Below are 53455 nucleotides of genomic sequence, written 5' to 3'. Positions count from 1 at the left end.
GTTAGATATTTCCATGGTACACTAAGAGCTGTAATCTGTATGTGTAATCCTCTTTATGTTGTGACGTAGCACAAGTCTGCTGTCAGCTATGGTACTTGTATGCTCTTTGGACACAAAAAAAAAGGCAGCTAAATCACCATAGTGTTATGAAATTGCAGAATATTTAGCTACTTGTCCCATAATACTTTGGATACTTTCCATATTCTGAAAAATATGGATTAAATTATGCTTCCCAAATCCCACCCCTGAAGAAACTGAAATGGTAGGTAAGTGTTATCAAACAAAATCACCAAAAGAATTCATGTAAGGGCTGCACAGGTGCTGCCCCACACCTTGCATAGCTCTTCCACTTGTGCGTGGGAAGCGTCCCTGGGTGTGATGTCCTTCCACGGCAGAGCTCAGGAACACAACTTGCTCCATTAAACAGCTCATTTTTCGTGTCATTGGGTCTGAATCAGCATTTCCAAAAACACAACAGGGACTTGACTGAGGGCAAGAAAAACTTCACTGGGGCAAGAAGGAAGGGTTGAGGTTTACAAAAGAGAGTTCGATCCTTGTTTATCTATTTATTTATGTATTCGTCTGGCTAGCTGCCATCCCTCCACTTACTTGTTTCGTTAATTATTTAATTAAGGCTGCCCGCGCTCCCCGCCCGGCCCAGGGTCGGCCTTACGGCAGCTGCGCGGCGCCACCTGGCGGCCGTGCTGGGGAACTGCCGGGGCGGGGCCGGGAGCCCGCCCGGGCCCCGCATCCCGGGGAGTCATGGAATACCGACAGCTGCTGCCCGCACCCCCGGGCACCCTTTTCCTTTCCCCGCTTGGCAGAGGGAAACACGTCCCTGCTGCAGGCGGGGCCCGAGCCCGAGAGCGGCAGGCTCTCAGGAGTACTCGGTCGGAAAAAACATCTTCGGCAGCAGCTGCCGCGCAAGGTTGAAGCACCAAAACAGATGCTGGTGGCTGGGAGCTCAGCGAGAGCTGGCCCTCTTTTTCTCCTGTGACCTGCAACTGGATCTAAGCCATGTTCTCCAGATTGCGGTGGTTTCTTCCTGCAGCTGATGATGTCAACCATTTCACAGTGGCTACCAACACAGCCTCTGAGAATTGTTCTAGGGGCGGCCCACACCCCTGCACCTCTGCAGCTCCAGGACTAAGACCTATATATGCAGCTAAGCATCTTAATCTGTGACCAAAACCACACAGTTTTGTCTTATTTAATATCTGGGTGCTTTGGAGCATTGTGATAGTCCATAGGCTGTGTCAGGTCCTTAGACTTGTCCCTTAGTATTAGCATTCCTTCTTGTTAATGGCAGGGATAAAGTGTGTATGGAGACTGCTAGAAACCTTGACATAGCTTGCTAACAGGCCCATTAGGCAGCAGTAAAATTCAGCCCCCGATCCTCTAGAGATCTCTGCTCTAAGTGAGGGGATAAACTTTCAGCACATTCATTGGCTGCAATTTGGACTGAAGTGCCAGGAGGCTAGCTGACCATTAGTGTTAAGTTGTAGGAATGCATTGCATACCAAATCCTTTGAAAAAAAAAATAAACTCTTCAGTTTCTAAAATTTTATGTAGTGCATATGTGGACTATTGCCAGCTGACATTCTTCTCTTGTACTGTAAGAATTCTCCTTTCTTGGCTCCTCAACTTTACACTGCAAGCTCTTCAGGGCTGGGACAAACATTTATGTTTCCTTTTGTCTGAAACAACAGAGAACATAAACTAGGTAATAATAGATAGTAAGTATTCACATTGTGCTATGATATTTGCATATTCATACAGGTGAAGGGAATGCAGGGTGGAGATGCTTGAAATTTATCTCTCTACCACTCTTCTTAAAATATCAGTTTTTCAGAATTAATGCCTCCACAGAAATGTCTCTAATTCAGAAAAATGTGTTTAGAAATGTGTATAATATAAGGTGTTTGTGTCATAAGGCAAAATTGAGAAATTCCATTTTGGAATTTCAGCATTTAGCTTTTTTTCTGTTTCAACAGCATATTGCATCATTTTAAATTTTTATATAAGAAAGCTCCTAAAAGCTTACACTGGTCTACAAACCATTCAAAGTTTTACTCACTTTTTTAAGCTGTATAAGCTATTGCTGAAAGGTATTCCAATGAGTCTTTGCAAGCAGAATAGATCACCAGGGTTTCTTCCATGAAATATTGCTCAAATGAGTATACACTCAGATTTCATTGTTGATGTCTGCAAGAGTTGTCAGAGACTTCATTGTATTTTATTCTAACTCTCCTTGTAATAGCGGGCCTCACTGTTTTCTATGTTCACTTTGAACAATAAGGTCCTAAAATCTGTAGATTATCCACATATAATAATGTCATTATAATGTCTATTATTTATTTTAACGTAAGAGATAAGATTTGGGAAATTCTGCAAAACAGCCTTCTGTGTGATTTGTTGATGAGTTTCTCTGTAAAGCCTGTTTCTTAAGGCAGAGAGCCAGACCACTTCCACAGTATTTATTCTCTGTTTACATATGGACAGTATCATTGGATCTCATTCCTTAATGTCATCTCTGGGTCACAAAGGTCTGAATCCTACCTGTTTAAACATGTCCTCTGGTACAGCTTCTTAATGAGACCTGACTGGTACCTTTTCCATGCCTACATACACAGTACATGGAAAATACCTAAACTTACATACTCATAGAAGAGTAGAATGGTTGTTGGTAGACTTTTCTCCTTTAAAATTAGATGAGATGTTGCTGCAGTGAAAACATTCTTTTACTGTTTATTTCCTGGATGATACATTAAAATACTGGTACTGGGAAAAATCAACACAGTATATTTGAAAGTGTATAGAAGCAATAAAAAAAGGAAGAAAGTTGGGCATAATTTTGCACATTACAGCAACTGTTTTAAGTCAGATAACTGTGTTTTGTATAGTTATTAACTGGCTGAGTTTGAATAAGTAATCTGACTGGCCAGGAAAGATTATGAGCTCAATAAATAAAGAAAATTCAGACGGTTTATAAATGCCTATTTCTTTGCCAGGAAATAAATTAGCTTGAAGTGTGTAACAGAATAAACAAAACAGACTTGGCTTTCCCAGTATGATCTGTGAGGGTTGCAGAAGTCATGCATAACTTTTAGATTCTGCCAATGATCTCCTGATGTTTTACACATAAAAGATATGAACACAGCCAGCAGATTCTAAAGGATAGGGAAGTATGTAGCAATCAATAGCATAGTAGATTATCAACAAATATAACAAGGCGGCTTGATTTAATATAGGTCAATATGTACATTCAATTTAATATTCTCCAGTTGTCCTACACAATGACTATATAAAAAAATCAATCACTTCACCCCACCCCCTAAAAAAAAAATTAGCAAAGTTGCCATCTGGTTTCCTAGATACATCAATAAGATCTCGCAGGTGCTGCTACTGAAACAGAATGAAGATAGGTAGCAAGATAATTCCTATAATAACTCCTAGGTTCTGGTTGCTGAAAAATCAAACTCTAGCAAATGCCTTATGCCATCTTATTTAATCTGGAACATTTCCATTCTGAATTTTCAGTTCCTCTGTTAATTATGTTGTTTGTACCATGGTTAAATCAGTTGTGCTATGAAGAGAAGAACTGATGGGTCAGGCCTCCTGTGGATGAAAGAACTGGTGCTGAACAAACATAGGAGTTATTCCACATGGACTGTGGACTGTGTGTTTTCACAGTAAAGCCTGTTCTACTCGCTGCCTTTGAAAAAAACTCTGAGGCAGGCAGACAGACAAATAATCAGATTAATTAAGAAACCAAACTACAGATATGACATATTTAACCATGGAATTTGAATATTTTAACTTTCTAATAAGTAGGCCATGTCAATTTTTTGATCAGTTAGCTTTTTGTTGAAGCTATACCCTTTTTTGATGAAGCTTTTACCCTTTTCATAAATTAGTTTTCATTGCAACAATATTTACCCTTCTTAGGCTTATCTTAATTAAAGGGATAAAAATTTCTCCTTCCAAAACAAGTACAGACTTTGTCTGTGACTTCAGCTGAAGTATCTCACACATTTCTGCTGTGCAGTGTTAGGGAGGAAGGACTCTGTGGTGTTTTGTGTGCAGCAATAAGTGTTAGGCAGCAGTCCTAGTTTCTCTGGAGTGGTACAAGCTGAGGCTCCATAATTTCAGGATGTGTAATTATAGTGAGACACCTAAATTCCTTCTTAGCCATTCACATGAAAACTCACTGTAGCACTACCTGCAGAGAACAACTTGTAAAGGTTCAGAAGTCTTGAGTTTGAGGAAAAACATACTAAAAGGTATGGGAGAACAAAATCTACTAAATGTAAGATACTCTTTTGGGGAGAAGGATGCATATAGCTCTCTTGAGCCTTTTGGAAAACCTTAACCACAATACCCAAGCTAAGATCATCATATGTGTTTTTATCATCTAAAATAACTTTATTCCCCTTTTTTAAGCCAAGACCTTTTTTTCTATGTATGATTGCAGACATGCTTAGAAAGTTCTTAATATCACCTAGATTCAGTAAGGAAAAGTATACTGAAGAAGTGAAAAATAGATTCACAGCACTACAAAGTGGTGTCAGTGTGCTGGATGGGGATTCTTCAACTTCAATAGCTGAAGATGGAAAAAAATCCCAGTTCACTCGTAAGAAAAAAAAATTTAAAATCAATTCTCTGTGGACAACATTTCATTCTCATATTCCATCATTTCAAGACGGAGAAGGGAGTGGCTTGAGTATTTGTGTATTCAAGTGTGTAAAAAAAAAAAGGCTGAAAGGGAAATTTGGAACTTGGAAAAAAGTACAGTAATTCAGACTTTACTGACAATTACATGAATACAACTCCCTGGATCATACTGCCTTTGCCAGAAATGGAGTCAGAAGTAAAAATGCATTAATGTCTATTCTTGAACCTGTACCTCTGCACCTAAAAGCAAAACTTTGTTCAATACTTGTGAATACATTTGTTAGATCAATAAGCTAAGACAAACTCCTCTTTCATTATGTTTTTTGCTAAAAGGCCAGGCTGAGGACTGGAGACTGTGAGACACAGGAATGGTTTTCCTTATGACTGCTTGAGAAAGGTAATCTTTATCTTCCCCGGGCTTGGAATAGTAATCTTTTTCTTCTCTGAGCTGCAGAAATCCTCATGCAAGCAAATTCAGAAGGCACTTCTGTTGCACTTTTGAGAAGCTTTCCAATATTTTGTCTCCTTGTCCTTGACTAGGCCAGGATTTATTTTTTAAATTTAATTATTACCATGATACTAATAATGATAGCATGGCAAACCTCTGTGTTACAGTATCACACTGACATCCAAGACATTTGGAAGAGGGGAGGAGTCTTGCCTGGCTACAAGCTCTTATTTCACCCAATTTTTTGGACCTTTCATGACTAGTTTTAAAGGCTGTTGCATGCCTACAAGTTTGAAGCAAGTTTGAAGCAACACCTGTAGCTGCTACAGTAGATGAAGAAGAGGCATAAAAGCATTTAGTTGTCTTTTAAAATTCTTTAGTTCAGGACAGAAAAAGTTGGCTGCTTCTGTTTAAAAATACTGTCATTTAGGAAGGAGGTACAGGGTGAGATTTCCACAACCATAAGGGAACCTTTGACTTGTCTGTGCAAAGGCCTTCTGTATCTCTTTGAATGCTTTCCTGATGAAGAATGTTTTCTTGACTAAAGCCCTTTAAATTGTAATCCTAATACGTGCTGTCTGGACGGATTAACAGGATATATATTTGTATACTTATTAAGAAAGCCTCGGATATATAACTTGTAGATTACCTGTTTGTGTAGCAGCTTTTTTTGTGGAATTTTGGACGGTTTTGTGGGTGGTATTGTTGGGTTTTTAATTCATGGTTTTTAGACCCTATATGCTAGGGTCTATTCTTTGATTCAACGTATCAAATGAATTGAATTAATCAGAGACCTTGGTGGGAATTCAAATTACAAAGAGCTTTTATTTAGAAATTACTTTTAGAGATATAGAGATTGTATGCAATATTTTTTTCATACTTAACAGCCTGTGTATATGCTGACATATTAATGTGTGATACAAATACATGTAGACTATCCTGTCTCTTTAATGAAACTTTAATTGTTATGGTTGCTTGGGAATTTTTCTTAGTTAGTATTTAATTTACTAGTCTGAGTTATCCTGCAGAGCTCAGGTTTTGCTAAACCATATCAACAGGTATTTGAGGAGGTCTGGATGATAGGAACATGGCTGAGTCTGTAATCCACGGTTTAACAGGTATTTGTGCAATGCCCTTCATAACACACTTTACTGCTTGGTCAAGCCTGAAGGGGTCAGGCAATGGGACAGGACAATCATTTTATGTTCCTTACAACTGAAAATTTTAATTCTATTCTATTTTAGTCTATTCCAATATAAAACATACATTTATTAACCAGTCAATAATTCTTATGAATAACAACCATATGTTACCAATAAAACAATCATTTAAATATTGTTATTCTTTCATGCCTGGTTTAAATGTCCAGCACAAATACGGACTGTCTGAGCAATATTTTATATCTTATATTTGTGTTTTAGCATCCAAGTGGATTATCTAGATAATGTGACCTGGAATAAAACCATATTTCATTTGTTACTTTTTTTTCCTTTGTTTTTGGAGATGTAAAAGAATCTGAAACAGTAGCTAGTTTGTTTAGCAGCTCAGTAGGCTGAGTCCTAGTGCAATGCAAAGGAAGTGATTTTAGCTGTAAGAAAGAAAAATAATTTTTGTTAAGCTAGTTTTGTGTATTTGTGGGACTATTTAATTGATTTTAATACAGAAATTAATGTTTTGTTACATAGAAATTGCCATAGTGAGTGAAGCAAAAACTTAAATCTTGTTAAGTCTTTGCTAGAGCAGCAGGAATAAAAGGACCTTGGGGAAGTACTCTGAAGTACAAGAGCAGGAAATAATCCAATCATGAAGAAATAGTTTTCTTAATCAATTAAAAATCGTTTGAAATCTAAAATTCTGGAAATAAATGTATAATAATTCCTTCCATAATTGTTGGTGTGCATTTGTTATTTATAATAATGCAAACTTAGATATTGACCTTATATCTATAATTTGCAATGTATACTTTGTATTCTGATAGACACTTGTTCTTAATGATAGTTTTAAATAACACAATTTGTAAGTAAAACTTCCTTGCAGAAATACCCCTTGGCTAGTTTTACAGTGTGTCAGCAAAATTATTTTAACCAGTTTAAAATTTTCTACCTTTATTAAACTGAACATTTCCTTGTTCGTGTGTCACATGGGATATATTTACATTATCTGTGTTTTAAACTGGAACACAATATGCTTTCCTAAACTTACAACTATCTGAATTTTCTGGAGACAAGATTTCATTTGCAGTTTTGTATTTGTTACTGGTATTTTTACAGCTTCCTGTGCTGTAATTTCAGAGTTTGGGGGATGTCTCTGAGTAACTGTACTTAAATCACTTGTAGTATGTACATACAATAATTCTCATCCTTCTAAGAAATATTTGCTCTGCTGTGAAGTACACATAGTATCTTGTTTGCTCAGAAACATCCTGAAATAACCAATTGTACAACATTCCTAACATAGAATAACAACTCCAATTGAAGCTGCTGTTCATGCACACTGTAGGAGGCATACCAAGCACCTGAAAAAGAAAAATAAAAGAAAATACTTGAAAACTACCAAACAAAATTTCTGCAGAGAAAATGGGACACACTAAGAAAGCACATAGGCATGACAGTTTATAGTTTACAACAGAATTTTTTTACAGGAATCATATTTTCATGTCTTCCATTCAGTACTCTGTCACAGTTTTCTTTGAAATCCTCTGTGAGGAAGGATGCTCATAAAATTTTTTTCAATCATTATAAAGCATAATAATCTAGGGTTGGAAAAAGAGGTGGCACTCCTTGATACAGTGATCTTGATACAGTGTTATATATGCTCTTTCTGGGTGCAGCATCAGTATGACAAGCTACAGTTTGGCTTCCTGAGGAAAAAAACTGTATGATCTGAATACTGGAAGATTTTAAAAGTTATGAAATACTAAATGCTTACCTGCACAGATCTTTCTATTTATGTGTTTATTTAGTCCTTTGAATACAACACAAATGATAGCATGGATGCGTCAGTTGCATCAGAAGGGTCTTACACAACCATTAAAAATTCATTGGAAAAAACTTAATGGACTTTTGTATTTTGTTTTTACTGGTGTGTAACCATCAATCAGCAAAGTAAGTCTTCAGAAAGAATTCCCACTTGTTCCTCAGCTGAAGATACAAAAGCAAGGTATTTGCACAGTAATAGCATTCCTCTATTTAGACAGACATTTTCAGTCAAAACTTCTTGTATTGCCATGGAATGATGAGTTGATGCACCATGATGAGAATTCACAGAGGGTCATTTTAACCTTTAGTGCCTCATTTCTCCTGTTTCCTTTTATGGCAGTCTGTGAGTATGGAGGGTTGATTCCTCAGGAGGATGTTTTTCAATATAAGCCTAAGTTGAAAAGTTGTATCTTTCGCTGCTGAGTGATTTAGGCTCTACTAATAGTAGAGATAATCTACAAACACTAGCCTGTCTTGACCTTTTTGAATAATTTGCATCATTGCCTCAACGTATCTGAATTGAGCTTCCTTTCCATAAGTCTGTCTGCATACATTCCTGTAAGCACCCCCTCTAATAGTTTTGAACCATCAGCTGTTTCTAGCAAAAGTAATTTTTAAAAAAAGGAAAGAATAGAATAGAATAGAATAGAATAGAATAGAATAGAATAGAATAGAATAGAATAGAATAGAATAGAATAGAATAGAATAGAATAGAATAGGCCTCACCTACAGAGAGTACAGTAGGACAATCCCCTCTGTTGGCTGTTGGGCTGTGTTGTGTCTGACGCACGCCAAGATGGGGTTTCCCCTCCTGCTGACTGAGGTGGACCCTGCTGTCCACCAGCACCCTCAGACCCCTTTCTGCAGAGAGGATTGGCAGGACAGTGCTGCTGTCCTGCCAGTCCTCTCCCAGTTCCCAACACATTGTGCCTGGTATTACTTGATCCGAGGGTCTCAGTTTAGTATCATCAGCAAATCTGTCAATTCCTGCACCCAGATAATTGATAAATACATGGAATAAAACTGGCTCTAGAACTGAGCCCTGAGGAACAGCACCAGCAGCCAATCAGACACATTCCCAACAACCCTCTGATCCCTGTTCTTTACCCAGCGCAGCTTGTATGTTCTCTTTGGACAATTTGTCCAAAAGGATGTTGTGAGGGACAGTGTATAAAGCCTTATTAAAATTCAAAAAAACCAACATGCAGTTTGGATGAAGCCTTCCCTTCATCCTCTGGGCAGGTGACCTTAGCATAGAAGGATAAAAATTAGTTAAGCAGGACTTCCCCTTTCTGAATCTATGTTGACTGTGCCTGAAGATTGTATTGCTCTTTGACTGTCTTTCAGTGGTACCCAGTATGTTCTTCTCCATAATTTTCCCAAGTCCTTAGACCCACAGGTCTGTCATTCCATGAGTCCTCTCCCACACACTTTTGGGTAAATTGGAAAAACACAGCCAACTTCCGGTCAGTGGGGACCTGGGGACCTCTCTGGTCTCCCAAGACCTTTCAGATGATCAAGAGGGGCCATGCCATAACATCCACCAGTTCTACCAGTACCTTGTGATGAATCCCACCAAACTCCATGCACTTGTGAACATTCACCTTATACAGACCATCGCTTACAATTTTAGTGTCCAGGAATAGAATGTGACTGTTCCCACACCGGTGGTACTGACTCAGGGGACCAGGCAACACAGTTTACTTCTTAAAGGGCTGTCAGCTCTCTAAAAACTGAAGCAAAAAAAACAAAAAAAAAAAAACAAAAAAAAAAAACAAAAAAAAAAAAAAAAAAAACCCAAACAAACAAAAAAAACCAAAAAAACCCAAAAAAAACCCCCAAGAAGTCATTGAATGCATCTGCATTTTATTCATCCCTAATAGTCAGGTGACCATCTTCAACACACATAGACTTTTGTAAGTTCTGCAAAAAATTAGCAGCTATATACAGGAGAATAAAAACAAAGTCAGGATTTCTGTGGAGTATGAATTCTCCAGTTAGTTATTCAGGAGGCTAGCAGCTAGCATTGAACCTACTGGCCAAGGTATTAGAATACTACACATTAACTGCAGTGTATCCTGACGCTTCTCTTGCTTGAACTGGAGGAACATAAAAAAAACAATGCAGCAGGCTGCTTTATGGAAGACAAAGATAGGATGCCTTGGGAATACACCGTTGTTGAAGTCATGGCCAGAAAGTGGCACTACTTCCAGGTTCCCTTGTCAATTAATGTAAATGCTCAGTTGTCAATCAGCAGTTACCCACTCCCCGGTCTAGAAACTTCTGCCCATTCCATGTTCCCATTGGTTCTTCTGCAAACTCCACCCCTGTTCCTTTTCCCTATTGGAAGAGCTCACGTCAATCCCCATTGGTTTCTCCTCCTGCCTGGTCCCTATTGGATGTATTGTCCCCTGGCCCTTCCCCTTTTTCCTCAGTTATATATCCTGGCCCCTCACTGGTTTGAGGCTCTTCAGCCGTCAGAGTGCTTCAGGTGTGGTAGTCTCCTGCATGTTCCTGTATCCTGTTACCTCTGGACCCTCGGATTTCCCTGTCAATAAAACCCGACTGGATTATCCAACCTGAGAGTCCTCCTTCTTTTCCTGGTGTCTCATCATTACACGGTCCGGGCCTGAGGAAGAGGTGGGCTGAGGGACTTGTCCTGGCTGGATCGGGAGTCACTCTCGAGAAGGTGGGATCCCCGACAGCACCGACCCAGGGGAAGCAACCCGTGTAATGACAGAAAAGACAGAAGACCAAAATGAGTAAAAATGAGATCTGAACTGATAATGTAAGGGAAGAAGGGAGGAGTTGGATTTTTTTACTCTTTTTGCTGAATGGCAGCATGAATATGGGCTACATTAATAGAAATCACGTTTCTTTAGGCCCAGTGATCACTTGTTTTCATCTTTGGGGATAAAGTTTGTTCTCTTTCATGGTTGCCATGTTTCAGTAGGTAGATATTGGTGTTCCTAAATTATTCACTCCTAAGCGTTTAGAGTGTACTCAACATGGTAATACTGAACAGCCAAAAGAACTTTCGCTGTAGATGGAAGCAGGTTAGGGTGCCATCATCTAATACTTTTTTCTTTTTCTATTTTCCAAGAACTGATTTTGTTTATCATTGGAACAGAGGTAGGAATACTTGTGCAGATAAGAGTGTCAAACAATGTCAGCTTATCTTAGCTGAAATATTCCATACAAAGTTGTCATTGAGAGATTTCCGTGATGAATGACTAATATTAATAAAAATCAATAGTCAAGTCTGTGGTGGTTTTGACGGGTTCACTGTGAAGTTTTCTTCACAGTGTCTCGTAAAAGTCTGTGGTTTGGTTTTGTGCTGAACACAGAGCTGATCATTCAGAGATGTTTTTGTTATTGCTGAGCAGGGACTGCACAGAGCCAAGGCCTTTCCTGCTTTTCACACCACTTCCCTGGGGAAAGGGCTGGGGGTGCCTGGGAGGTTGGGAGGGGACACAGCCAGGACAGGTGACCCCAAACTGACCAAAGGGATATTCCAGACCATATGGCATCACAGGCAGTATAAAGTGTAGAGAAGAAGGAAGGGCGGGATGTTTGGACTGATGGCGTTTGTCCTCCCAAGTCACCCTTATTGCGATGGCGCTGTGCTCTGTTGGAAGTGGTTCAACAACGGGAAACGGGGAATTCACTCTTTGTGTTGTTTTGCTTGGGTGCGGGCCTTTTACTTTCTCTGTTATAAACTCTCTGTATCTTCAACGCTTCAGTTTTGTAGTTTTCAGCCTTCCAATTCTCTCCCCAGTCCTGCTGGTGGAGAGTGAGGGAGCAGCGGCCTGGCGCTGGGCTGCTGCGGGGGTTAAAGCCCGACAGACCCTATAAGGCAGCGGTGAAAGGCGGCTGCCGGCCCGCCCGGGGCGCTCCAGGTGCGGCGTCCCCCGCTGCCGGCCCGGCCCGGCCCGGCTCCTCGTCGCGCCCCGCCCCGAGCCCCGCTCCCCATTCGCCATTGGTCGCTGCCCTCCACCCTGCCTCGTGATTGGCCGGCGCGGGCGCTGCTGGCGGCGGGATTGGCCGCGGCGGAGGCGGCGGGCGGGAGGCGGCGGCAGGAGCGGGCGGGGTGAGTGCGGCCCCGGCCCGGCCCGGCTCCGCGGGGCGCCCATAAAAGGGGGCGGGCGGAGGTCGGGGGCACCGGGCAGAGCTGGTGGCAATCCCGGGGACGGCCGTTTGTGCTGTGGAGCAGCCGCCTTGCTGCTTCCCTCCCGGACAGGCCTGCGGCCGAGGGCGGGGGCCTCAGCCGGTGGGTCAGGAGGCAGCGCGGGCGGGCCGTGGTGGCCCCGCGAGTGCCCGTCCGTGGGGGGCCGGGGCCGTTTGTGGGCGCGGGGCAGCCAGCGGGGCGCGCAGCGGTAGAGCAGACACGGGCAGGCCTTCGGGGGCAAAGGGCTTGCAATTAACTTCCTTTCTTTGTTGTTGGTTTGGTTTGTTCTTGTTTGGTTGGGGGTTTTTGTTGTGTTTTGTAGTTTTTCTCCCGCAACACCGTGACAGTGACTCAGTACCCCGGGGAAAGGGGAGGTCCCGGCGGGGTCTGCCATCCAAGCACCCGCGGGTGTGCGGAGAGTCAGTGGCGAAGTGACATCGCTGACATCGCTTCAGCGAGGTTGTGAAACGCTCACTCTTCTCTCTTTGCTTGAGGAGAGGAGGTCCGAGCCAGGAGAGCAACCCTCAAACGCAGGGTCAGAAGGAACGTGCTTTGGGCCCAGAATCCAGGGGAGATTTGTCAGTGCCTCTTCTTCCGCAGGAGTGAAGTTAATTTACCTGTAGCTACACTGCCCAGGATGTTTTTTGCACCTGTAGGAAAGTAGCACCTCCTGCTGCACCTCTAGAAGTTCTCTTGAATGCTTCTGGGGAGCAGTGTTGGCTATGGCGGAGCTGAGTGCTCTCAGGATGACCCGCCCTGCGCTTGGGACTTGCTGGGTACTGCTGGTCAGTTAACACTGAAACATTTGAGTTACAGAGCATGTGAATCTCCGTGGTGCGCAAAAACTTAGAAAATTTATTCTTAGTTTAGAGGCTGTGTACTTTATAGGATGTGTTTGAAAGCTTAGAGACTGTGTTTACGTCCTTGTTCTATACTGTAACGTATTCAGCACTTTTTTTCAGTGTAGTTTTTGATTTGCATTTGTCTGTGCGCACAGTTAAGCAGTTTAGAAGAATGACTTTTGATTGGATTTTTGCCACACTATGTAGAAAAAAAATGTGTACTGTAGCAATGAAGAGTGGTGTCAGACTGTTAGTGTTCTAGTGTTCTCTTTAATGCAGAAATGAAGAATGCATACTGTATGGATTGAGATTTCATTTGGGAGAAGTATGCTTATTTAAAATTGAGTAAGCAAATGTATATAATGAAATAAGTTTTATTGTAGCTGAGTCAGACTGACCGAATTTATTTTTCTCTCACCCACTAAGAAAGGAAGAAAAAAGTTGTTCACAAAAATGTTTATTTTGCAGTTACATTAAAATGCAGGATGGGGAAACTTCTGTGAAACAGGCCTGTTTTTAAAATTTACTTTGCTGATAGAGTGAATGGCAGTCTAGTAAGGTGCAAGTGTTCTTGACAGATCAAAACCTCATCTAAATAAGAAATACTCAGGAAATGTTGTCTTGTTAAGATAACTGATGCTAGGAAGATGTGTGCCTTCACAAAAGTCGTTTAGCATAGCAAGTGAAAAACACTGATAGCATGTACTGAATGATTTCCACAAACACTGTAATGAGTATTTGTTGCAAAAAGTTGGGCTGGCATTGCTACCATTTTTACACAGTAAACCCTGGTGGCCCATAGTACTTGTTGGGCTGTGTTTGTTTTGATTCTTGGACTCTTAGGAAGGCTAGAATGAAACCAAAAGTATTACTGCGCTGTACAGCAGCAGAGCTGTTTTTGGGGCAGACAGCTGGTTTGCGAGGTGAGTCACATTAATTTGGTATCTGAGGTAATTGGAGGTGTGGATGTTGTTTGAAGCTGTGACCATATAATTTACTGTTCTCTCAAGGCTTGTTCTGATAGTATTTTGACCAAAATATGGGGAACAAATAGGTTTTAATTCATTTAATTCACTGATACAGTAATAAGCCCCCTACATTTTAGTGCATATGTCTATAAATCCAGTAGAGCCCACTTCAGTTGCAATGGTGCCTCAGCAATCCTGTATCTATGTGTTTAGTAGTGTATTTTGAGAGGTTCTAAAGGGCTACTTTGCATTTACTTCAGTTGGAAAATGTGTTTAAAGAACTCAGTTACTACCGTGAAATTAACACTCAAGTTACAGAAACAACTTCAAATGTGGAATAAGCAGATAAACCCTGACTACTAGAGAAGGACAATGAGCTCATCTCAGCCTTTTGTTCAGAACATCCGTGGACAGGGGGTACTGCGATTGTCCCTAAAGGACACACTGACCTGAACTAGTGTCTGGAACTTCAGCTTCTGTGGTTTTGATAGCCTGGACTCAAACAAAACTCACCATGCAGTTTATTAGGGGAATGTTCTAAAGCACTTGTAGTGGTGCTGTGCACGTTTAATAGGGGGGGCAGTTATATGAGTTGTCAAGGTGCAAAATGCAGTAGTTCTTACAAGAGCCTAGATTGCCATTCAGGCCACACCTGGCTGTCTGTTTATGTGAGGCAGGGCAATGACTTATTTATATGGGAAATTGAGGTAATTATTGATGAGCTCGTAGTAATGAGTGCAATACTGTGCTAGGATGACAGAGTGGATGGTCATGTAAATTGCTGAATGCTCATGTGTTGTGATGGGAAAAATACTTATAAATTCTGCTGCCAATGGCATTAATCATTCTGAGTAGTTTTAAAACAGCTTTTCAAATTTGATTAATTTACAGTGTGATGTTTTTATACTAAATCCTTATGCAACATTTCAGGTAACTAAGTATGTGACTGTGGAAGCAGTGGGAATTCCACATGGCACATGTGTGGATGTCCTTAAAATAGTTAAAACAGAACCTGAAAAGTTTGTGGTTATTCAGATCCTATGATTTTTCTGTATTGCTGTAACATTGTCAGTATCTCTCTGATAGAAGCAAAGCAGGGAAAAGAAAACCCAAGGTCATAACAAATTTGAGATTTAAATTATGCCACTGGTTGATACTGTAGAAAAGTGTAATACAGAGAAATAGTTCTGATCCTGAGGGTAGATTGTGGATTATTTTCAGGAGATTAGTGGTAATTGGTTATACCCAAGTGTCTTATCATGTCAGCTTAGTGTCAGAATGTTCCAAAACATTCAAGAGAAGTTTCCCTAAGCCAGGTGCTTTTAAACAATAGCAAAATCTGCCTTTTTGGTGGTGCTGTAGTCAACTTCATATGTTAACTAGATCTTTATTCATTATGTGTCTGGTGAATCAGATATTTATTGTTTGGAGCTTCAAAAAATAGTGGTGTAAGGTTCTGAGAGTACTGTCAGGAACCTGCAGCAGTATTTTTGAGGCCTAAAATTTTGGCTCCTAGGTGATGGATCTGTAATATGTTTCCATGATTGTAATAAGGTGCTTTAAGTGCAAAGTAGTGCCTTTTAAAAGGAGATGTCAGAAAAAAAAGGTACTTGTACACATTGAGTAAACCCAGTGCAATTTCATACAGCATATTAATTGTGTAACCTTTCAAACATTTTTGAAAAGAAAAGAAGTGTAAAAGTAATAAAAATTAATTTTGATTTATCTTCTATGTGGAAAACAAGCAAATAGTTATAGGTAGTCACGTTGTAGCCCCAGCAGTTTGGGGGAAAATCCCACAGCTTTTCCACTCCATCCAAAAGTAGGTATGTAGAACTGTGATTCCAGCCTGGGGGCAGAATAAATATCTGAAATTCTGGAGCTTTGGTTAGGGAAATGGCTGTGGAGCTGGTAAGGGCCTCAAACTTGTCAGGCTTATCCTCTATCCCTGCCCTTCCAGTGATTCTTCATACCATGTTTGTTTGAATACTTTTCTTTGGGCTGTGTTTCTGATGGTTATTTTTCAGCCTCCCCAGGCAATCTGTTTAAGGGATACAATGTCCTTACTGGTAGAAACATTTCCCTTGTGTCAATTCCATGTGTTGTTTCTATGAGTCAGGGAAAACAGCAATCTTTTTTTGAAGCAAGGTGTTTAAAAACTATATGCAGAGCATAAGATCTGATTTACATTGTTGGTCAGGATACAAGTATTGCTTTTCCTGTCCTGTAGTTTTCACTCTAATGCATCTCCGTGTGTTGCCATTTGCCGAAACAGGGGGAAGCAATGACTTTACTTTTGTCTATTGTGGCCCTCTATAATCCTCCACTGGCCTTCTGCTTAGCTGAACGTTGCCAATTGTTCCCCCTTTAGTAATTCCCTCAGTTGTTTATTCCTAGTTGACAATAATCTCTCATGCTTCTCTTTTTGAGAATGATTTTACTTCTTCATAGGTGTATTGGTGTATCTTCAGATTCTGTTTCATGAGACTTCAGGTGAACTCTCCTGCCTGTTGATTGGATCAGAGGCTTTTGTTACCCTTGCATCCAATATAAAGAATTAAATTTATGAAAGAAGAAGAGTTTGAAGTGCTGAGACCTCACTGTTCTTCAGGGAAAAAAAATACCAAAATCAACAACAAAGCAAAAATCCTCCAAACTTGAAAAAAAAGTTTAAAAGTTGCTTTTACTGCTTCTGATAATGGATAAGGTTTGATTACATATTTTAGGTTAATTTTGCTTTAATAAAGACAGTTATACAAGATTATAGCAATGCAAAAACACATATTCTGGTCTTCTAGTCTGATGAATTATATTTCTCCATCATGTAAGAGTTTCCAGGGCCTGCACTTCCACCTTGGGATTCTTTTCTTTTCAAGTTGCTGTGTTTATCAGGAGGAAAGGAAGCAATTGTTCTGTTTTCTTAAAGTGTTTTGGGGTCATCTGCACTGACAAAAGTAAAAGTGTAGCTTTTCTGCTTAATGTGTATACAAGTCTTGGCATTTGGTTGGTTATTGGCTTCTGTTTGAAGTGTTTCACCTCCAGAGACATGGTTCCTCCTCTTGCAAGTTAATAATCAGAACTTAAATAAGAATACAAGATGTGAAAGTCGTAAGAAGAGAGGAGAGATATGGGGGTGAGGGGTTGTTTTCTGAATTTCTGTATGTCTTCTGACAAGCAGTAGGTAAAAATTGCTACTTTAGTAGCTTTAGTACACCTACTTAATATACGAAAACTTGTGATAGGGAGGAAGGAGGGAGATAAGAAAGCTTGCTGATGATTAGCAGCACCTAATAGTGTTCTGTATTAACAGAACAGATTGCTACAGGGACTACTGGTGAAGTTAGGCTTTTTATTCTCCAAGTTATAATGCTAGCTTTCTCTGGGAGGATGTGGCTTGCTGTTACTTGGTTAGTACATGGCGTACACATTGTCCTCATCTTTAAAAGCTTTAGTACTGCAGTGGCTTAATCTTCCCTCTTGAGAGTTAATGTGTAATTTCTGCTGAAGTTGTTGGTTAGGATAAAAGCTGTAAAACTGATTATTACTGTGGTAAGACAAAGCTGTCAGTTTATCAGATCAAACAGAGGATTGAGGATTTTCATCAGCGGAGATGAAAATGATGCATTCAAACTATTTACAGTTATGTGTAAGAAAGTAAAGAGAACTGGGCTAAAGTCAGAGCAAGTCAGTATAAAAAACCTCAAAATAATGCAGGAGTTGTGTATAGCATTGAAGCAGGTAGACCCTCAGAAGATGGTGTCAAATTAGTACTGGAATGACTCAGTTCTACCACCTCAGCTGTACTAATGCAACAGCCTGCTGAGCTTCTTAAAAATAAAGACAGGCTTAGACTCTCAAAGAAGGAGATCTGGCAGAGCTAAGTTAATGCAGGCTGCTTTAGAGCTTGACAGCCAGCCATTGCAGTGACATCTGAAGCTGCATCAGAGCAAGCCACCCTAGCTCTGGCTCCTTGGCTGAAGTCAACAGATAGCAAACATCAGCCTAGGGGGATTCTGTGTCCTCGTGTTGGTCAGAAGAACCTGGATGAGAGGAGCCGTGCAGGATCTTCAACTGTAGGAGGATGTTTAAGGACAGAAAGGAACTGCCTCAAGATGATCATTTGTAGCAACCTGCCCATTCAGACACCTCTGTATGGAAGGTGATTGTTGGGCTCCACTTATTAGGGGAGTCCTGGACTTGAAGAACTTTTGTCTCTGCTTCATGATTTGTCCTGTGAATATATCCAATGCATTTCTTTTAGAGCAACCACTGATACTTTCATGCATACACTGAATTCACTCTTGTTTGTATAGTGGCAGCACTTGCTCCATTTCAAGTCTGGCAAAATCTTGTCGTAATTTGGGTAGAGTTGTGAATTGTTTATGATGTTTATAGAAGGTCATTATTGAGATTTGGAGTATACAGACAATGTCCAAAATAGTAATCAACTTCTTTCTTTTAGCCTTCATGTTGACTAATGCTTTGGTAAATGCAGAAATTTAATTATTTGTAAAATTAACAGTAGTATGTGTAATATTATTAGACTGTCATAATTCAGAACTTCAGTTTTGCATTTATGACACAAATTGCATACAAAACTGCAGGCTTTTAGGGAAATGCAAAACAGAAACCATTTAGTATTTAAGTGGGAGAAAGCTGTTCTTTGTTTGCTAGGGATCGTTTGCCTCTTTCGGGAAGAGTCTCAGATTAGTATCAGAATTTTTTTATATGACCATGGCTTTTGGGCGTCTGTTTTTTTAATGTAATGTGAAAGGTAAAAAAACCCACAACTAATCGATAGTCTAATTTAAAGTTAAATCAGTAGTGGACCAGCGTGACAGTTTATTGAATTTGGGCTACAGGCTACTTGCAGCCTCAGGCAGAGAGAAGGAACTATACTGAGTAAAAGCATTGACTTAGTGGAATCTGTAGCTCAAAGGAGAATTCAGAATGACCTGTAAGGCTGATGAAAAGACAATGCCTGGAAAGTATGTCCCTGAAGCATATTCTATTTGTCAGTGTACTTATAGCTGAGCTGATACTGCTTATGAAAATAATTGCTACTGTGTTCTCAAATATCCTAGTGAGGAGCCTTAAGTCATTTCTAAACTATGAAGTTTGAGGAAGGAAGGTTGAATGGATTGGGTCCATAAGAAAAATATTTCATTTTTGCTTATCATCCAGTGTACTGTTTTGAGCTGTGATAGAGCTAAATTTCTATGCGGGAGTTTGCATGGGATAATGTTCTGTATGTTTGACTGAAAACAGTGTTGACAACAGAGGGATATTTTTTGTTATTGCTAGCTGAGCCCTTTTCTGCTTCTCACCCCACTAGTGAAAAGGTTGGGGGTGCACAAGGAGTTGAGGGGGACACAGCCAGACAGTTGACCCCAACTGACCAGAGGGATATTTGAGACGTGGCATCACACTCAGCTGGTAGAGGGAGGAAGATTGGCCAGGCTGCTGTGACTTTGTAACTGTCTGACCAGTGTTGGATTGCTGGTCATCAATTAGGGGTTATTTGCATCATTCACTTTTCCTTGCTTTTACGTCTTTGTCTTCTTATTTATTATTTCCCTAGAAGACCCTGGATTCCAAAACTCACTTTATCACAGCCCATGGGTTTTCCCACTTTTACCCTTCTTATTCTCTCTCCATATCCACTAGGCTGGAGAGTGAGTGAGCACCTGTGTGGTGCTTAGCTGCCTACTGGGATTAGACTCTGGTATATGTTTTTCTGAGGTTGAAATTACTTCCAGACCACAGAAGTAAATTTTAACTGAATATTCATTGCTTTGAGTATTAATCTGCTAGTTTATGTAGTCTGAAGCTTGTAAGTATTGTAAAAAATTTAAATAATTTCAGTGTTAATCTGTCTATAGAGGCAAGAGAAGGAAATTGTGACAGTAGTATGTTGTTTCACTTATTTAAATTGAAATATTCCTCTCATTTTTGGCATTATTGTGTGCCTTTCTTCTGTTAAGTGAAATCTCTTTGCAGTTCTGAGCAGTGGTGCTTAGCAAACTGAAAATTCTCCATTCTAATTATTTTCTTTTTTTAATTCATCTGCACTAACAATCTTTCAATACCTGCAGGGAAGAAAGATATGGAGAATACTGGTTCCATGTAAAGAATATTGGATAATACAGTTTAAAAGAATTTGAATACTTTTCCTGCAACATTTATTTGTGTTGTTCATGGGTATAATTTCATTATGATTCAGAAATAGTCAGTTATGGGGCAGATGTGAAGATTATGAGTTGGTTTTAAGTTTTGCCCATTTGACAGTCAAATGAATTCATATACTTCTGGGAATAAATGCAGATTTTTTTTTTTGAGATGGTAACCTAGAAAACAGTAATTGTGTCAGTATAACATGCATTCTCTTTTAAAACTTTGAATGTGAGATCTTCTTGTTGCCTTGTAGGAGAAAATGTTTTCTGTAACACATGGGTATAAGAGAAAAAAAGAGCAATTGAGGAGGATAAAGGTTTTTACAAATGCTAGGAAAATCTGAGGAAGAACATTTAAAAAAAAAAAAAAAAAGCTTGTTAAATAATTCCTGCAGCAGAGGAGAAACTTGGAAATGTTTCCTTCCACCTTCTTGCCCAATCCCCTCTGGACCCCCCAGCCACATTCTGCCAAGATTTTTCCTTCTGTGTAATAGGCCTACTGTAAGATGTCCCTCTCCAGCTCTCTTATACAGCCCCATTTTAAGTACTGGAAGGTTGCTGTATGGTCTTCCTGGAGCCTTCACCAGGCAGAGCAACCTCAGTTCTCTCAGGCTGTCTTCATAGGAGAGGTGCTTCAGCCTCAGATCACTTTCATGGGCCTCAGTCATGCACTCCTTGACCCAAGAGAGCTGCTGCTCTTTACACTAGTGCGCAGGATGCAATGGAATTGAGGAGACAGAGGGGTACAAAAGGTAATGGAGAGGAGAGTAAAGGGAGGTGACTGGGTTTCAGTGGGTGAGGACAGGATCCTGCCAGCATCTGTCTGAGCAGGAAATTCCAGTCCTACATGTAGCTCTGTAAATCGGTTTGAGATTTTTTTTAATGTAGTATTGTGGTCAAGAGTATGGATGATTTCTGGAACTTAAGTTACAGTGCTACATTGTGAACACTTGCAGGCATGCATCTACTCTAATCTTGAACACTTACCTCTGAAAAAAGGGGGATTTTTTTTTCCTTTTTTAAAATCCATGGAAGAGGACAAGTTGGTTAGGATTTGGTCTAGATTCTGAGGCTTTCTGTGCTACGACCTGTAATTTGCTTTCTCTAGGGAGTGGTGTCCTTAGTGCAGTGCTGGTAGGAGTAGAGTAAGCACACCACTCTGTCAGTGATTAAGGCAGTGCTTGTTAAAGGCTGGACCTATGTGTTTGTGAACTGTGCATTTTATGAGACAATCACTCCCATTTTTTAATTGGTTCTGGTAGTCCAAAATGCTTTCCTGCTCATGATCCTTTTGAGGAATTCAGGTGAATATGTTCTGGAAGTATAGAGGTGTGTGTATAAACATCTTCAGCCAGAGATGTGAATAATTAGCTCGTTTGCCCTATACCCTATAGTTATTTATTCACTGGTGTGTTGTTTCTCTAAGACTGGTCAGTTTTGCAGTAATGCATCTTGTCAGGGACTACTGGGTGTGCTTTGAATAGGTCAAATAAACAGACCTTCTGAAGCAATACCTTCTCCTTATGCTGAGCTAGCCTGGAGGAAATACCTGAGAGAGGATATTGTGTTCCACAGCTTCATTGTCTGAAGGGTTTCTTGTAAATTGGTCTCTGCATTCATGTGGCTAAATGCTGCTCATTTTAAGCATGTAGGTAAATAAGTGCATGCATTTTTGAGGTGTTTTGTATTTAGGTAGAAGTTAGCCTCTTCTGAAAATGAAATGTGATAACCATACCTCCAGTAAGTGGTAAAAACTTTCACTGTCTTGATCCAATAAGTCTTCCCCAGGAGAGCAGAATAATAACTGCCTGTTCTATCTTCTAGAAACAGTTGAATATGTGATGAGAGACTCTGTATGCGAGAACATTATTTGGAACAAAAAGTGTAATGCATTAAACAGATTTTGCATGTTGTGAGCATCAGCTTTTTAAAAATGAAACACATACATTCAGAGAGCTTGACTCTGTTGAGTGGACATCTGTTTTTGAACAATACTGATGTTTTAGAGAACAAAATGAAATTAGGAGTTATGCAATTTGGTAGTATTTTTACCGTGTTTGTTTCAACCACTTGTTTGAGAAGAGATTTCTGCATTGCTGTTCTGATTTACTAATTTAACTATTGGATTTTATTCTGCAGATTTGGATGTGGCTGCTAATTATCAGCTCCCTCTGGCAGTTTGCTGACCAACCATGTTGTAATGAAGGGAAATTTCAGAATTGTCTGAGCTTGGTTGAAAATAAATAACTTGCTGGTTGACTTAATAAAGATACTAACTACTGGCTGACTAGACAGGAAAATGAATTGTCAGTCCTGTTATTTCTTGCATTAGTTGCCAGGATTTTTATTTTGCGAAGACGCCAGAGTTTTCACCCTTCTGAAGATTGCAAGAATGGTATAGTTAATAACAAAACAAACATTTTAGGTTCTGGTTTTTAGTGTAGGATGAGCAGGTCTGGACAAATACTCAAAAATATTTCCAGGGAAAATTATGTGTAATCAAACTACATAGAGCTTCATAGATGAATGAGGAAAAAAATGCCTCAGACACCTGCTAATTTTTTTCTCTACCAAGGTTCAACCACTTTCATATGTCTCTGCCCATAGAGACTCTCTTTTTAAGTGTAATGAAAAGATTAGTTGCACAGCCAGGAAATAAAAAAGCTTTCATATTTTTCTGAAGTTCATTATACTCTGTATTACTGGTTGCAAATTTTATCTTCCTTGTCTTTAATGTTAACTTTTTAATTTGATGAGTTTCAAGAACAGGAATTTTTTAATTCCATATCTACTAAAGATTGAAAGTGACTTAGAGGGACACAGAAGTCACTGTATATCTGAAATAGTGAACTTCTAATTGCATTTGTACAAGCAACAGCTTTTGGGCATGAACCGTTGTGTTAGATTATTAATCCTGATAATACGCTGTACTAAATTCTCTCTGTATTACAATATTGGCAGCCTTTTTTGCACTGTCTCTCAAGTTCCATTTTACTCCTTATCCTGTATTTTCTTGGTAAAAACTGTAAGTTTCATTAATATGAAAAACTGCTGCAAGAAGAAGCAGTGTGTGGGCAATGCTTTGTATGGCCATGCCTGAACATACTACCTCTAGCAGTAAGAATAAAACCTTCTCCCTGGGACTTTCATTTTAGAAGGCATGGTTTGATTAATTATACTTTTCCAGTCACAAAGATAAGATAGCTAGGGCTGCATGAATTGTGCTGCATTACCTGAAGGATATTTTCATTGTAGTGCTTGCAAATCTTTTCTGCAAGCTGATGTATGTGTTGTGTCAGATTTATGAACAGAGTGGAAAAAAAAAAAGAGCTGGGACATCTGGGATTGATTTTTAAAAAACCAAATTATTAAGTCTGTTATGTACTATAAGCATGTTAAGATAGGGCCACAATCAGTGTTTGCCAATATTATTTAGTGTAGATGAAAACTCAGTTATGTGCTTTTATAACATATGGGCCCAGTGCACTCTATGTTCTTAATAATCATATTGTAAATGAAGCTTAAAACTTTAAAGAAATAGAGAATTCCTTGATAAAAAAAGTCTATCAAAGTATTAGGGGAGAGGGAAACTGCAAAGACATATTGTTTTTTAACAGGTATGTGTCTTTTTCTTTCCTCCATAATCTTGTGTAGCAATGGGCCAAGGACTTGGCAAAACTGCGTGGCCCAAACCTGCAGGAGGATATCAGACTATTACAGGTGGACGGAAACATTCCTGTGTTGGGTTTGGACCATTTTTGAATAATCAAGACATAGATGGACGTCAACAGAATGATGACTGCAAACAATTAGAATTGGAAGATGTTCAGAAAGAGAATTCTTTATGTATGTACATATCTTTGTGTATGTGCCATTTGTTGCAAACTGGGATGCTTCGGGCCAGAGGAGAATGGCACATTGAGAGCCATATAAGTGGCTCACATTATTGAGCCACTTAAATAACATGAAAAGTACATTTCCTGTGTCTTTAATTTGCTTTTGTGCTAAATTTCATTCTATTAAGTATAAGTAATCTAATAAATCTATATTAAGCTTTGTAGTTTTGCTTGAACAACATTCATAATGAGTTAATGTGTTCAAATAAACTAGAAAACAATAACATTGTTCAAATTATTTTGTCTCCAAATTAAAATTCACATTTGGAAGAAAATGCCTATTCTAATCTCCTGTTTAGACTGAGGCTGTGAAATATTTGATGCATTATGAACCCAGTTCTCTTTGTCAACCATATTGACAACTCATGTTATCAAGCATATGTCAACAATAGTGAAAATTAGTTTAAGCCTCAACAGCCTTTAAAAGTTCTTTTTTTTTGTGTGTATACCAGTTAGACCACTTTCCTTTCTTGTTTAATGAGTACTGGATGTTATTTACCAAAATGCCTTCTGTGACATTAGCATCTGAATAATAATTTAATAGAGGAATGCAGAATGCCTTCTTGGATTAGAAATATGGTCCCATTTCTTTGCCTGAGGTTTTCAACTTAAAAAACCTTATTTGATATAACCTTAGGTCTTCGAAAGTGTGTGGGGGAAAGGACTTGGGGGTACTTCTCAACACTGGCTGAGTATGAGTCATCAGTGTGCCTAGGTGGCCAAGGGCACCTGGCCTGTGTCAGCAATAGTGTGGCAGCAGGGCAGTGACAATCCCCCTGTGCTGGGTACTGGTTAGGTTACAGCTCAAGTGCTGTGTCCAGTTCTGGGCCCCTCAGTGCAGGAAGGACATTGAGGGGCTGGAATCTGTCCAGAGAAGGGCAGAAGGGCTGGGGAAGGGTCTGGAGTACAAGTCAACTAAGAGCAGCTGAGGGAGCTGGGGGTGGTCAGCCTGAAGAAAAGGAGGTTTGGGGGACCTTACTGCTCCATACAATTGCCTGAGTGGAGGCTGAAGTGAGGCAGGTGTGGTTCTTTCTGCCCAATAATAAGTGATGGAACAAGGAAAAATGGCTTCAGATTGCACCAGAGGAGGTTTAATTGGCTGTTGGTAAAATATCTTCACTAGAGGGTTTGCCAGTCATTGGAAGAGGCTGCCCAGAAAAGTAGCAGTTGTCAGTTCCTGGTGGTCCCTAAAAGGTGTGCATACATAGTCTAATGGTGGACTTGGCAGTGTTAGATTTGTGGTTGCACTTGATACCTTAGTGGTCTTTTCCAGCATAAGCGATTCTGTTGCTCTACAAGGTAGCTTTTTTCCCCTCCTTCCCTTATAGACTATTTTGAAACTGCTTTCTTAGTCTATTTTTTTTTATTTTTAAATGATAATGGTATAGTGCTGCTTTAGCTTTGTATTCAATTGTTTTTGTAATCTGTTATGTGATGTAGATGATCTTTGGGATGGTTTTAATTTTTTGTAATTGAAGTGTGTTTACTGTTGTCCATGCTTCATACATTTTCTATACTTTCATCTAGTTAAAGGTCTATTTCCTGTAAGGCGTGTTGACATTAGTGGAGTCTCTATGTAATGCTACTACATTTCTTGCTACAGTTACACAGAGATGCATGCAGTTATTTTATGGGTCATTAGATACATGCAGTTTAAAGGTGTATTATCTCCCTGTTCCTAATACAGTTGCTTTGTATGTAAATTAGTCTAATAACAAAATGTCTTTCTTTGACATTTGTTTGTGTGCATATTACAGCTCTTCAAATTTATCTTACAGAACCATTTTGGATTGATTTACTTTCTTTGTCTCTACTAGGCTACATTTTTTCCCCCTCTGGTATTATATTTGGGTGGATAGGTATTACCTAAAATGCTGCATCTTTTCTGAATTAGAAGGATCTGACAAGAATCATTGAGTCCAGTTCCTGGCCATAGGACATCCCAAAGAATCACTCTGTGTGCCCAGGAGCATTGTCCAAACACTTCTTCAACTCAGTCAGGCCAGTGCTACAACCACTGCCCTTGGGAGCCTGTTCCATTGCCCAACCACCCTCTGGGGCAATAATCTTTACCTGATACCCAGCCTAAACCTCTCCTGACACAACTTCAGACCATTCCCTTGGGTCCTGTCAATGTGCACCCCAGAGAAGAAAACCCAGGGTCTGCTCTTCCTCTCTGGGCTTCTTGAAGACCCCAGTGAGATCTCCTCTCAGTCTCTGCTTCTCCAAGATGAACAGACCTAGTCACCTCAGCTGCTTCTTGTGTGGCTTCCCCCCCATTGGTTCTTCACCATTTTCTTGACCCTTCTTTGGACATTCTCTAATATCTTTATATCTAACATGGTGGTACCCAAAACTGCCCCCAGCACCTGACATGAGGCTGCCCCAGAGCAGAGTGGGACAATCCCCTCCCTTGCCCAGCTGGTGATGCTGGGCCTGATGCCCCCAGGACAGAGCTGACCCTCCTGGCTGCCAGGGCACTGCTTACACATGTTGAACTTGCCATTGTCCAGGATCTCCTGTGCTGCTCTCTAGCATCCCAATTTAGTGTCATCAGCAAACTTACTTAATGTAACTTTGAGTCCTGTGTCTTAGTTTTTTATGAAGATCTGAATAGCACAGGAATGAGGATGGAGCCCTGTGGAATTCCAGTAGTTACAGGTTACCAGTGTGATTTCACTCCATTCACTGCCACCTTTTGTGTCTCACCTGTGAGCCAGTTACTCACCCATCACAGGATGTGTTTGTGCATCTGTGTGCTAGGTGTTTTGTCCAGAAGGATCCTATGTGAGGCAGTATCAAAAGCTTTGCTAAAATCCATGAGGATTACATGAACTGCTTCCAATGGGTGGGATACTTTGTCATAAAAGGAAATTAGGTTTGATGGGTAGGACTTTCCCCTCATGAAGCTGTGGTGTCTGTGACCAATGGCTGCATTTCCTTCAGGTTTTTCACTACACTAGAATAGTAATTTCTGTGATTTTTTTATCAGTCACTTAAGTGGACTGACAGGCCTGCCTTTCTGGGGTCATCCTTGCCCTCCTTGAAAACTGGGACAGCATTAGCCACGGTCCAGTCAGCTGGGACCTCTACAGACTCCCAGAATTGTTCAAAAATCATTGAGAGAGGCCTTGCTGTGATATCAGCTGACTAGTTGACTACCCTCAGATGAATCCCATCGGGCCTTATAAACTTAAGAGATTCAGCAGGAGCAGCAGATCCCGTACAAGTTCAGGATTGACTGGGAGTTTATCATTCTCCAGCTCAGGCACTGGGACCTCCTTGGACATCCTCTCTTCATCAGTCTTGAAGATGGGCAAAGAAATCATTTAACAACTCTCCTTTGTCTCTGTCTCTGTCTGTGACATGACCATCCTCATCCTGTAATGGGCTAATGTTATTCCTGCACTGCCTTTGCTGCTGACATACTTAAAGTGCTGTCTCCCATGTTTCTGACCTGCATCAACCCCAACTGAGCTTTGGACACATTAATTTTCTCCCTAAAATGCCAGCAGCATCTCTGTATTCCTCCCATGTCACCTGGCTTTTGCTTCCACTGGCCATACACCTTCTTTTCTTGCTTTAGCTCCAAAAGAAGATCCCTGATCATCAAAGCCAGCTTTCTGCCTCACTTGCTTGACTTCCAGCATTTTTGGAATTGCCTGTTTCTGTGCCCGTGGGACATGGTCCTTAAAAAGTGACCAGCACTGACCCCAGCATCTTCCAAAGCATTTTCCCAGTGTCTCACTAACTAGTTCCCTGAGCAGCCTGAAGTCTGCTCTCCTCATGTTCAGAGTTGAAGTTTTTACTTTTTCTTCTTTCACCAGAGACTTTGAACTCTATCACTTCATGTTCACTGTGGCCAAGATTGTCAGCAGTCTCCACTTGCATCATGAGACCCTCTGTAATCAAGCAATAAATCAAGGAGGGCACCTTTCCTAGTTGGCCCCTTGAGTACCTGCACCATGAAGTTACCATCCAGGTGCTTTAGGAATCTAAGAAACTGTAAAAGATGGGTAGGAGGAGATATTGTTTACAATATTAAAAATGTGACTGGATTTGATCCTTGGTAGCTTACTTTATGTGACGCTGCTTGAGCAAGCGGAGTGGAGTGGATGATCTCTAGAGGGGCCTGCCAACCAGCCTTGGCTCACAGCGATTTTGTGGAGGAGCTTCAAGATTCTAATTAGATACAGTATTATTTCCTAGAGGCCAAACTGCTAGTGCTGAGGGGCATAGCTCTCAAAAGATGCCAGTGCCAGGAATTCACCAGCCTAGTAATAGAGCCTCATCTAATGACTGAGATGAGATTTTGGACAAAGTAGTCTGGACTATTGCCTTGGTTAGGAGTTTTAAAACTACTTGAAAAGTATTGATTTTGTAGTAGCAGTCGTATACATGTTTTTACCTTCTTTAACTCTTGCTGCTAGATTTGATGTTTATTGTCCCTTTATATAAGAGCTGTTCAAGTGTAATATAACTAAAACGCATTTGTGATGAAGCAACTATTAGCTGTAATACCACATTCAACCCTGCTATTTTCTTCTTAAGAGGAGTTGCACTTAAAGGTGCAGGTAAAAAATACAGTTCTTTTAGTATGTAATTTATAGTAGCAAAAAGTGACTTTATCTGAGTGTGGCAGAAGGCACAAGTCAGCCAGTTAATGAATGGATAATCCAATATGGAGAGAAATGTTCTTTCAGTTTTCCTGTTATCTTATAATTCCCTATTATATAAACAATGTAAAAATTCTGCTTATGTACATGTTCCTTTAATATTTTTTCCCTATCACATCTGTAGCTGGAATTGTATAATTTAGATCTATTTCTGTGGGCTTAGCTTGTATAAATGAGAAAGTAAATATATTACTGAAGAATGACTGCATCTCTGATAAATGTTGCTATCACTTTGTACTGCAGTCCTAGTAAATTATCCTTTCTTTTTAAATGAGCAGTTGTGGTATACAAGAATATTTCTGTTGGTTTTGATTATTCCAGTGCATTCTTTCTTACAGCTTTCTCTGAAGATTCTAGTCCATTGGTTCAAGTTTCTGCTGATTTATTAGATGAGCCTTTGTCAAAAGATGCTGGCACTAGAGAACCTGTTTGCCAAAGTGCATCAAGCCAAACAACACCATTTTCTGTATTCTGTTATGGCCTAGAAGGCAACCAGATCTCACAGGACTTAATGAATCCTTACGAAAAATCTGAGGACATTGCAGAGTACACATCTGGAGGGCATAATGATTTGAATGGTAAAAATGGAATTGCTTTTGTAAATATTGATTCCTATGAGCCGGATAGCAGTGATGGAGAGGAAGAGGATGCTCTAGACAAATATTCTTGGATAAGAGAAGCAGCAGGTCTAATTCAGGGAAGACTAGATAACATACTTTCTCAGTGTGAAAAAGACATGGAGTCTATTAATGACTTGCAGTCCCAACTTTCTACTTTCAACCACAGTGTTTGTAGAGAAAGTTGCGAAGAAGCAGGACCAATGCCTTTGGCATGTCCAAATAATAGGACACCTAAATCTGCTGAAGATGAAGCTACACCAAAAATTAGCCTGGGTGATGACAGTTACGAAACACAGCAGGTAAAACATATAGTGGATGTAGGAGATGGAACCCCTGTACCAGTTGCTGATGTATTAAACATCGGTGATGGAGACACTGACCAAGAAAATTCATCTGAGCTAGTGGTGAGACCTAAAATTAGAAAACAAAATACTGCTAAACAACTGGAGAGAGAAAAACATCTCCCTAGTGATGATGAGGAGGAAAATGATTGCTGGAGAAGAATTGGAATTGCTGATGTCCAGCAGTGCCATCCTGAGTGTCCCTTGAGAGATGTCAAAGATGAAATGAGTTCTGGTATGTTCTTTCTCACAAGAATGCACAGTCATCAAAAGAACACAGAAATGGACTTAAGAAGAAATGCACTGGCTCGAGAGCAAAAGAGTGTTGTAAGTGACAGTGCTTTTTGGAATGAGTTTGAAGACCACATCACACATTACTTAATGTCCCTCAAAGATGAAGACAGGTAAAATTTTATTTTTCAATCTGTTTTAGTGTTGAATCTTTTGTGTAAATAGTGTGTGAAACTGAACAATATATTAGCAAATGAGACGTAAAAACTTAAGGCATTTCAGAAAATGATCAGATAACAAGATGCTAACTTTTCCTTACAGTTATCCTTCACTCTTCTAGTAATGTAAAAAGCCTTTCCTTATGTCTGCAGTCAGAGCATCTTATCATTGAGCAATATTACTTGTTTATTTTTATTTCATTTTTACTGAGCAGATGGAGAGTTAAGACTGAAAGCTTTGTTCAGCTTTGAAAGTTTCCTTCTAGGCTAACTCTTCAGAATTTGGTTTTTGCTTCCAAATCTCAGTATTCTGTGTGGCAGCCTATTTATGTTATTGTCTCCAGCCTTTTGAAAGAAATTGTTCTCCTTGTAATATCTGAAGAAGAACTTGATAGGGTTGCTTATAATCCCATTTTAATGGAAATTCTTCAGACTACTAGGTGTTTCCAAAGTAGTTATTAATTATGACAGTTTTAGATTTACAGATTGCTCCAACCTTGACACAAGAAGCAGTGTTCAGGTTTCTCCTGCTTTGAGCTCTTCAGCTGTCCTGGTTTGGGGCAAATTTAGAAGGAAACTCCAAAAGCAGTCCCTCTAGAAAGCAGATTCAAGTGGCCCCGCCCCAAACTGATTTGGGAAAATATTTCCTCAGAGAAAAGTGGAAAAAACTTGTTTATTTAACAAGAAAAGTATTCACAAGCATAAAAAATGAAAAAAAAAATTAAAATTCTGGGAGTCCTTCTTATGGGGTGTATCTCGGCTCACTCAGTCTCTTCTCAGTCCTTCCGGCGCTGGAATGCAGCATCCCAGGCTCTGACAGGCCACAGGTGAGAGCTTTTGGTGTTTTTCTGGGTTTTTAATTCCAGAGCAGGTTTGAACTGTTCCAAGAAAGAAAAACTGCAGTCCAGGGAACTTCTCTGCCTCAGCTAGCTAAAAACTAGCTAAAAGCAAAGGAGAGCTCTATCCCACTGTGTGTCCATGCTGCAGACAACACAGTCCAGGAGCAGGAATGTGGAGGAGTGCAGTTTCTGATAACAAATGGCATGCTTCTTTCTCCACCCTTGACTCTCAGAACCAGTCTTAAAGGTGCAGAACTTAATATCGGGCATAAACAGAACAGATGATTGGGGATGCAAGCGCCATATAGTCAACCTAAGACATCAACCAAAAGACAAAATAATTTGGATAAACCTTATGCTGATTAACTTCTATTCATAAAATGTTAGCTTAGAACTCTTCACTATTAATTAGAATTATATAGCTGAGCTATTTGAGGGTAAAAACATTTCTAACCTTATGACATGTAGCAGTGTTTGTGATGGCTTTTTCCCCTCTTTTTCTTGCAGCTTGCTTTCATCTTGTTGATTGTGTTCCCACTTTACAAGACATGTCTTCTCGATATTGATGTGGCTGTCTGTTGATGTGCATGTGCTTGCCGTTCATAAGCTAACCTGCTTAGTAGGTTATATGTCCTGTATTTTTGTAGAGATAAAAGCCTGAAAATTAATTAGCATAAAATCTTCTCCTTAAAACATTGCAGACTTGCAACTATGAGAGAACAAAATGCATTTTAAAATAGTGGACTTGGGGGCTTTTCGTCTTCAAGGTGTTAAGTATGGAGTCCTGCACTTGGTGAGGGGGTAACGCCCAGTAGCAGCACAGGCTAGGGGCTCACCCACTGGAGAGCAGCTCTTCTGGGTAGGACATTGGGGTGCTGGTGGGTGACAAGTTGAGCTGGTCATGTGTGCCCTGCGGGCCAGGAGAGACAGTGGTATCCTGGGATACATCGGGAAGAGTGTGGCCAGCAGGTCAGGCAGGTGATCATGCTCCCCTTCTTGCCCTAGTGAGGCACATCTGGGGTACTGTGTTCATTTTTCGTTTCCACAGTTGAAGAAAGGAGCTACTGAAGAGGGTCCAGGGGAGGCTGCAGAGATGATGAGGGGTCTGGGGCATCTCTCTTATGAAGAGAGGCAGGGTCTGGGTCTGTTTAGTCTGGAGAAGACTGAGAGGAGATCTCACTAATGCAAATTAATGGCTCCAAGGTGGGTGGCAGGAGGATCGAGCCAGACTCCCTTCAGTGGTGCTCAGTGACAGGACAAGGAGCAATGGCCATAAACTAAGAAATTCTACTGCAGCAAGAAGAACTTTAGGTTGAGGGTGGCAGAGCACTGGGAACAGGTAGCCCAGGGAGGTCATGGAATCTCCCTCTCGGAAGACATTCAAAACCCACCTGGGACCATTCCTGTGTCCCAGGTTGGACTGCAGAAGGGTTGGATGGCAGAGTGGCAAAAGGGTTGGACTGGATGATCTTCAAAGGTCCCTTCTAACCCTGACGATTCTGTGATTCTTAATAAAGGTACTTGCAAATGAATCCTTCACTTCCTTGTAAGGTTTGCTTTTCAAAAATTTTTGTTAATGCATAGTCTTTTCCATTTTTGAAATGCTGCTGCTAGAAAATTGAAATGCCATGAAGGAAGTGTAATGTATTCCACAATTGTAGCATTGGCTTTCCTGATGCACAGTGATGGGTTATTGTAGCCTGACAAAAAGAAACATGGATTGATTATTAGAAATGTTCTTGATGGTGACAGTAACTGAACCAGTAAAGAAGAATCATGTGTTTTTAACTTAGAATCCCCATAATTTATGTTCTAAAACCTAAAAATACTAATGTTTATGAAATAAACTGTCAATGGTTAGTCTGTACAAAAAAGTAATATGTTCACTCTTGAGAGGTGAAATTTTATGTTTAAAGTTTTAAACCATATTTTATGTTCATATAGAGCTGTATAAAAAGTGAATTTGACATACGTGTCAAACTACATCCTTCAGCTCCGTTTTGGCTTATTCCCAACCCAGGGAGAAATTCACCTTTTGATTGCTGCAGTGTGGGCCTCCACCTCACATTTTCGCTTTGAGGAGGTGCACAGCTTTTGTGGTGTTAGCATGTGGAAGCTGTGTTGGAAGGAGAAAGTCTTGCATGTTTGTTAGAACCATGTAAGTTTGAAGGGTGGTGGAAAGTCCCAGGGCAGGGTTGGAGGGAGGAGGATCATATTCAGCTCCATCCATTTAATTTTGGACTGTGTGCCAGATACAGGTTAGGAGACGGTTCAGCCATGGGAGGAATTAGTGTCAGCAAATCCACATGCAGATGCTAAGTTCACGTGCTATGCTTTTGGCAAGTGACAAGTCTGTAATTCTCTAACCAGTAAGTAATATTCTGCACCCATGCAGAACTGAGCACAGATAAATCCTGAGTTCTGAAATATTTAATGTTCTTCAGTTGTTTAGAATTAGTGACTTCAGGTATATCCTTTTCTGGTTTGAATTACTGTTTGTGTATAAACCTTAAATAGAAGAAATTTGACTAAAAGCAAAGGAGGAGTGTTTTAAAGTGTGTTGGAAGTCATAACTCAGATTGTAAAATGGAGACAATTAAAACAAGGCATCTGATATATAAAATTTCATCTAAGATGAAATTGTAAAATATATATTAAAAAACTTGATCAAACAACATAAAAACAAACAATATTCCAAACCAAACTCCCAACCCAAAACCAAAGAACCAAACAGATCAAAAGGTTAAAAAAGTCAATATTCAGTTTTAGATGGTGTAATACAAGATGCATTAGACTACATATCGGAACTCATAATAGATATGATTTCTATTTTAAAGGAATCCGTTAAAATAGTCCAAAATAAATGAATATTTTTATTTCCATCACTTTTTTTAGTCATGAAAATTGTGATAGAAAAATTTATTGCTGCCTCAAATTAAAATGCTTATATATAATCTATATCTTGAACTTATTTATTCTTGTAAAACTTGCAGTATATACTATGCAGTTTTTCAAAAGCACTGAAAATTCCTTAAATTGAAAGTTCTGTTGGCATGCATTCGTAATATTCAATAAAAGGAGGAAATTAGTGGATTTGTAGGTGGGGAAGTAACAATACACTTAAACATACTGGGTTTAGCAGATTAGAAAACTATGCTGTGAGTGTTGTGGATTGCTTTATAAAATGAGGTCTACTAAGCATGTTGGCTGTTCGCATGTATGTTTTCTCTAACTTTTTGAAGTGACATATCTAGTTGAGTTTATTTTGAATTTCAGTAATTGTCACTGTAGTGAGTGAACCATCTAAGTTCTATTACCAATGGTAGCAGTAGTTTATCATTCCTAAGATTGTTCTAGCACTACTATTATGTTTAAGCTGCTCAAGTCTTATTTATTGCCCTTTTCTATGCAGTGGCTGTAAATTGTCTTTTCAAAATTCTCTGCCATTCATAGTGTTTGGGATAGTGAATCAAATAGTTTGGAGTAAGTCATCCATTATATCTTTCTATGTTAAAACAGGTCATTCTATTTGGCTTATATAATCTGAGATCTGTTACTTTAAATTTGTTTGGCTGAGAGGTAAGGCTAACATTGATTATTATTTGTTAATCAAGCAGTGCCACTGCTGCCATTTTTCTAATCTGGGAGAAAGATGTGTATGGTGAGACTGCTTTCTGTTCCTTAGTGTTTCCTGTACTCTACATATGTGGAAAGGGAAGAACAAAACATTTTTGCAAAGTAGGATGGGTAGAATGTTTGAATTATTTTTTACAGACTAATTTTCTTTTTTTCCTCTTAAATAACTCTATGTGCACTTGATTTGTGATGCACTTATTGATAGCGCAAGATTAATTTCTCTGAGAAAAAAGTTGCCTATATTGAGAGCAATGTTGATAGAAAAGTAGGAAATTATTTTCTTTCCCCTAAAGCAGTGTTTTGAATTCATACTCTGTTACTTGTTAAAATTGCAGCTCAGAGTGCAGTGATGGAGAATGGTCTACATCTGTGCCTTCCTGTTTTACTGCTGAGGAAAAAGAGCAATTGTCAAGTGATGAAAGCTGGGAGACTGTCTCGTGCAGGGAGGAGTGTGACCTTGGTGTGCAGAGGAGCAGCAGTGGTGTGAGAGATGAGAGCCCGGACTTCTGTTTCCAAGAAGAGTATGCCTTTATTTTATTGGCTAACTTCCTATAGCTTCTGGCATCACCAGTAGTAGGGTATTCACATAGCACTACATAGAATAACATCTAAAAGCAGTTACCATGCTAGCAACAATTTGCCTACATCACAATAACCTGAGTAGTTGTATGTATTTCAAATCAGGGAAAGTATGACATTTCATGCAAGCAATTATTTGTAATGAAAAATACAGAAAAAATGAGAGTGTATGGACATGTAATGTCAATATGATTAATAGACTTAATGTATTGACTTTAAAAAGCCAGTTAGGCAAGTTAATTGTTAAGTTATACATGTTACATAAACATCCTTTGATACTGCTTAGGACTTCTTTAAAAGAACTTGTTTATCTCTCTGCTTTATTGCTTCTCCTATTCCACTGCTGCTCCTTATTTTCTGCAGCCCTCTCAGTGATTAAAGAAAACTTGAATTTCTTGCTTGCTCTAGTAACTTTAAACTTACTTTATTTTTCCAGTCATTCAGTACTTTATAAACTGTAGCTGCCTTTGCTATAAGGCAAAATTTGTAGCTATATACAGCTAAGAGGAATGTTCTTGGCTTTTTTCTAAGCATCTGATATTGACTCTAGTTCTGATCTTTATAAAGCAAAGGCAACACCTAAGTGTTCTTTCAGTTTCTTAGGTGCACAGTACCTATTGCTAAGCAGTCCCATTTGTTGTTAGTGCTTTTTTAGTATTCTCCACATTCTTGGGTCTTGAAGAACTAGTGTGGCTTTATGAAAACTTTAAAACAACTAATCTCTTTCAGAATCTCTTTTCAGAATTAATGGAGCTGTGTGCTTTTTAACTTTTTTTGATATGAACAGCATAAAAGTGTATGCATTTTTAACATAATTTGTGTTTATTTTCCCTTCTATAAGGAAAGTGGGCCTCACAGCCCCATGACTCTGTATCCAGGTGACTTCTGCTCCTCTGGACTATCCAGGAATGAGAGGAGTCTTTCTCTTGCAAGTTAGCTTCTCTTGCAAGTAGTAGCTCTTTGCATCACATTCAGGCCAAGCTTTGCCATGGAGGCTGCTCTGGGTGTCGAAGACAATCTTTCTCCTTAATGCCTTTAGGAACTTGTAGATAAATAAGATGTTTAGTACCAAATTTATTAACCCTGGCAAGGATGCTGGCTGTACTAGTGAAAATTCGAAACAAACTGCTTACTGTACTGCTGGCCTTGAGCATTAGACAAAACTTTGCCACAGAATCATGGGTGTTATTAGATTCTGAGCTCTGTGAATTTCTTAAATTTTTATGGCAAATGCTGAATTTCTAATCTGTGACTCTAGTCTGGGAAACATGCCTGTTTAGTCTTTGTGTTATGTTTGGCTTTTGCTCTTTATGTATGTTTGTAAATTCTCTTAGGTTTTTAGTTTTTGCTTTTCATTTATTTATGTAAAGGGAGCAGACATTATTGGAGGAAGGTGAAATTCCTTGGTTACAGTACCGAGAAGAAGTAGAAAGTAGCAGTGATGAGGAAAATGATCCAATTCGTGATTTTGTACATCTTGGATTCTTCTTGTTGGATGGAAATAACAATCTTGAGGATGACTCCAGTGTGAGTGAAGACCTGGATGTGGAGTGGAGGTATGCGTTTGATAGTTGTCTGCTTTCATTTCAGAGGTTTTGTTGTTACTATTTTGTTTTCTGTGTAAGGTGTCAAAAGTACTTATGGCTATCAGTATGCAGTTGCTTCAAGGACTAATAATCTCAGTTTTAAAGTTTAAGGTATTTTAAGTGCTATATGTCTTCTAATGAGAGAAAAGGGAATACATTTCCTAAATCTGGCTGTGATTTGAGAAAATTTTGGTGCCCTAACTGTGCAAGGTGTGGGTTTATTTTATAATTTAATTTTCAAGGGGAAGTGTAACAGAAATAAGGCAATAAATATGTAATCAGCATTCAAGTCAGTCCTATCTTATAATTGGTCTATTCCTCCTTTGAAAGTGGTGTAAGTTAGTAATTATAAATCTATTTTATTTCTCTTTGAAATGCCATACACTTACCAATATTATAATAATTTTGAATGCTTCATTCCATTTTCTGTCATTAGATTACCGAAGGATATTGCAATCAATTTATTATAAAAATGCTTCAAATACCAGAATAAAGTGATTTGAGCCACATAAAAAATAGTATCATGTATAATAGTATAATATGTTTGTTTTAGAATGTGATAGATAAAAGGCTTTCCAGTGAGAGACGTAACACTTGCTCTCTTCTGATTATTAAAATATAGACTTGAGTGCAGACATACCAACATGGTTGTTTTCTCCTTGTGAAGTTATATGGTAGAAAAGCATAAAAGGGACTAATGCATGAGAGTCCAAACTAGAAGTAAGGCCTGTGTTCTCACACTGTCAGGCAGTAAGCTAGCTATGGAATTGTGTGATAGGGACAGAAGCTGTCTTTTAAGTGTTGGAGGTTAGCCTTCGTAAGTTTCCTAGTTACTAAAAACAGGAACAAAGATGTTGGTGGTCTGTTAAGTTTGGTCTGCTGAGCATATGCAGACCTGTACATCATTTCACTTGTGCCTGTTTTAAGATTTAATTTCTGAATTTCTAAAACAGAACTCAAAGGACCTGCCAAGCAATGAACTGTGACACATGATGTAATCAAAATCTTATTTTTAGTTGTAAAGCAACCTTAAAAGCAATACATATGAAACATATTAGGTGAACTTATACCCTTTCACAGTAAGAACTCCTGTCCAGATGTTCTGAAGTAGATACTGTGGGAGTATGATACCACTGTGCTGGGACCAGAACTGCAGAACTGCCTCTAAAAGGCTGGGGCTACTGCATGTGGGACACAGCTTGTTCCAGCTGACTCCAGTGGACACACCACAGGGTGGGGCCTCTGGGAAAGTACTAAGAAAGGATGAAAAATGCTGAACAGCAAGCAGTGTGTGAGAGAGAAATGGGGATGATGTGAGAGAAGCAACCCTGCAGACAGCAAGGTCAGAAAAGAAGGGGGAGGAAGTGCTCTAGGTGCTGGAGAAGACCATGGTGGAACAGGTAGGAATTTGCTGATGGAATGTGTCTGGGGCAAACCCATGCTCGAGTAGTTGATGAAGGGCTGCAGTGTAGAAGCAGGGAAACAGTGTGAGGAGGAAGAAATTGCAAGGAGGAACTACCCATGGACAGACCACAACCCCTATTCCTTTCCCTCTGCCATGCTTGGGCTAGGGAAAATTAGAGGCCTCAAGGATGAAGGAGGGAAGTTGAGTCTGGAAATAAAGAGAGGGCTAAGAGAAAGGTGGTTTAGTTTTTGTCTTTGGTTCTTACCATTCAAATCCAATTTATTGGCAATAAATTAATAGAATCATAGAGCAGCCTAAATTGAAAAGGAACCTCAAAAGATCATCTGGTTCAACCTTTCAATTAAATTAAGGCTTTTCCTGAATTGAGTCTGTTTTGCCTGTGGTGGTGATTGATGACTCATGGCCCTTTTTCTTGACCCATGAGCTTTTTATCTTATTTACATGGCCAGTTGAGGCAAGGGAGGGAGAGAACAGCCAGCAGGATATCAGGCTGTTATTAACAGGTGATGTGCAATAATTTGATATATCCAGACTTTGTGTTGCAGCTATTAATTTTGAAAATAGCACCATGACCATGTTTCCTAATCCATGTTTTTCAGACTACTTGATGAGTTTGGTGATGGCCTAGGACTTGCTCAAGCCATTCCTTACATGGAACCTCAGTTTCTCACATATATGGCACTAGAGGGACACTTAGAAGCTGTGGAGGTATTAAAATATTTTTGATGGTCTTATACCTGTGATGTTGTGACATAAATATTTATAGTTGAATCCTTTTTCAACTTAATCTGAAAATCAAGAGAATAAGAGAAAAATACTTTCCTGTGTTAGCTTGAACTTTTGGGTCAGCAAACATGAAAATACATCTTGAAAGTTTTTTTAAAGGATGTACTACAAGAAGTCATTTATCAGTACCTGCTCCTTTTAGTATATGCATTTATTTCCTGATAAGGCAAAGAAAGTTACTGGTTTCTACCAGTGTAAACATATGCCATTTAATTCTAAAGAATTTTGCCAAATTCTCCACATAACAAAGGAAAGCTTATACTTGAATCCATGTCTGTGAGTTATCCCAGCTTTTTTTTTTTTATTTTTACAAGAGTACATTTGGATTTCTCAAATTTTTATTTATCAGTAGAAGACTCTTCTGTGTATGACTGTCTTACTCAGTATATTTTAAATTAAAATCAGGAAAAGAAACCACCTGAAAAAAAAGTCTTTTGTCTTTACCTTCTGTCTTGTTCTATCACATTTCACCTGTCCAATTTTGGATATAGACCAAAGCATTTATTATCAAGAACCAGAATGGGTATGGTCTTTGTCTTTTGTTTATTACTTCAGGTTGGTCAATGTCAGAGTGAATATAGAGCTAGCTGAGATCCAGTTTGATGCAGTATGACAATTCTGGCACTGCCAGAAATCTCCCCTGCAGGGTATTTGTCAAAATAAGAGCTAAATGATGTGTAGACATATAATATGGCGTTACAACAGCTGAACTGAATGTTTTGTAGGTTACATAAGTTTAGGGCAGCAATGGGCAGTTTGACTGCTAGCACCCACTTTAAAGGGGTGAACCAGGCAGGCTGTATGTCATAGTGGGCTCGCAGACAAAATACCAGTGGCGCTTTGAAATGCTCTCTAAAGCTGGCAGACAGTGGAACAATCATAGATAATGGTTTTTTTCCATGAATATGTGCAAAGTCTATGATTTTCTGAATAAGATTCCCAGGTCTTTTCCAAGGCAGTGGAAGGGGCCAGTCCCATAGGTCGGCAGTCATGCAGTTTCCAGGTTTTTTATGTCCCCCAAGGTATATGGGAGGTCATCATTCATGATCAAGTATCACGGCCTTCTCCAGCTGTGTAGGATCTTGTTAGCATTACTTGTTTAGAGACACTTCATTAATGTGGAGAAGGTCTGTTGATATTCTTTTTGTAAAAGCAGTGTTTTGAAGCCATATAGAGAAGATTCTTGTCTTTTTCATAGTAGCTGGTTCTCACTACATCAAAAAAAAAACCCCAGAACTGCAAAAGCAGTTGACCTCCTCCTTTGCACCAAAGCAAGAGGATCTGTGTAGAGAGGGGAAACTAATCCCATCTTTTTTTTTTTTTTTTTTATCTGCACATTAACACTTGAGAAGGAGGCTGAGTTTATTATGACTCTAAAGTTTTTCTTTCTCATTCCTGTATAACAACATTTGCCTAAGTACTCTGTCAGAAGAAATGTGTGCAGTCCTATCAGAGTGACCTGTAAAAGTAATCCTGGTTGATTATGTGCATGGCTGGTTGAGGAGGTGTTGTAATTATGTTTGTGTCACCAGGAACAGAGCGTCACTGAACACTATTAGCAAGCAGGCAGATGACTACAGAGGTACCTGTGGTACAGGTCACTGTGAATGTGGAAAAGCCGACTCTCTTACCTAGCATTTGTGCTTGAAAGTAGCACACAAGCGTGTGAAACTTTATGGTGGGCATAGAAGTTTTGGCATATTTGGAATTTGTCAACAGAAAGTGGTAACTGAGTAATAAAAGGAAGAATTGTATGGACTGTGACCACATAGACAACACAGGTTTTGAGTAAGAATTCCAAATATTCCCTTCAAATCTCAAGCAAAATATAGAGCACATATTTTTACAGTATGAAGTGGTTACTAAAATTGTTCAGAAAATATGAGCAAAATAATTTACTGTTGCTTTGAAATGCTTGAAAGGGATGTGACACAATAAAGCATCCAAAATTCAAGTGTTTCTTAATGGAGGGGAGGGAGTGGGAGAGATCTATCCCAAATAATTGTGACATTTGGACGGGAGAAACAATGAAAGTATTAGATACTTGTTTTGGAAAGCTATGTTGTGTAGCTTTTATAGCTCTCTGGGTTCCTAAAACTTAATAGAATATATGTGTGATTTTAAATATTTTTTTCTTCCATCTGTTATAAAGAAACTACATAGCTAGTAGTGTCTGGTTTACTTCATTAGCAGTACAGAACAGGCTAGTTGCCTCTACTGCATCGGTGACTTTATAAGTATCTCCTGTGCCAGTTCACAGATGTGAGGATCTCAAACCCTCATAGGCTGTAGCACTCTTGCTTTTAACAGAAAAATGTCCAGCATTTTGTTTTTGGTACATGGAGAAGTAAGCAATCGCACAAGAGAAAGTACAGGTATTTTGAAGATACATCTTATAAAAGTTATAAAACAGACACTACTTTGGATTTGAAAATGTGGCTTTCAGCCTCAGAGTAACAGTATGGCTTTGTGTCTATAATGTTTCTTTAGTGTAGGTTTCAGAAGCAAGCAAGCAATACAATGCTTTCTGTTTGAGAATACTCATGCCAGATATAAACAAAGAAGTTTGACACATAAATAAAATTGCAACCTTCTGTATCCCTGGGATCTTATCTAGTTTTTCCAGGTGTAGTAGTTACTCTGATTAAGCATAGTATTTTTACCTACTGTTTATTCTCAGACTATTGAAATTGGAGCAAAATCCAAATACAAATACTAAAATCATCTTAATGTTAGTAAGGTAGTACTGTCTGCTGTACCAGAATTTGATGAGTATTAGCTGTAAAATTGGAGCAATGCACTTGTTTTGTAGGGGAACTTGGACACTACACTAGGAATAACCCCAGGTTTTCCCTTAAACTGACAGATTTCTTGTGGCAATAGGAGCTGTAAATATTTCTTAGCTCATGGTGATCTCTCTCTGCCACCAAGGTTTGACTGTAGGTATAAAACTGCTAGTTTAGATCTGTGGTAGTGTGGTAGCTTGAGCTACCTTGTCACTGTGATCCAAGTCCAAGCATGTTTTCAGGTTGCAGCTGTAGTAATCTTCAGGGAAAGTTTAAGAGGAATGACTATTGAAGAGGTTTCTGTATAGTCCAGTGTTTCTCTAGTATATAGGGCTTTTTAGTTAAGTATATTCCCAACATTTCAAAAATATAACTCTATCTTACACTTCTTACTAAGAGCGTTTTGTGGGCAATAGTGTAAGTAATTTTCGAGCTGATTAGAACAGTAAGTAGTTGTACCTAAAGGATGTGACTAATTCATTCAGGGTGTGAACCCAGTGTTTCTGTGTTCTTGGTTCTTCAGTTTGCATGCTGTTCAAACAGTTAGTACATTTCTCAGCAAATACAACCAAATATTCTGAGTTCTGTGATTTTAATATTTTTTTTTCTACTGGATATCCTCTGAGTGTCTTTCACAGTTGAATGTATGATGTACACAGCAAATACACACAGCAAATATAGTGTAGACTTATAGTCTTAAAGGTTTTGTGTGGTAAAAAAATTGAGTTTAAAAAAAGGTACTTCAGAGCATTTTGTCTGTCTTAAGATTAGAAATATATACATGGATCTTTTTATTTCTTGAAGTTTACACTCTTAGTGTAGCCAAGGTACTTAATATTTTTTGTTTGTGCCTGAATAATTTAATAATTGAGGCCAAGAAATACATTAATGAGGCATTTATTTTCAGAAGAGCAATGAAAGGGCAGTTTTAGATTGGCAAGCTTTATTACATTTTCATCTTGCTGCTTTTTCTGTAACTTTACAAAATTAACAAATGTTCACTGTAGATTAAGTTGTGACTCTGTCCTCATACTCTAAGAATGCTTTAAAAGCAAGGCATTCCTGTTTTGACCATCAGTTTCATCTCATTCATTACAAAAATAAAAATTATGAAATGGTTAGTTTGACAGACATATCTTCCGTTTTAAAAAATAACACTGCTGGAGTTGGATTACTTTTTGTGCTTGTTTGTTTGTTTTGCATGAAATGTTGCATTTGTGAATAATAGAACTTGATCTCTGCTTACCCCCTTCAGACTGCTCTGGCACAGTTGGAGTCTCTTACATTTGATGTTGAACAGACTCATCCACCAGCTACAAAAGAAACCATAGATTGTCTGCCACAGATTATTGTCACAGGTGACTACAATGGTATGGAAAAATAATGAAAAAGTAATTTCCACAAAGTTTGTAAGAACAAGTTCAACTTTCTCTAATACCATAGATGCAATATTTAAGTATACTTACTGCATAGTGCTGTCTTAAGATCTTTTGAATCTGAGTATAATTTTGATCCATTTGGAAAAGTAATCTTAAATGGAGTTACTGTGACTGTACTTTGTAACCATTAGTGATACTGTTGATAATATATGTATTTTAATCTGAGCTCATCTTAGATGTAAAACAACGTATTTATGCTTTTTCTTCATCATGGGTTTAGGTCAAGACCTGTGTTGTACTATCTGTTGCAGTGAATATGTGGAAGGTGAAATCATAACAGAGCTACCCTGTCATCATTTGTTTCACAAACCTTGTGTAACTCTTTGGTTACAGAGAGTAAGTACTACAGGATTGGTGAAGGGTTTGGGGGTGGGGGAGGTTGTGTATATTGTATATTCTTCTAGGAAGAACAACTTTTAACTCTTTGAAAATGTGGGATGAAATACCAAGAATTTGTGAAATGTTGTTGGAATTCATGCATTATGGAACCAAATTCTAGTGCAAGTGAGGAAAAAATTTTATATTTGTACTCTCCTGAAGGGCAGTTTGTTTACTAGAGGAAATCTTTCTGTAAGGAAGAACATGTTTTCCTTTACCAAGAATGAAAACCATGGATAAGTTATAACTTATTTTGGTACAAGGAAAGCTTTCTTTACTGTATTCCTGTCTTGAAATAAAGACAACAGAATCATTTTCTCTGAGAAGACCAAAGGGTTTGATCTGTCTTATCACAATGTCAGGCCCATTTATTGTGACAGTTAAGTCTGGCAGAGGAAATACTGAAATGCTTGTAGATTAACTTTTTTTAAATTACCTTTATTAATTCTATACAATAGTAGATTTAATTTTCATGATCTGTAATCACTTTGATTCCAAATGTCTTAAAAAGGCTTGCATAATGTTGAGGCTAGACTAAAACAAGCATAATTAATGAACCAGTATGGTTTTTTTAGTTCCACTTCCACTCTCTTTTATGTGCTGTGCAAGCTTGGACTTGGTAGTTCTCAGTGAGAATTGTGTTACAGTGTAACACAATTTCCTCAAGAGTATAAGAGAAAGATTAATTGATTTTACCATGGGGGTCATATCAGAATACCTCTTGGATGGAGGGCTGATGGATTTAGTTGATGGGTTTATAATTTTTTTTTACCATGATAATATTAGTTTTTCTTGTTATACATATCCTGCCTTTTTTTTTCTGTTGTCATAGTAAACTGCTATTGCTGAAAACTAGGACAAAATACTTAATCTTGGATTTGGGCTGTACCTAACTTATTTTTAATCCTTGCCTCAAAAAAAAAAAAAAAAAAAAAGTCCCACCTGTAAAATCAATGCTATGAAGAAGAACTTGGAGAGAACCTGATGTACTTGCTATGTAGCTGGTGTAAAAACAAAACAAGTCTTTCTTCTGAGTTTGTCAGCTCTAGGTAGATGTCGGCTCTAGGTAGGTATCCAGTCAAATTTGAGTTTGAGGTGGTTCTGTTGTGGAGATCCTAAATACTTTATAAATAATAACTTTTAGCTTTTCAGTAGAATTGAATGCAAACTGTGCAAATGACCTGGTTTTTTTTCTCTTTTTGTAGTCAGGAACATGCCCCGTTTGTCGTCATGTGCTTGCACCTGTACTTCCTGAAGCAGCTGATGACACTGTTTTTTTTATTTGATTGATGATTCAGCATCTTCTGTTGACATTGCTACAAGACCCTCAGACTAGGGTCAGAAATAAAATCTGCCACCAAAATAAAAATGTAAATTTTGCCTGTTTTAATTATAATGTGAAAACAATTCAGTATAAAATATTGATGTATAGTCATGGATTGGCTTGGGTTTGAAGGGATTTTAAAGATCTGGCTCCAACCCCCCTTGCTGTGGGCAGAGACATGTTCCTAGGGACCAGGTTGCTCCAAGTCCCATCCAGCCTGGCCTTGAACACTTCCAGGGCTGGGGCATCCACAGTTTCTCTGGGCAACCTGTGCCAGGGCCTCACCACCCTCACCGTAAATAACTACCTCCTAATATGTAATCCAAACCTACTTTCCTCTTGTTTGAAACCATTTTCCCTTGTCATGTCATAAGCCATGGTGAATAATTCCTCTCCATCCTTCTTGTGGAGTCCCTTCAGGGACTGAAAGGGACCTCAAAGCTTTCTCTTCTCCAGGCTGAACAATCCCCCTTCTCTCACCTCATAGCAGAGGTGCTCCACCCCTCTGATCACCTTGGTGCCTCCTCTGGACTCTCTCCAGCAGCTCCATGTCTTCCTGTGCTGGGACCCCAGGGCTGGAGGCAGCTCTGCAGGTGGGGTCTCAGCAGAGTGGGGCAGAGGGGCAGAATCCCCTCCCTCCCCTGCTGCCCATGGGGCTCTGGGTGCAGCCCAGGACACGCTTGGCTCTCTGGGCTGGGAGTGTCCATGGCTGCCTCATGTCCAGCTCTCCCCCACAGCACCCCCAAGTCCTTCTGGGCAGGGCTGCTCTCGATCTGTTCGTGCCCGGCCTGGGCTGGCACCAGGGATTGCCCTGACCCAGGCGCAGCACCAGAGCTTGGCCTTGTTAAACCTCATGAGATTCCCATGGGCCACTGCTCGAGCTTGTCCAGGTCCCTCTGGATGGCATCCTGTCCCTCAGGAGTGTCAACTGCACTGCTCAGCTTGGTGTCATCTGCAGATTTGTAAAGGGAGCACTTGATTCCTTTGTGTCATTAATGAAGACATTAAACAGTTCTCATCCCAACAGGAATCTTCAAGGGCCACCAGCTGTTGTTGATCACGAGCCACTGAACACCACCCTCTGGACACAGCCATCCAACCACTTTTTAGCCCACTCATCAAATCAATTTCCAATTTAGAGAGAAGGATGTTGTGGGGGACGCTGCTAAAGGCTTTGCTGAAGTCCAGATAAAGGACACCTGTAACACTTTCTTTATCCACTGCTGTAGTCACTCCATCATAGAAGGCCACCAGATGGGAAAGAATGTGAAAGCAAATGGAAAAAAATAAGCTTGTTTCCATTCAAGTTTCATGTTATCTATACATGCACTAGTACAGTGGAAGCATTCAGATTCTGGCAGGTGTTGATAAGTTAATTTGTTTTGACCATTAGACAAAGTGGTAACAATTTTTTCCTAAGTAGCCATAGCAACAGTAATTAACATAGTGTGAAAAGAATTTCCCTCAAGTCAAAGGGAAAGTTATGAGGGTTTTGGATAAAGTTACATGGTAAGCTGCCTCATAAGTCAAAACTCTGTAGATGACTTTCATGTTATACAAAGCAGAAAGATCCTGTTTCCCCTTCTTTCCTTACTCTGTGCTTGATTGAACACCTGAGAAAAACAAACTTTTTTTAATAAAATAAAGCTGCAAAATGCAAATACTCTCTGTCTCTAAAACATAACTTCATACAAACCACATAAGCTGCTTATATAAGCTGTGAAAAGTGTTTGGAAAGTGTTTGGATCAGAGTGTCTGAGTTGAAAGGGCCCTTACACATCACCTGGTTCTAACGCCCCTGCCATGGGAGATGGGTTGTTCCATGCCCCAGACAGCCTATTCCAGGGCCTCACCACTCTCACAGCAAACAATTTCTTTCCAATATCTAATTTAAACCTTCTCTCCATTTAAAACCCTTAGCCCTCCTCTTATCACTCTTATCACCCTGGTTAAAAGTTCCTCTTCAACTATTCTGTAGCCCCCCTGGAAGGCTGCTCTAAGGTCTCCCTGGAACATTCTCATCTCTGGGCTGAACAACCCTAGCTCTCTCAGCCTGTCGTCAGAGGGCAGGTGCTCCAGCTCCCTGAATGTTTTTGCAGCTCTCCTCATGTTCTGCTTGAGTATGTCTATGTCTTTCTTAAGCTGAGGGCTCCAGAGCTGGACAAAGCACTCCAGGTGGGTGGAGAATTCTCCATGGGAGTGAGGCAAGAAGGCAGAATCACCTCCTTTCCCATGCTGCCCACAATCTTTTAACACAGCCCAGGACATGTTTGGCTTTCAGGGCTGCCAGTGCACGTTGCAGGATCATATCAAGCTTTTCATTATCCAGCATCCCAAGTACTTCTTACTACTGTTCTCAATCCATTCTCTGCCCAGCCTGTGCTTTACATTGTACTTGGAATTGTCCTGACCCAGGTGCAGGATCTTGCACTTGGCTCTGTGGAATTTCATGAGACCCACACAGGCCCCTCTCAGGCCTGTCAAGGTGCCTCTGGGTGACATCTCCTCCCTGCAGTGTGTCCATCACGCCATACATCTTGGTGTTGTCAGCAAATTTGCCGACGGTGCTCTGATCCCACTGTCTATCATTGACAAAGGGGTTCAGCAGGGCCAGTCCCTACGATAATGCTGGAGGAATCTGCTTGTCTCTGGTCTCCACCTAGGACCAGCAAGCCATTGACCACAACCCTTTGAATGTGACTGTCCTGTCTGTCAAATCTGTGTGTCTTCCATTTAGAGAGAAGGCTGTTTTGTGATACAGAAGTCAAGGACTCCTCTCAGGGTGATGGGTCCTGGATCCCAGACTGTGGTTCTGTTCCCACTGTCAGCACATATCTCTGTTTCAGAGCACTGTCCAAGCACGGTGGCCTGTTTGTCTTTCCTTTCCATTTAATTCCCTTTTGTCATCTTGTAACTGCTCTGTAATCTTACCTGCAGATCTCTGCAACTCATCTCACTCCTTGGACTAAGAATAGAAACAGATCCCCTTGAAGAAAGTCCTCAGGCAAAAAATCCAGTTCAAACCACACCTTTCTTTTTGAAATCTCTGCGGGTTTTCTGCAGTTTACCTCCTCTGAGATACAGCCCTAAATTGTCTCTGCACCATCACTTCCTATTTTCTTTTTGAACCACCTTCCTTCCTTTCTTCCTTTGCAGACTGTCCAAGCCATTCACATTTCTTCCTGGTGTTTCCTGCCACCTGTATCTTGCTAACTTCCCCTCTTCTTTCAAGCTGCGTTGTATGCCATATTTGGTTTATGGTGCTCATTCTACTTGTTACTGGACCTGTATCCCTCAACATTGGAAATTCCTCCAGGCCCTGATTGCTGCAGCCCAGGCTACCTCATGTTTTGGTGTCTCCCCTAAATTCCTTCATATTAGTGAGAAACGAGTCAAGAAATTCTTCTCCTCTGGTCTGTCTTCATCATCTGGACTAGAAACCTACCCTCAGTGCTCTCCTGTATTTACCTGGACTGCTTGCAGTTGGCTGTGCGATTTTCCCAGCAAGCATCTATGTGACTGAAGTCTTCTATTGGGATTGTGGCCTGCAAAAGTGATTCTTCCTGCAGCTGAAAAAGAGCTTGTCACCAACCTCCTCTCCTGGATCAGGTAACGTGCAGTAGACACCAACCTCAAGGTTTCTGTTGTTGGGTTAGTCTCTAATTTCCATAAGCTCTTGACTTGCACATTGCTGTTCTTCAAAAGCACCTTTGTGCAATCAATCTCATTTTTGGCATAGAGGAAAATTCCCCCAACTCTCTTTTTTGCTTGTCCTTTTTGAATAGTTTGTAGTCATACTCACAGCACTCCAGTTGTATGATTCATCCCAGCAAGTTTCTGTAGTAGCAATCAGGCCATGATTATGTCTCATCTTCTGTAAAGAGGTTGGAACCAGCTGGACTTTTAATCTCTTGCATGAATTCAATGCAGGGTCATTGAATGTGAGCCTTTGGAGGCTCTTACATCAACAACATTCAACTAATAGTACTTTTGTGTTTGCTTAAGCAGTTTTTCCAAACCTGTGGGATCTGAAATAGCTTGATTCCTCATTTTATTTATTTTCTTTATTTATTTTAATTCCTCACAATTATTTCCTCATTGTGTTTCTTTGAGGTTTTTTCTGCTTTATCAGTTGTCTCTGGTCTTGCTTTCAAGTGAAGGTGTTCAGCTAAAGCTCTCACTATGGGCAGTTTTTCATCTGCCTGAGCTCACCAGCTGTGGCTGTTTCAGAACTGTGCACCACTGTTCCTGCTTACAGCTTGGCTCTTAGTGAGCTGTTACATCTGGGAGCTTATCTGACAGCCTTGGAGCCCCAGGATGTGATGCTGCTTTGGCCCTAGCGCTTTCCTCGAATTGTCATACTCTACATAGAAAATTATCTGCTACTATCTTTCTGCATGGTGTCATTTCCCTTCAGAATACATTTCTGGTGCATCAGTGTTCTGGCTCACCTTTCCAGGCTTAAATTTACTGATTATCAGATTGACTTTTACATTGTGGGAAATTGTATCTCAATATCTGATATCAGAGCTACAATCATTACCATATTAAATAAAATAAAAACACAAAATACAAAAACCATCCCCCAAAACAGCTTTTCAATCTAGCAAATACAGAGTGCAGAAAGCTAACAGTCTTCCACTTTGAAGAAACAGTCCATATCTGCTTAGAACACACTGAAAGTATTTTCTTTCTGCTGCTTTTAACATCTTCTGTTGAACTTAATTGTGTGGTCAGTGATCAAACTTTTAGGGACAGCATTTAGGATCAGTTGTTAAATGTTTATCTATTTCCGAGATACTACCTTCTTGTTAAGACGATATAAAAAGTCCTATGTTCTTCAGTTTGTTTAAAGAATTGCAAGGTTGTGTTGCACAAAAACTAAGTGTTGCAACAAAATAATTCTTCTGAGCAGGAAGAAGAATATAGTTTTTGAGAGATTTTTACTCCAGAGATAGTTTACCCATTAAAGTAATGATAATGAAATACATCTCACAGGAGAAGGCCTATAGCTTGTTGACATGATGATATGATTTGATATTTGTGCCCTATTTTGCAAAGCACAAAGTTTTCCTAACTTTGGGGGGGTTTAGGTTTTTGGTGGTATTAGTAAGGCCTACTGAGTGATCCTTGGAACTCTTCTTTTTTCTGGTCTTTTTTTTGGGGGGGGGGGAGGGATTGTTTGTTTGTTTCTTGTTGCTTTGGTTTTTTGGGGTATTTTTTAGTTTTTTGGTGGGTTTTTTGGGTTTTGTTTGTTTTGGTTTGTTATTGTTGTTGTTATTGTTGTTGTTTAGAGAAGCTTCCCCTGTTTGGGAATTACTGCTTTACAGTTTGAATCCAAAAAGCTGTATTAATACTGTAGTGATGCTGCTTGGCATGCTGCATAAATACTTCGGTGTGTTCTCACAAAGTTCCGTTTTTTCCTACTTGACCTAAACAGGGGTAAAAGTGTGGCTTTCTTAGGCTTTTGGACAGAATTTTTCCAATACAGGGCTTCCCTGAGTCAATTTTTAGTTATTAAAGATCAAGAAAATTTATTTATATTGTAACCTCCCTATAAGATACCGCTATTTCCACTGGAAAAAAATATACTGCTATAGTTGATAGACTTCTTTTTCAGAAAGCCAAGGCAAAGACTGAAACAAACAAAATTCAATTTCTTTCTTAAACAGCCAGCTCCTCTTCTACCTTGAAAATACATTATTTTCTTTCCAGTTGCTTTTTGTTGAAACATACGTAATGAGGTTTTGTTGGACGCTAAGGGTATACAAAGAGACCCTTCTTTACGCTGAGGCTTGATTCATTATGGAGTAGGGCTCAATTACTGAATTGCAGAATAGCTGACAAGGACTAGTAGATAAGGCTCCTTGTCTTATGTTACAAGGAGACAAGTGGGCTGACAGTTATCTCTGCGCAGCCTTCGGATGTACAGACCTGGTAATAAAGGCTTAAACCTTTGTTTAAACCTTTTGAAGGTGTTCAGGAGCCTTGAGGTTCCCCTGACTTTTGCTATCATGTCATTGAAATCCAGTGCAAAATAAGCCTGGTACTAGTCAAAGCCCAAGGACTGCAAGGGTTCATCATGAGCTCCTGCCACATTCCTTAAATGCAGTGTAAAAAATAATTGAAAATAAAAGTTCTCTTCCCTAGGTTTGAAGCAAAGTTTTTCAGATGACTTTGGGTGGAGAGAGAGGAACGTATTTTGCTGACAATATGATGTATTTGGCATGGATGTAATTCACTCCCGAAGCATATTTCCAGGTACATTATCTTTCTCTTTGAACTTACAATAGAATCATTCCTGAAAAGGCCCATTGTGGTTTAGTGAATTTAAGACTATTGCCATAAGGGACACATTTTAAAGCAGCAGCATCCGAGTTGTTTATTTCATAAAATGAATTTGTGCAGCTGTAATAATCCTGCTCCACGTTTTCCTTTTAATAGGACAATCTCTCTGCGATGATGCACTAACATGAGCACATCTGAATTGATTCTATGAATGCAGTAGGTATCCTGTCCTCAAAAATACCAAAGATGGAAAAAGAAAAACAACCCTGGCTCAGTAATTTCTGTTTTATTTTATCTGCACTTTTTTACAATCCGTGCTCTTTCCCCTGTATTTTTCCTTTTTTTTTTTTTTTTTTTTGTGTTGGTGAGTGCTCTAGGATATACATAATAGAAAACAGGAAAATATGTTAGTTATCTGCAGTCCTTTGATCAATGTGGCACACACAGACAACTAAGATGCATACTTATTTAGACAAGAGAAATAGTATCACTATGTGGAGAATAAGTCCTTTTATAGGCTAATAAGCAAAATATGTATTTATAGATTTTATTGTCTAAATTAAAATTCTACATAATTGTAATTTTTTACCAGTCTTAAGTCTCTGTGCAGATAGACAATTACCATGCCCTGAGCCACATATCATAATTAATTACACACAAAACAACTAATGATGGTTATTAATGACTAAGTATGAGGATTTAATGATGTATTGAGGCCAAAATGTAAAGGGCATGATTTTCATTTATATTAGAGCTGCTTTGCCCTCCTGAGGCAAAAGAAAAGTCTCTCAAGAAGACGTAAAAGACAATAAGGTAAATAGGAAATAGGAAGGAGGATTAGTCTAGCTGGTTTCTTCACCTACCTTTAAATCACAGTAAAAACAAGTCCTTTTTTCAGTTGTGAAGCAGAATTGTCTTTAGCTTACCTAGCAGGAACTTTTGAAAATATGTCAAGGAAGTAAATGAAATTTAATGTGATGGTGAGAATTACATTTTCCAAGGCAGGTTAGGTATTTTATGTCAGATTTTCTAATTGACAAGAACCAAGGGCTACAATTTTAGTGTTGTAAGTGCTACTGATTAGTGATAGTTAGGACCTGGCTGATATTTCATAGCTTTGTGTTAAGAAAACCTAAAGAGAAATTAAATTTCTTAATGGGATATAAAAATCATTGGTGAAAGTATTTATTTATTGTATATTGAGTACCGTGCTGATATGTATGACCTGCTGATTTGGAGGATCTTCTCTGTCAATGAGTTTCCCTGTGGATGAGTGGAATTCCCTCCTCTTGCTAGAAGCAGAAACATAAAAAATGCTTTTCTAACACTGCTTTAATGCTGCAGTAGGAGGATGTCAGCTGCAGAAGCACTGACACAGATTTGAAAATGCTTTTTGCATATTTCAGACATCCTTTTATAAGGTGTTAACTTGCTTTGCTAGTCAAGGAAGATGTTCTTGTCAGCAATACTGTAAATAGGTTCCTCTTAAGCTATTTTAGTGGAATGAATTGGAGCCTGCATACTGTAGATGCCTTTGTCTTCTTTATTGTTTTAACTCCCAGAATCACAAGTCATGTAAGAAAGGAGGAAGTTTTGCTTTACAGATTAAAAATGGGATTTAATCCTCATTATTTACATTAAAACTCCATGAGACTGTGAGGCTTTTCTTCTGATAAGAAAAATAACTGAATGGACCAACACAAAGCAAATCTAGCATCACACACACAAATAAAAAAAAATAGCCTGACTAAAGAGTTTGCTCCTGAATGGTGAGCTTTTGGGACATGAGTGAATAGCACCATTTAAACAGAAGTGATGCAAGAGAGCAGGGGATCCTCAGCAGTGTTTATCACCTGCAGATAGCCACAGTCTCTCAGTTATCTTTCTCCCTGTGACACATCAAATATCTTCCGTGGAGCTTTTGTAACAAATTTCTAGTTCACCAGGACTTTTGGTGAAGAAATGCTCTTTAGGTTTGTTTACTTCCTGCAGTTTTCTTCTGAAAGTGACCGGCAGGAAGGGAAGAAATGGGAGCAGAAAAGGTGTGGTCTTTCAAGTGAATCTAGGCAACCTACAGTATCAACGAAGACCAAATTCAGTTGTGAGTAGAGGGAAAGAAGCCAAAAAAAAAGAGTGTGTGGCACAAAAATGCTTT

General features: G+C 39.4%; 1 protein-coding gene across 5 annotated transcripts; it reads left to right on the top strand.

Annotated features, from left to right (window-relative positions):
* Positions 1 to 12168: 12168 nt before the first annotated feature.
* On the top strand, positions 12169 to 45518 carry PJA2 (praja ring finger ubiquitin ligase 2). 5 transcript variants are annotated; one of them, XM_038124348.1, is made up of 9 exons: positions 12169 to 12190; positions 23906 to 24097; positions 29162 to 30188; positions 35044 to 35229; positions 36658 to 36843; positions 38899 to 39007; positions 43127 to 43241; positions 43531 to 43646; positions 44894 to 45517. In XM_038124348.1, the coding sequence occupies exons 2-9, from the start codon at positions 23908 to 23910 to the stop codon at positions 44972 to 44974; spliced, it is 2010 nt and encodes a 669-aa protein (XP_037980276.1). In that variant the 5' UTR covers positions 12169 to 12190; positions 23906 to 23907; the 3' UTR covers positions 44975 to 45517. The 5 variants fall into 5 exon arrangements, 3 of the variants coding, with proteins under 3 accessions (XP_037980276.1, XP_037980277.1, XP_037980275.1); XR_005255250.1 differs by lacking the exon at positions 12169 to 12190 and adding an exon at positions 12197 to 12370 and having other exon boundaries at positions 43127 to 43229; positions 43562 to 43646; positions 44894 to 45518; XR_005255249.1 differs by lacking the exon at positions 12169 to 12190 and adding an exon at positions 12197 to 12370 and having other exon boundaries at positions 43562 to 43646; positions 44894 to 45518.
* The last annotated feature ends 7937 nt before the right edge of the window (positions 45519 to 53455 follow it).

Source organism: Motacilla alba, chromosome Z (genome assembly GCF_015832195.1).
Source record: "Motacilla alba alba isolate MOTALB_02 chromosome Z, Motacilla_alba_V1.0_pri, whole genome shotgun sequence".
NCBI lineage: Eukaryota > Metazoa > Chordata > Aves > Passeriformes > Motacillidae > Motacilla > Motacilla alba.
The sequence above is the reverse complement of the archived record's forward strand: the minus strand, read 5'-3'. Positions and strand labels throughout refer to the sequence as shown.

What these genes read in the sequence shown, in the direction of transcription:
- PJA2 (XM_038124348.1), top strand. Translation starts at nt 23,908, where the DNA reads ATGGGCCAAGGACTTGGCAAAACTGCGTGGCCCAAACCTGCAGGAGGA. An exon ending in GACACTTAGAAGCTGTGGAG is followed by an intron (nt 39,008 to 43,126) that starts GTATTAAAATAT and finishes TACCCCCTTCAG; the next exon opens with ACTGCTCTGGCACAGTTGGA. An exon ending in TGTCACAGGTGACTACAATG is followed by an intron (nt 43,242 to 43,530) that starts GTATGGAAAAAT and finishes TCATGGGTTTAG; the next exon opens with GTCAAGACCTGTGTTGTACT.